Consider the following 70,719-nt stretch of genomic DNA (forward strand, 5'->3'; position numbering starts at 1 on the left):
GTGAAAAAGTTGGCTTAAAGCTCAACATTCAGAAAACTAAGATCATGGCATCGTGTCCCATCACTTCATGGGAAATAGACAGGGAAACAGTGGAAATGGTGGCTGACTTTATTTTTTCAGGCTCCAAAATCAATGCAGATGGTGACTTCTGCCATGAAATAAAAAGATGCTTACTCCTTGGAAGAAAAGTTATGACCAACCTAGATAGCATGTTCAAAAGCGGAGACATTACTTTGCCAACAAAGGTCTGTCTAGCCAAGGCTATGGTTTTTCCAGTAGTCATGTATGGATGTGAAAGTTGGACTGTGAAGAAGGCTGAGCGCCGAAGAATTGATGCTTTTGAACTGTGGTGTTGGAGAAGACTCTTGAGAGTCCCTTGGACTGCAAGGAGATCCAACCAGTCCATCCTAAAGGAAATCAGTCCTGAATATTCATTGGAAGGACTGACGTTGAAGCTGAAACTCCAATACTTTGGCCACCTCATGCGAAGAGCTGACTCATTGGAAAAGACCCTGATGCTGGGAAAGATTGAAGGCAGGAAGAGAAGGGGACAACAGAGGATGAGATGGTTGGATGGCATCACCAACTCAATGGGCACAAGTTTGAGTAATCTCTGGGAGCTGGTGATGGACAGGGAGGCCTGGTGTGCTGCAGTCCATGGGGTCACAAAGAGTTGGACACGACTGAGTGACTGAACTTAACTGATGTCACATCTTGGGTTTCCTAGGTGGCACTAGTGGTAAAGAACTCGCCTGCCTATGCAGGAGTTGAAAGAGACACAGGTTCAGTCCTTGGGTAGGGAAGATCCCCTGGAGGAAGGCATGGCAACACACTCCAGTATTCCTGCCTGGAGAATCCCATGGACAGAGAAACCTGGTGGGCTATAGTCCATAGGGTTGCAAAGAGTCAGACACGACTGAAGCAGCTTAGCAGGCAAGCATATGCCACATCTTGCCTTTCTGAAATGAAGCAAACTCAGAGGAAAACAGAGATAGGAGAGAGATACAGGTTGCCATTTGAGCTCATTTCTGTCCAGACTTGATCTTTTCAGACACTTGAGTGATCCCTTTTCCTTTGGGATAGTTTAAATGCTGTTCTTCACATCCATAAATGTGAATGGTCAAAGTGAAAGTGCAAGTCGCTCAGTCGTGTCCAACTCTTTGTGACCCCATAGACTATACAGTCCATGGAATTCTCCAGGCCAGAATACTGGAGTGGGTAATCTTTCCCTTCTCTAGGGGCTCTTCCCAACCCAGGAATCGAAGCCAGGTCTCCCTCACTGTAGGCAGATTCTTTACCAGCTGAGGCACAAGGGAATCCCAAGAATGCTGAAAATCCAGTCTATTCCCATGGTTTGAGTGGTCTGTTCCCTGATAACTTCCCCATCTCTTCTAGGGCCACATTCCCTCTTGATCTCTCTACATGACAGGTTTTTGGAACTTCTGTCAGTTTCGAGAAAAAGCCATGCTCTTTTCTACCCAAGCGACTTTGTTCTTACTGTTTCCTTTCCTCCAGAGTTCTCCAGGGCTCTTTCTCCACTTTCAGATCTCAAGTTCAGCACCATCTCCGCAGAGGCTTTCCTCACTGTCCAGTACAGATGAAACACACAGCACATGTGCTCACTCACTGGCTGTGAGTTCCCTGAGGGCAGTGGCCTCACATGACTTGTTTAGCATGGTTATCGCATGCCTGGCACACAGTAAGTGTTATTGAAATACTGGTGGGCCAGTTCCTTGACTTGTTCTGCTTTCCCTGCTGCCTAGAACTCCCCCTCCTTATTGCTTTGCATGATTGACATCTTTTTTACAGTGCATTTTATTTTATTATTATAAGTATATATTTATTTGGCTGCACCCAGTCTTAGTAGCTGCATGCAGGATTTTTAGTTGCAGTATGGGGGATCTGGTTCCCTGACCAGGGATGGAACTCAGGCCTCCCTGCACTGGGAGTCTGGAGACTTAGCCACCAGACTACTAGCGAAAGTGAAAGTGAAGTCACTCAGTCGTGTCCGACTCTTTGCGACCCCATCATGGAGCCTACCAGGCTCCATGATCCACGGGATTTTCCAGGCAAGAATACTGGAGTAGGCTGCCATTTCCTTCTCCAGGGGATCTTCCCAACACAAGGTTCGAACCCGGGTTTCCTGCATTGCCGACAGACGCTTTACCGTCTGAGCCACTAGGGAAGGACTACTAGGGATGTCCAATAATTGACTTATTTTAGTCTTACCTCAAATATCATCTTCTTCGAAAGCCTTCCCTGATCATAGACAGGGAAATAGACAGGGAAATAGATGTCCCCTTATCACAACCCTCTATCACATCACTGTTTTTATTCTTCATTAAACTTAACCCTAAGATTATCTTTTTAAATCTTTCATTTATTTACTTACTCATTTTCATTCTCCAACTAGAACACAAGCTCCATGAGGGCAGAGGTTGTGTTTGTCCCATTCAAAGCTTCATTTCCAGCACCTTCAGAAGTGCCAGGCTCACAAGCTCCCAATAAACATATATTAACTGACTGAATGAATGAAAGCCACGCACTACAGCTGGCAGTTATCTGTGGGCTCTTCGCAACAACCTTGTTAATCTTCACGACAACCTTATGAAGTAAACACTATCCCACTGTTAGTCTCATATTATAGAGAAGAAAACTAAGTCTTACAGAGGCAATGCAATTTGCCCAAGGTCGCATTATCAGTGATTTGAGAAGCTGGAATTCAAATCCAGTTGTGCGTGTTTTGCAGATCACAATTCATCCTCTACCACTAAAAATGTCTGTTTTATTATTCATGATGTGAGTTTGGAGATCAAATGGGATTCCTACTTCTCCCACCTCCCCCCTTGCCCATGGACCTTACCCTCCTCAGGAAGAGCGGCTGGGCAGCTGCAGCTCTGCACCCTCAGGCGCGTGGGGTGGGGCCTGCCCTGGGGGGTTCATCACGTACCAGGAAGCAGCAGAGTGGGGTTTTCTACTCTAAAAGAGACAGCCAAGAAGTGGCTGGCCTGACTCACACCAGGACCTTTCCCCCAAATTCACGAATCTGATCAGACACTTCCCAAGGGGCAAGTGTCAGGGGTGGGGAGGGTATGAGGTGTCTGGAGAGAAAGGCAGAACTATTTTCCTAATACTTCCAAGAGAACCAAAGTTTCTGTTCAACACAGAGAGAGGGAGAACAATTGCCCTTCTCCAGCCCTCTGAAGAGACTTAACACGCACAGCCCCCTGTTATAAAAGAAAAACCTCCAACCTACAATGGAAGTTGGAGATGGGGTGAGGGGTGAGGGGTGGAGGTAGGTGGGGTGGGTAGGAATATTATCTAGCAAGAATACACAGAAGAACTGTAGAAAAAAGATCTTCATGACCCAGATAATCATGATGGTGTGATCACTCACCTAGAGCCAGACATCCTGGAATGTGAAGTCAAGTCGGCCTTAGGAAGCATCACTATGAACAAAGCTAGTGGAGGTGATGGAATACCAGTTGAGCTATTTCAAATCCTAAAAGATGATGCTGTGAAAGTGCTGCACTCAATCAATATGCCAGCAAATTTGGAAAACTCAGCAGTGGCCACAGGACTGGAAAAGGTCAGTTTTCATTCCAATCCTTAAGAAAGGCAATGCCAAAGAATGCTCAAACTACCACACAATTGCACTCATCTCACACACTAGTAAAGTAATGCTCAAAATTCTCCAAGCCAGGTTTCAACAATACATGAACCATAAACTTCCAGATGTTCAAGCTGGTTTTAGAAAAGGCAGAGGAACCAGAGATCAAATTGTCAACATCCACTGGATCATTGAAAAAGCAAGAGAGTTCCAGAAAAACATTTACTTCTGCTTTATTGACTATGCCAAAGCCTTTGACTGTGTGGATCACAATAAACTGTGGACAATTCTGAAAGAAATGGGAATATCAGACCACCTGACCTCCCTCTTGAGAAATCTGTATGCAGGTCAGGAAGCAACAGTTAGAACTGGAAGTGGAGCAACAGACTGGTTCCAAATAGGGAAAGGAGTATGTCAAGGCTATATATTGTCACCCTGTTTATTTAACTTATATGCAGAGTACATCATGAGAAACGCTGGGCTGGATGAAGCACAAGCTGGAATCAAGATTGCTGGACCTCAGATATGCAGATGACACCACCCTTATGGCAGAAAGTGAAGAAGAACTAAAGAGCCTCTTGATGAAAGTGAAAGAGGAGAGTGAAAAAGTTGGCTTAAAGCTCAACATTCAGAAAACGAAGATCATGGCATCCGGCCCCATAACTTCATGGCAAATAGATGGGGAAATAGTGGAAACAGTGGCAGACTTTATATTTTGAGGCTCCAAAATCCCTGCAGATGGTGACTGCAGCCACGAAATTAAAAGATACTTACTCCTTGGAAGAAAAGTTATGACCAACCTGGACAACATACTAAAAAGCAGAGACATTACTTTGCCAACAAAAGTCCACCTAATCAAAGCTATGGTTTTTCCAGTGGTCATGTATAGATGTGAGAGCTGGACTATAAAGAAAGCTGAGCACCAAAGAATTGATGCTTTTGAACTGTGGTGTTGGAGAAGACTCTTGAGAGTCCTTTGGACTGCAAGGAGATCCAACCAGTCCATCCTAAAGGAGATCGGTCCTGAGTGTTCACTGGAAGGACTGATGTTTGAAGCTGAAACTCCAATACTTTGGCCACCTGATGCGAAGAACTGACTCACTGGAAAAGACCCTGATGCTGGGAAAGATTGAAGGCGGGAGGAGAAGATGACAACAGAGGATGAGATGGTTGGATGGCATCACCGACTCAATGGACATGAGTTTGGGTATACTCCGGGAGTTGGTGATGGATAGGGAGGCCTGGCGTGCTGCAGTCCACAGAATTGCAGAGTCGGACGCGACTGAGCGACTGAACTGAACTGAACTAACAGTATCAAGGCTCTGGAGAAGGAAGTGGCAACCCATTCCAGTATTCCTGTCTGGAGAATCCCATGGACAGAGGAGCCTGGCAGGCTACTGTCCATGGGGTCGCAAAGAGTCAGACATGATTGAATGACTAAGCACATCAAGGCTCAGCTCAGCCAGCTAATGTAACAATGTGTGTGCGTACGTGTGCGTATGTGTGTTAAGTTGTTTCGGTTGTATCTGACTCTTTTGCAACCCCATGGACTGTAGCCCTTCAGACTCCTCTGTCCATGGGATTCCTTATGCAATAATTACTGGAGTGGGTTGTCGTTTCCTTCTCCAGGGGATCTTCCTGACCCAGGGATCAAACCCCCATTTCTTATGTCTCCTGCATTGGCAAGTGAGTTCTTTACCACTAGCGCCATCTGGGAAGCCCAATATAACTATATCACTTCTAAAAATTGGCTCAGCACCTCTGTTCTACCTTTTGAGTCAAATTGAAACCTCTTTTGTGGACAAGACTTTTCACTGCTGGCTCCTCTATAGTCTTATCTGCTCCTCTGGCACCTCCACAGCCAATACCCCTGGAGTAGCCATTGTGAACATCTTATAATTCTTCACTTCTCTGGGTTTTTGTAAATGTTATTTTTTTTTCCTCTACATGGCAGCTTCCTATTCTATAAATCCTATATGCTTTCAAGATTAGGTGACTGACCATGAGCAGTTTGAAGGCAGAATAAGTTGTACTCATCTCTGTATCCTTGGACCTCTTCGAGTGCCTGCCTTCAATGAGCATCGAAGTGTCAGCTCAAAGGCAACCTTTCTAGAATTTTTCCTGCTGCCCCTAGTTTGTGCTGGGAGGTCTCCTTCTTGCTGTTAAAGCACTTCAGCATATTTATGTTTATTCTTTGAATGCTATACTTTAAGTGTTGTTTTTCTTCTTTTTTAAAATTTATTTTTTAATTGGAGGATAATTGCTTTACAATGTTGTGTTGGTTTCTGCTGTACAACAACATGAATTAGCTATGAGTATACTCATATCACCTCCCTTTTAAGCCTCCCTCCCAATGCCCCGTGTCCCACTCCTCTAGGTCATCACAGGGCTTCCCACCAGCTATCTGTTTTACACAAGGTACTGTATATATGTCGATGCTACGCTCTTAATTCATCCCACCCTCTCTTTCCTCCGTTATGTGTAAATCCATTCTCTATATGTCTGTGTTGTTTTTCTTGTTTTTTCAGGTGAAAGGGGTGTGACTGGTACATCACTGCACCCTAGTGTTAAGCCATGGTACCTGGCACATAGTAGGTGCTTGATAAGTTAAATTTGAACGCAATGTCTTCTGAATCTCCAACATGGAAATCTCTATGCCAGGCACTATTCAGTTCAGTTCAGTCTCTCAGTTGTGTCTGACTCTTTTCGACCCCATGAATCGCAGCATGCCAGGCCTCCCTGTCCATCACCAACTCCTGGAGTTCACTCAGACTCACGTCTATTGAGTCAGTGATGCCATCCAGCCATCTCATCCTCTGTCGTCCCCTTCTCCTCTTGCCCCCAATCCCTCCCAGCATCAGAGTCTTTTCTAATGAGTCAGCTCTTCGCATGAGGTGGCCAAAGTACTGGAGTTTCAGCTTCAGCATCATTCCTTCCAAAGAAATCCCAGGGCTGATCTCCTTCAGAATGGACTGGTTGGATCTCCTTGCAGTCCAAGGGACTCTCAAGAGTCTTCTCCAACATCACAGTTCAAAAGCATCAATTCTTTGGTGCTCAGCTTTCTTTATAGTCCAACTCTTACATCCATACATGACTACTGGAAAAACCATAGCCTTGACTAGATGGACCTTTGTTGGCAAAGTAATGTCTCTGCTTTTTAGTATGTTGTCCAGGTTGGTCATAACTTTCCTTCCAAGGAGTAAGCGTCTTTTAATTTCATGGCAGAAGTCACCATCTGCAGTGATTTTGGAGCCCCCAAAAATAAAGTCTGACACTGTTTCCACTGTTTCCCCATCTATTTCCCATGAAGTGAAGGACCAGATGCCATGATCTTAGTCTAGAGGGACATAAAGTTGTGTCTCTGATCCTAGGGGGAGAATGAGACATGAAATGTTCACATATATGTTGTCCAAGGTACTATGAGATAACTTGAAGACAATGCCAAAGAAAATTTAAAAGAGGAACAAGTTTCTGACTTGTTTATGGTAAAAATTATTACACACCCTCCTTTCTAACTGGAACTGAACACATCTGTTGACTACTTTCTTAATGGGCTTAGAAGTACCTTTTGTGTGTCCAGTGTGAAAGTAGGTGGGTCATAAATACTAAAGCAAGAAAATAATGCCCAGGTGACAGGTGTGGAAGGGCCTCTGGTTTTGAGTTCAACAGCATCTGAGAAGTTTGACTTGGGGTCAAGGGTTGGGGTTACCCTTCAGATACAGTGGGCTTTAGATTCTACACTGAATGGAAGCAGAGGGTGAGTCCAGGAAACAGTTGAGTTAAAGAGGTAGCCAAAATGGGTGCTTCCCAAATTGCTTTGTTAGCCTCTTGGGCCAGTTCCACTGTCTGCTCCCCAGGCCTCCAGGGTTGCTGGGCACCTCCTGAGAGGAAGAGAAATGAAATACTCAGGAGTGCTGGGATGCGGGAGCAAGAAATCATCCAAACCAGCAAACAGGATAGCCAAATTATCTTCTTTCCTATTGGAAGCATTTGGTCTAACTTCTGATTTGTGCCTAGGAATCATCTGTCCACAGCTTCATTACATGAGAGTGTTGACACTGAATAGTCCTATAGGATAAGGCTCTTGCACCCGAGCATTGTGAATAGCGTAGGACAACAGAACACAAAGGTTAAGTGGGCTGGATATAATGAATTCTAATTTGTCTGTGAGGGTCCCTGACTCTGTTTCTGATCCTGCTACTGATGCTAAGTCACTTCAGTCGTGTCCGACTCTGTGCGACCCCAGAGATGGCAGCCCACCAGGTTCCCCCGTCCCTGGGGTTCTCCAGGCAAGAACACTGGAGTGGGTTGCCATTTCCTTCTCCAATGCATGAAAGTGAAAAGTGAAAGTGAAGTCGCTCAGTAAATGTCTGACTCTTGGTGACCCCATGGACTGTAGCCTACCAGGCTCCTCCATCCATGGGATTTTCCAGGCAAGAGTACTGGAATGGGTTGCCATTGCCCTCTCCGGTTTCTGATTCTAGGTGGCCTTAAAAAAATCCAAAATAGGATTTTCCAGTATTCTGTAAGATAGGGCATGGAAGAGCATGTTTGTTGTAGGGTTTAAACATAAAGGAGATAAGGGCTGGAAGTGCCTCCTTGGTCAATATATAAATTAGGCCAGACTGACATCTCATTTTCTTCTTTTTCTTCTTCTTTCTTTTTAAAGTAATTAGAGAGGAAGTAGTGGAAGAGGAGAATATTGAACAAATATTTTGACTAGTCCAAATGGACTTGTTCTTTTTCAAATTTACAATTTTCATTGCATCATTCATTTGGAATTAATCATGGTTTTGTGAGGTTTCAGAAACAGTTCCCTATTGCTTTTTATTATTTAACTTTCCACATCTGTGTCTTTGGTACTCTCGGATGTTAGCCAACCAGAGGAAAGGGGCTATGTCCTTTTGAAATTCGAGCCCCTTCAGCATCCAGCGCCTTGCCTTGCACATAGTGGGTGCGTTAATAAATGCTTGTTGAAGAGTTAGGTCCTTAAGAGGAAAGTGAAGAGGAAATATTTCTCTCGTGATGAGAGCGAATATTTCTCAACTTATTTCAGATATGAATCAACTACTCAGCAAAAACATGCTTCTGTCTGCTCACCACTTATAGAGAAATGCTTTGGTTGAGATTGAGAGACTGTCTCGAGGATAATAAAGTGGGAGGAGATCTGAAGACCCAGAACCACCACGAGGGGGCGGAGTCACAGAGAGTTGGAGAGTTTCTGTCCAATCGCGAATCCTGCGCAGTTACTGAAGCCCGCCAGTCGAAGCAGCCGCGTGTCGCTTTAGGTGTTTCTGCCCAGGAAAAGCTGCAGATTCCAAGGCCGACTCCAGCAATGGCCTTTGCAAATCTACGGAAAGTGCTTATCAGTGATAGCCTGGACCCTTGCTGCCGGAAGATCCTGCAAGACGGAGGGCTGCAGGTGGTGGAGAAGCAGAACCTGAGCAAAGAGGAGCTGATAGCCGAGCTGCAGGTTAGGCGAGCGTGAGAAAGACAAGGGCTGTGTGGCATCCTCCGTGGACAGTGGTTGACACACTCGGCCCAGCGCGCCCCACCCTCACCTCCTACCTGGTGGTCAGTCTTGGGGGTCTCCCGAGTTTGGGGGCTGGGGAAGGTGGAGGGAGAAAGAGGGAGGAACCAACGTCTACAAGCTGCAGGATGCAGACTTTCCGTTCAGTTTGCAACGGCGTGTTTCACGTTGGAACGTTTCCCGCCAATATTGCAAAGTGCAGGCTGCGCGCGGGATGCCAGCGCGGCTTCCCAGGGCCTTTGCGCGCAGTGGCCCTGGCAGCCCGGGGCCTTCTCTCCCGCCTCGTGCGGGGATGCCGGGGGGAGGGGCGCCAAAGTGGCTTCCCTTCTTGGAACTCAGGGACCGGCGAGCCTTCCCTGGCCGGCCCAGCCCTGGCTCGCCCAGCCAAGTCCTGCCTTCCCTGGGGGACGCTGGCGGAATCCAGCCTGTCGCGTGGCTGCTCCAGCAAGCTCCCCTAGAAGCCGCAGGGAAAGCGGCGGGACTGGGGCAGCAAACGCCATACCCGCCTTTAGTCTGATGCAAGACTACGAAGAGTTTTCACCGCCCCTCGGCCGCCTGGGAGCGCTTGGAGGAAGGAGGGGCGGGTGATGGGGGGCGCCAGAGATCCCCGCGCCAGCCGCGCGGCCGTGACCGCGGCTCCGGCGGTCTCCGCCAGCGGTTTCAGCCGATGGCCTCACCTTTGTCCTCGGCGCGGCAAGGTATGGCCACATCCGTGGAGAATCCGATCCCGAACGCTCCCAGGAAACGTGTATTTCTTAGCAAATCTTTCTCAGGAGCGTATCACCGCTTGTCGTGTTATATAATTAGGGCGGTCTACTTCGGATCTTTCTTCACCTTGTTTGTAAAATCTCTGCGAGATTTGGTAGCCTCGTCTAAGCTTATAACATTTATTTTGGGAACTCTTCACTCCCGTTACCGCACTTCTTACTTCTGGACTGCGCCCAGCGCCCAGGTGTCTCCCTCCCACCCGTCCGGAAGTATTTTCCCTTGCCCCCCAACTCCCACACCCGGCCTTGTAGCCTCCTACCAACTTCAGCCAGACTCAGCGCAGATCCACCCCTCCATCTTTCACTCCTCGAGAGGCCCTTAAATCAAACCACGGGGGTGGCCGCTGTTGCTCTAGCGGTGAGGCAATCACACGGTCTTCCTAACTGTCTTTATATCTCCTGCTGGGTTTCTCCTTGGAACCCTTGTTGGCTCCGGCCCCATGGTACTGTATCCAGCCCCTGTCCTGTACTCAGACTCTAAGTTTGACTGGTTCCTATCTTCCAGAAGCTTGTCAGCTGGTTAGGGAGCCTGGTTAATAGACTGTGAAGCTAGTGACCAGATAACATAGTACTTGAGTGCTAAATGAGACCATCAGAAGCCTAAGCCTCTGCCTGCTCCACTGCTGCTCAACTGGGGAGGAGAGGGTGATCAGCCTTGACTTGGTGGGGGCCAAGGACTCAGGAGCTGATCCTTGGAGCACCCTCGGCGTGAATGCGAGACAGGCACTTCACTTGTCACCTCCTCGTTTGTGCAGATGGCAGCAGTGACTTTGGCTCTGGGCAATGGCCAGAAGGCAGTGTAGTGGTCTCTAGATCCTCACCTCCACCAGACCACCGGGCTGGGAAGTGTGGATGGGACTCGGGGGCTTTCCGGCTTTCTTGTGGAAATGAAAATCCTGTACCCCTGGGGTAGGGTGGGATGAGGGAGTGGTAAGTGAGTGGAACTGACAAGAATGGGAGCCCTTGGTCACTAGTTGCAGGGTTCAAGGATGTTGGGACGTTGACTGGGAATCGGGGGCTGGGACTTAGAGGATGTTTTAAAGGCACTGCAAACTCCTGGCAGGAAGAGAGGTGTTTGTTGGCTACATTGTTGAGGGATTTGGGCATGCCCAGTTTTCATGTCTGTCTTTGTAAAACAACAGTTTGGAATCCAGGTTAGTCTCCTTGGGCCAGTAAAGGACTCCTATCCAAGCTACCTCTTGTTATTCTGAGTGGAGAGGTATCTGGGTTAGCGGCCCCTGGCCTCCCCCGTTTAAACCTTTTTCATACGGAAAGAAACTGGAGCAGGTTGCCAGAACCACGCCTGGCCTCCCTTCACACTCCTTGGTATTCTGGGCAGGCACGGTTTGTTCTCTCTCGCTCCGTGGTCAGGAAGTACAATCATTCCCCAGAACCATGCTTTTCAGACTTGAAGCAAGTCACAGCTCATTAGTGGGCATTGAAGTCCGTTTAATGGGTCGTGATTAGCATTAAAAAGAAAAAAAGTAAATATCAGAGAGCAATACAGATAGGCTAAATGTGTTTGGTACTGTGGGTCTTAGTCAAAAGTTTGGAAAACACTGGCTTGATATAATAAAGCTTCTTGTTGGAACTCAACAAAACTCTTATTTAGACTGTGTACCCCTCTTCTATCATCTTATACAAATCTAATAATAAGTATTAAGTCTTACCACGTATCAGTGGTTTTAGACTTTGACCATGACCCACAATAGGAAATTTACTTTACACCGTAACTCAGTATACACACACATATGTGTACACACATACACTCAAGTTTCATGAAAGAACACCCATACTATATGTGCTGTGTTCTGATATTTTCTTCTGTTTCATTAAATAACAATGCTGGTCAGAGTCCACTAAACGCAGGCTGGTAATGCATTTAACTTTCTGAGGCACCTTTGTATCTTTATCTCTGAATTTTAAGAAAGGAAAAGAAGGGAATAAATTTCCATGCAAGAGTCCATGTTTTGAAAGGCTCTTTTAAAATAGCACGTTTCCAGCCTTTACAGTAGGATTTGGTTGGCAAAGGTTACAGAGCCATCTACTTAATGAGGATCACATATACTGTGCCAAACCGTGCCTACCTGCATTCTCTGTAGCCAGGGGAACATAACCTGGAGACTTTCTTTGGCATCCCCTATTACATAAGTCAGCGCATGCTTGTGTATTTGGTTGTTCAGTTGTGAGGCAGGAGCAATGCTGAAATCACCCCCAAGGCGAAGGCTGTCCTTCTTGGGAAAGGAAGCGTGTGTGAACTTGAGGAGCATGAATGGGTTTCCACTGCTGAGTTGGCATAGTTTGTCTGGAATAGCCATAAATCCAGCAGAACAGGGTCCTGCTGTTTTCCAGCTCTGAGGCCACTGAGGGGCTGGGAGTAGGAAGGCACACCAAGTGTGGTGAATGCCTATTCCAGCCAGCTGTCATACACGGATACAGCACACACAGAGCAGAGAACAGCAGACAGCAGAGTGGGTGTGGTGTTGAGATTCCTGTCGCAGGAGCGCCAGAGAGGACCTTGGGATGCTGCAGAAGAAAATTATAACCACAGCAAACTTCTGAGAGGATGTGGGCTGCAGTTTTCAGAAGTAGAGGAGAGCTGGGGAGAGCAGGGAGCCACGTGTCAGAGGGATGGCAGGGTCCTGAGAGGGGGGCGGTGCCTGGGAGTGCAGACTCTCAGTAAATGTGTGCAGATTGACTGAATCCTAACTTTTTTTTGAGGGGGGGGTGGCCACCACGCGTGGCTTGTGGGATCTTAGTTCCTTGACCAGCTGTTGAACCTTACCACTTGGCCTTGCAAGTTTGTGAACTCTGGCCACAAGCTATGTCCAGATCGTGTGGGACCAGTGTCTGCTGAATGAAAGTCTGCAAAGGCAGATTCTCACTTGGGATGGGCGAGTTCTGCTTGTACATCTCAGCTGGTCTGACTGGAGGCTCTCCAGACCTCGTGGCTTCAGAGAAAGCTGGGGCACACCCTTGAGGGAAACAGAGACTGTAGGATAAATCTCCATAAGGGAGATCCTTCCACGGAGGCTCTGCTTGTTAAAAACTCTGTGCTGTTTCTGTGCTTGTCCTTGGAGTCTGCAGCGATGGGGTGGACTCCTGGGGAGTCTGTATGCTCTTCTGCAGCCAGTCTGCCCTGTGGGAAGATTCCCAGGGTTTGGTGAGGGGCTGGCAGCTTGGAGAGAGTATTCAAGGAGCATTCTATTTCAGAACCACAGACACGAAAGGGTGTGAAGTGCTGGTGAAGGGTCCTCGATGCAGCTCTCTCTGGTCTGGCAGAGCTCCAGCCAGTGAGCATGCATGAAACATTCACACCTCCAGAGAAGTAGTTTTTCAGCCTTTTCTAAAGAATCATCTCAGTGTTGAGAAGCCCTCCAAGTCTAAGTAGACTGCAGAGTAAGCTTCTTTTCTCCTCTCCCCTCTGTGGAGGGAAAAGAACCCTCTGTTCTCCCTGCATTTAACTTGTCCAAACTTGTTCCTAGGCTCTGGACTTGTGCAAGTAAACACGAGTGGGCCCTTACCCTAGAAGCCAGATGCCAATAGCCCCTCTTTGTCTTTGGAATCCATGTGGTGGGAAGGGAAGAGAGAAGGTTCTCATGGGATCCAGCTGGGTGCCCCACTGGGGAAGTGCAGGGCGAGTTACAGGTTTCAGATCAGTTGTCTATTCCAATGCTCTTGTGTTACTGGAGGAGACCGGGGTGGGGGTGACATAACTTGGCACAGTGACCCCGCATGTCATTGGCAGCACAGGGCCTAGAGCCCCAGCCTCCTGGTTCCCAGCTTGCTGCTTATGCAGACGCCCTTGCAGCTTGCTCATCAACCAAACCTGGGACAGCCAGAGTTGGGCAGAGTGTGCATTTGCTCTCCTGCTCCATTTCCTGGGCCTTCTTGATGCATATTGGCACAGCATCCTTATTCTGCAGAAGATACTATCAGATGCTGGGCAAGCCTAAGGACGATTGTCCCCGGGTCTGGCTTAGCACAGGTAAAATGGCTGTGATGAACCCAAAAAGTCTGATTTTTCACATAGATTTAGTTTTAGTCTAATAGTGCCTGGTTTTCTGAGCAGCTGTGAACCAGCTTAATTGTTTTCTCCCCTTCCCTCTACTGTGGTTTCTATTTTAGGAAATGTTTTTCTTTTAATAATTTGCCTTTTATTAACTTCACTTAGTCATTCAGCCGACCAGCATTTATTGAGTGCCTTCTATGTGCCAGGCATAGGGGCTCACAAAGTAGAATCTGATCCCACCTCACCTCTTCAGTAGCTCCATGTCTGATGAAGAAAGTGATGTCCCTTGAGCTGGGCCAGATATCGTGCCAGGGGTTGTACCTGTCCTGTCTCATTTCCTCCTCACACACCTGAGGAGGCCGAAGCTCAGAGTCTTAGCTTGTCAGGGCTGGAGCTTGGATTTGAACCCAAGCCTGACTGTTGGCAAAGGCTCTCAGAGGGGTGTGCGCATACACACGCCTTCCTTTGCTTGAACGTATCCAGCGTCAGCCAGCCTGCAGGGACTCCCACCTTGGACAGAGAGGCTGTACAAAGACCAACTCTGTGGATCCAGGTGTTTCTTTTTCTGCCTCAGGACTGTGAAGGCCTTATTGTCCGCTCGGCCACCAAGGTGACCTCTGACATCATCAACGCGGCAGAGAAGCTGCAGGTGGTGGGCAGGGCTGGCACGGGCGTGGACAACGTGGATCTGGAGGCCGCAACCAGAAAGGGCATCCTGGTCATGAAGTAAGTCGTGGAGGTAGGGGAGTGAGTGTGGAGACTGACCACGTGGAGGGAGGAGATGCCTGTAGAGTCAGAAGGGGGTCCAGGAGTCTGCCTGCTCCAGGCTGAGAGCAGATGGGGTGGGGGCAGATCAGAGCGGGTGACAGGAAGCCAGGTGTTCTTAGAAAGACAGACTCTAAGAGTCCTTTTATCTTGATTTTTTAAATTTTTAAAAATAGAGTCTCTTGACCTTTTTGCTCCTTATAACCTTCATTTCCAGAGAAGAAAAGACCCAATAGAGGGCATAAAGGGTAAACATGTGTTAATATTCTAAAAATAATAAGGAAAATCTTTTGAGAAACGAAAAATAGTTTCATGGGTTTTATCTCTATCTTCCTTTCTGCAAGATGGGTAGAATCAACATTGCCCTTTGATTTATCATGTGAGGAAGATTTCTCAGTGCAAAACTTGGGGAGAAATAGGAGGAGAAGCCCAACAGGAGAAGATAAAAGTATTAGCTTTGTTCCTAATAAAAGCCAGGTTGGGAAACTTGATAAAAGTCTGTGGTCAAAGGGCCACCCTCTGCCTCTGTCACAGGTACAGATGTGTGACGCTAACACCACAGTGTAAATCAGCTGTACTCCAATAAAATAAAAGCTTGATGGCGTGGAGCAGCAGAGATTTGTGCCTTTTGTAGGCAGGTCGGTCCTGAAATAAGAGGAGTCAGATAAGGGCTGAGCCACACACGTTTCTCCCCATCTAATGAGATGCTTCTCTGCCTCTGGAGAAGTAAGTCTGGGTAGAGAGAGGCCAGGTGTGTTTCTCCAATGGGGGTCCCTCTTCAGGAAAACATAAAGCCGGGGCAAAAGGGTTTTCTTCCAACTTTGGGTTTAGGGCAGGAGTACCTCACAGAACTCAGGGCTGGTGGCATGGGGTTGGGGGTTTGCATTAAGAACAAGTACACTCAAAATGTTGGAGAGAATGTAGAAAGAAGGGAACACTTACACACTGTTGGTCGGGATGTAAATTGGTGTAGCCACAGTGGAGAGCAATATGGATCTTCCTCAAAAAAATAAAAATAGGCCTACCACATGACCCAGCAATCTCATTCCTAGGTATATTGGGAAAAAAATGCTAATTTGAAAAGATGCATGTACCCCAGTGCTCATAGCAGCATTATTTCAGTTGTCAAGATGCAGAAACAACATAAATGTCCATGGACAGATGAATGGATAAAGAAGTTGTGACACACACACACACACAAACACACACAATGTAATGCTGTTGTTTAGTCTCTAAGTCGTATCTAACTGTTTGTGACCCCATGGACTGTAGCCCACCAGGCTCCTGTGTCCATGGGATTCTCTAGGCAAGCATACTGGAGTGGGTTGCCACTTCTTACTCCAGGGGATCTTCCCAACCCAGGGATTGAACCCATGTCTTCTGCATTGGCAGGTGGATTCTCTACCACTGAGCCATTCTGGGAAGCCCATATAATAGAATATTGGCCATAAAAAGAATGAAATTTCGCCATTTGTGGCAGCCTGGATGGTTTTGGAGGGCATTAGGAAATAAAAAGAGAAAGACAAGTACTGTGTGATATCACATGTAAGGAATCTGAAACATATAGCAAACTAGTGAATATAACAGAAAAGAAACAGATTCACTGATACAGAGAACAGTCTAGTGGCTACCAGTGGGAGGGAGGGGCAACATAGGGGTATGGAGTTAAGATGTACAAACTATTAGGTATAAAATAAGCTACAAGCATATATTGTACAACATGGAGAATAGCAACAGTATTTTATAATAGGTATAAATGGAGTGTAAACTTTAAAAATTGTAAATCACTATATTGTACACGTTTAACTTATATAATATTGTGTATCAGCTATACTTCAATTTTTAAAAATCTAAAGAAATGACCCATAAAGCTAAACAAGAGAAATAAAGAACTGGTAAGCTCATGGAGCAGGAGAGCAAGCTCGGGGTGCACTGGAGGCTTTCCACAGGGACAGAAGTGGGAATCCTGGTCTGGCTAACAGATGACCCCCTTCTTTTTCCATGCACAGTACCCCCAATGGGAACAGCCTCAGTGCTGCAGAGCTCACCTGTGGAATGATCATGTGTCTCGCCAGGTAAGTGAGTCCCTAACCTCTGAGGAGAGTTCCTCTCTGCGGTCTGTCGGTTATTATGACTCCCTAAGCAAACTGACCCAGAGAAGCTTAGAAACACTTCAGCCTGGTGATGTGCAGGCTGCTAAAAACCTTCAAGGCTGTCAGGCCTTGACTGGTCACTCATTATCCTGGTTCTCACGTTCATTACCTGGGAGCAGGCCCATTGAGAAAATAAATACGTGGGTGATCTTCTCTTTCTCCTTACTCACTTCCACTCTCCACACACATCCCCTGCGCCGGTCACAGTGGTAGGTGTCCACACACACATGAAGCCTTCTCGGATCTCGAAGCCTCACAAATGCTGTTTCTGCTGCCTGGATATCTGTCCCTGCCATTTCTTTCTTTAACTCTTAAAACTGTTCTTCAAGGTTAAGCTCGAGTGTTAATTCATCCAAAAAGCTCTCTCTAGATTCCCCAGCCAGGCCGATTCTCCTGGGGCTTACCTCTGTCACTGTCCTTGCAGATCTGTATGTAAGAGAATGGAATAGAAAGCTTCCCTGGGATCCCTGGGACCATGACCTGTGGGTTCATAACACAAGAGATCTCAAAGGGTCAAATCTCTTAAAGAGAAGGGACAGCCTAGGGACCAATGAATATTGCACAGATGTACACGAGTCTTACTGTGTTGGATGGTAAAGTGACTGTCTGAGCTCCTGCTGTTGAACAGGTAGTGGGTCATTGGGAAGGACAAGGAGCCAGTGGACAGGCAGAAAGATGCTTTGGGTCCCTTCGCAGGTCCATGGATCCTTAACCAGGGAACCCAGGCAGCCAGGACTCCTTACTTCTCTACTCAGGGGGTCTGAAACCTTCTGGGCCTGAGAAATGATTCTTTCCCCTTCTCAAGACCTGGAAGAGGGTCTGAGGGCACTCACCTTTGCTCTAACTCTTCCTAAGAGTTCTACCTGAGATCGTAGGTCTTCACTGATACTGACCTGTCAGTGAAGATGAGAGGAGATTGGAAAAAGGGAGGAATAGGGAGAATTGCCCAGCAGAAGGGACCCGGTCCAGAAGGGGTCCCTGCATTGGCTGTTTGGATCTCCCAGAACATCTAGAGAAGTATTGAGGCCTGATGCCCTGGTGTCACATGTGCTATTAAATTCAGTGGTGTTTGTTTGTTTGTGTTTTTGAGGGATGAGGGAAGGATCCCAGTGCAGCTTTCTAATTCTCTCACATTTTTTTTTTTGGAGGTGATGTTCCCTTGGGAGTCAGGAATAGTTTTCCTCCTATTCCACGACCAGCTTTACTTAAAGGAGTTGGCAAAGTGGTATGATTCAGGTTCCCAACCACTCATCATAACCTCAGTCATCAAAGATGCATCAAAACTAATAAGGGAGCACGCTGTGAGAAGGAATCACCGGTCTCATAACTCCCTGTGCGCTGGTTTAATCAGTCTGCTTTCCCAGCCAGGCAGCAGTAGAAGGGGTTGGGGTGCGGTGGACAGAGAAGTTGAGACACTGGGCAATGTGGGTGGAGAGCAGGCCGGGATGGGCCTTGCGCTGGGGGACTTCGACTAGATGCCTGGTCCTGAGGAGCTGGAGAAGAACAAGGACGTGGAAAGACAGTGAGGAGAATGCAACAAAGGTAGACGTCACTGTTCCGCCTGTTTTCCTTCCTCTTGTTAAGTCAGGTCGGCCTCCATTTAATTCTCAGGAGATCTTCTGCCCACATGTGGCCCTGCTCACACTGGCTTGCTGAGGACCCCACAGTGTTAAAACCTGAGACCATGGCCAGCTGGGTGGAGCACCCAGAGAGGGGTGTGGGTGTTTCCTGTACCCAGAGGGCGGGTGTGGGGGTTTCCTGTACCCAGAGGGCGGGTGTGGGTGTTTCCTCTACCCAGAGGGCAGGTGTGGGGGTTTCCTGGACCCTGTGGTGCCACAGGCATACCTCAGATGGCACCATGCAGCCAGGTGGGCAGAGGTCGGGAGGCGAGAGGACAGAGGAGGCAGATGGCGGCTCTGTCTCCCTCGGGCAGGTTTGCTTCTTCGAGGCGAGTCATTGTCCTCAGTGCAGTGAGGACTTTGTCCTTCTTGCAGTGGGGCCTGATGGGCCAGAGTCGTGAGATGGGGCTTCTTCCGTGAGCTTTGTTGAGTTTGCCCGTGAGTTCACAGGGCTGAGACAGCAGGGCAGGTTCTCTGTCAACCTCATCCTCAGATGGAATCTGTGCCTGGTAACGTGTAGCCAGGAAAGAAAGCTTTGTATCAGAACTCAGGGAAGTGGAAATAAGGGAACGGTTATCTTGGAATCTCTGTTTTCTCTCTCGCACATGCAGACACGCACACGCGGCTGAATTTTATGGCTGGCAGGAAAGCCGGCATTGAAATACTTAGGAGGCTGACTGGTGGGGATGCCTTCCTTGTCTTTGAATTCATTCTGCTACTTCTGGCTGAGTGATGCTGGGCAAGGTGTTTAACCCCCAGTGCCTGCAATCTGCCCCCAACTCTCCCGCCCACCCCCGCCATGCAGTTATTGTGAGCATCAAATGAGCTGATATTTAAACATTGCTCCTTATCTCCTCCTTTCTCACTTCTGGAAGAGCCTGGAGGACCATGATCCACATAACATATCTTGCCTCTGATTTCTCACATCACCCTAATTTCCTGTGTCCCCTCTGGAAAACACATGGAGAATCAGACCTCCATGTTGGCTGATAGGAGGGGATAGGCTGTGGAGTGTGTGGGGTGTCGTGTGTGTGTGTGTGTGTTTGGTGAGACAGGAGGTGCTACGGTTGTTGGAAGTGTCCAGACTAGTACCTGCTCACCCCAGTGTAGTCTAACTCTCAAAGGAGAATAAGTATTCAACTATCCCCTGATATAGTGGGAGATGTCACAGGTTGTAGCTCTGAATGAAATAAGAAAATGGAAATCTTTGTGCTTCTGGAACATTTGGTGTTGTTAAAATCCCCCAATATACCATTTCATTATCTCTACAAATGCTGGAGGATTAGCTTTTGCCTTTTACATGTCCGGAGTCACTGAGGCCAATATTGAAGCAACTGAGATGGACTCAGAACCTCCTGCCCGACATTTGGCTGGAAACAATCCAGGGCTCCAGGCCAGGTCTTGTCAAGGGATCCTCCTGCTACACTCCTTTGTCCATCCTCGGTATTTCTGAACCTGAGCCCCCAGACCTAGCTTGAGCTTGTCTTCATCAGGGGATGCCCGGCAGAGGCAGTGGCCATGCAGCCTTCACACTGCGCCTCCTTCCTGGGCTGGTGGGGTCTGGGTGGGCCTGCTGAATGTGTCTGTCCTTGCAGGCAGATTCCCCAGGCGGCGGCATCTATGAAGGATGGCAAGTGGGAGCGGAAGAAGGTAAGCGGCTGGCCTTGCCTCGCCCTGCCTGGCTCGGTGTCCACGGTCTACTGCAGGTGCTGACTTCAGCTTCTTTCCCTGTTTGCAGTTCATGGGAACCGAGCTGAATGGAAAGGTCCTAGGAATTCTTGGCTTGGGCAGAATCGGGAGAGAAGTGGCCACCCGGATGCAGTCCTTTGGGATGAAGGTAAGAGGTCACCAGACCTCTTTGATGTGGGGCTTCCTGTGGCAGTTTTGGAAGAGGCAGCTTTGCTTGAGAGAAGCTGAAGGCTTTGTCCGAGGAAAATCTGATGCCCCCTTTAGAGCCCCTGAGTAAATGGGTGGTAAAGCCAGGGAGGGAGGGGACATGGGCCCACCGACCTAGACCCTTGAACTCAGCATCTGGGAATACTTGGTGGAGATCCTTCAGCTCTGGGATGAGTAATTGCCCTGAGTCCCCGTGAAGCAGAGTGGAGTCTTATCCTGCCTGTCCTTCCCTCCCCTTCTGTGAGGGCCTTCTGGTTTTGCTGCTTCTGTCTCCTGTGATAATTCAGAAAGCAGGAGCAAATTTGTAACCCTGCAGCAGAGCCATTGCTGTCCCGTCTTCTAGCTCCCCTCCACAATCCAGAAGAGGTTGAAAGGTGCTTGCCTATACACTGTGAGGGACTTCCCTGGTGGCTCAGACGGTAAAGAATCTGCCTGCAATGCCAGAGACCCGGGTTCAATCCCTGGGGCAGGAAGATCCCCTGGAGAAGGGAATGGCAACCCGCTCCAGGATCCTTGCCTGAGAAATCACATGGACAGAGGAGCCTGGCAGGCTACAGTCCAGGGGGTCACAAAGAGTTGGACATGACTGAGCAACTCACACTTCCACTTTCATACACTGTGAAAAGATCATAGAGCTCGCAGTGGCTGGGAAAACTCACACATTTCTCAGGAATCTTCCCTGACCCCACCGCCCACCAAGGCTCTGTCTTAGCCTGTGCTTGGAGCTCAGTAGTTCTTCTGGTTGAGCGAGGGTTTTCATCAGAAGCAGTACTGCTCCCCAACCCCCACCCCAGGACCCATCCAGAAGACCATGCCAAGAGAGAGGAGACCCACCAGGTGCCCACATGGGCGAGAGAGGTGTGGCAGCTGGGTGGGCTGGTGGGCATCTCCATGTGTACTGTGGCTGTGGAGAGAGGGATTGTGGACTCAAGCTACAGCCAGGAAACATTAAGGAAGATGGTTTTGAAAATCAGATTATTTCAGGTCTAGAAACATTTACATAAAGCTGTATGGAATTTTCGCTTTTTTCCTTTGCTCCTTCCTTTCTCTATGTCCGTCTCACTTTGCATTAGGAGAGACCTTATAGATTAACCCTTAATTTTATATCAACCTCTGAATTTTGTAAGTTTTTGCTAAGGGCTCATAGCAAATGGATGGTTAACAAGGACCAGCTGGGCATCCCTTTGTACCACAATCTCCATCTTCTCTACTCACCATATCGACTGAAGTCAGCCAGACATCTCTGCTAAGCTTTAGCACCAGGAGGGAGAGGTACCTTTTTCTGGCTCCCTGTGAGAGGGGGCATGGCCCAGCAGGATCCATTGATCATGGAAGCGGACCAAAGCCATGTCCTTTGTGCAAGCCACAGGGAGCACTCTCTCCTTTTTGCTTGTTTGTGAGGGCTCAGGGTAAAGGTTCAGCTCCTGGAAAATTCTGATCATCTAAAAGCAGGGGTCAGGGGTTCAGTAAAACTCAGGGAGGGCACGTGTACCCGAACACGTGAGTGCTTCACTGATGACGTGGTGACTTGGGATGGTTGCCAGACCCAGCGGTCATTCTGTCACGTGCGCGGCCCTCCCGTAGGCACCACAGTGCCCTGGGCTCTTCTGGCTCGGCCACACTCATTGTCAAGGACGTGAGACTTTTGTGGTGACTTAAGCCAGGCAAAAAAACCCTACCCTGTTCCCTGAATAATTTAAGTGATTGATAAGCTTGTCCATTCTTTCGGCATGCACGCGTGCTCAGTCACTCAGTTGCATTGGACTGTTTCTGACTCCATGGACTGTAGCTCACCAGACTCCTCTGTCCATGGGACTTCTCAGGCAAGAATACTGGAGTGGGTTGCCATTTCCTCCTTCATGGGATCTTCCCTACCCAGGGACAGAACCCCACCTTGGCAGACGGATTCTTTACCACTAAACCACCTGCGAAGCCATCTTGTTTCCTGAATAATTAAGTGATTGGTAAGCTTGTCTGTTCCTTTGGCAGCACTCAGCTACTTAACCGCAGCCCCGGCTGCTTCCCAGAGGCACAGAGGGATACAGGACCTTGAGCATCAGCAGCAGACGTGACTGACAGGGCTCAGCTCAGAGATGTCTGGACCCTGCATATGAGTGCTCATCTGTGTCTCTGGGCATAGCACATACCACATGCCCACATGCTCTGTCCCCAGCATGGTTTTGAGGGTGTGGGTACCTTTTTGTGTTGCAACATATATCTGCTTCTCTGGGGGGTTCTTCTGTGCAGATGTCTCTGGAGGGTCACTAGACTGTTTTGCTTCTGGTCCATGTTCTTTGTAAACCTGAAACACACCTTGGAATGTACCCCCACCCCACATACACCCCAGCCCCTCCAGAGCAGCCTGGCTGTGGTGCTTTCCCACTGGCCCAAAGTGGCCTCTTTTTGTAGTCAGCTGCTCATTTTGATCCAGCTCCCTAACAGCTTCCTGGGTCTGACACATTTTGAATCATATCTCAGTGCAGAGAAATCACTGACCTGCATCATCTGAACCTTGGTTGATGTTTGAGCAGTTGCGGAGAGCAAGATTTTCTAAAGGCCAAGGAAGGAAGATTCTTGAACAAATTGCTGAAGAGATGATTTATCAGCATCCAGGCAGGATGAGTGTTTACTAAACACAAGCTGTTTCAAATAGTCTTGGTCTCTCTTTGGAAATCAGTGGTAAACTGGTAATATCATGGGACACCCTAGATGTATATGTCTTGACTATTTAAAATTATAATCATGTAATAAGTGAATGCATTCTCATAAAAATTGAAATTTAGGTAAAGGTCTCCTAGATGACCATCCCAATCCGAGTTTCCTCAGGTAACATCCATTTGATATATGTCATCTTGGACTTTTTCTATGTGTTTACATGGAATACAGGTTTCTGGGATACAGGTACAGTTCTGTATCTGTAGAGGATTTTTAGCCTAGAGACAGTAGACTGTTGTGCATGTTTTTAAGATAAAAACATATGTCTTGGAATAAATAGATTTACTGTATTTTTAAACCGTTGCATGGAATTCCTTTGAAGGGATAAATTGCTTTTATTTGGCAATTACCTCAACGATGAACATTTTAGATCGTTTGTAGAATGTGGACTTTAGCAAGCGTTGGTGATGTCTTTCATGATATCTTTGAGATTGAGATGGAGATCATGAGCTTAGTGCTGAGGGTTTAGTAACTGGCTGAAGGATGTATTCATCTCGGTCTGCAGGGGGACTGGTTCAGGATGGTGCAGGGCTCTGCCTTGCTCCCTGTGCTCATCAACAGCCTGGATGATGTGTCATTTGTCGATGACAGGAAGCAGAGGGAAGTAATTAATACTTAAAAGTTCAGACTTAGGTCCTAAGAGGCATAGGAAGTCTAGAATGGTTGGGTACCCTAATAGGAAATTTAATTGGAATACGTGTCAGTGCCCCACATATGAGCCCCCAGAGCAAGTAGGCTTGGGTGTAGAGGTGTTTATAAAGGCTTTTCCAGGACAGGAGGCCTTTAGTTGACAACATTGCAGTGTGATTAATTGTGACATGGTTGATAGAAAAGCTTCTGTGACTCTTGGCAGCATTGAAAGAAGATGACTTTCAGAACAAGGGGGTGACATTCTTCATGCTCCGTACCAATCAATTCCTGTTGTGAGTATTTGAGCAGTCCAAGACCCCATGTTCTGCAAGACTGTGAAACTTGGGAGATGATAGAGTGACAGCAGCGGAGCCCACACATCTGTGCTTCCTGAGAAAGGGTGGAGGCACTGGGATCTCTGAGTTCATCAAGATGTGGGAGTCACAGGCAAGGCCTTGAAATAGCCAAAGGGAAGTCGTATAGCCAAGTCACACTCTCGGAGAAGTAGATCCAGGAAGGAGCACTAGAGTGCAGGCTGGAGAGGCAGCGTTACAGACAGAGCTGGCCTCAGTGGAATAAGTGGTCTCAGGAGAGAGTGAGTCCCCATCACTGCAGATACACTTGCAAGACCAGATAACTCCCTGGCCAGCAAGTGAAGAGGGGATGTGAACAGACACAGATGCCCTTTGAGCCCTCACATCTCTGAGTGTACATCACCCCAGTGGGCTACCAGTTTCTTTAAACTGTGAAATGGCCCTGGCCATGAGTTCACCGTGTGATCATCGGTAATGGTGCCAAATTTTTAAGGACTGGGTTTGTTACAGTAACTTGGGAGAACAACCTAAAGACATAACGATGGGACTTCCCTTGAGGTCCAGTGGTTAAGAGTTCACCTTTCAGGGGTTGCAGGTTCCATCCCTGGTTGGGAAGCTAAGATCCCACATGCCTTTTGGCCAAAGAACCAAAACTGAAAACAGAAGTAGTATTGTAACAAACTCAGTAAAGGCTTTAAAAATGTTCCACATCAAAAAGGTCTTTTTTAAAAAAGGACACAGAGTGGACCAGGCGGTGTGGGGGACCCTGAGTTGTTCTGGTTGGGCCAGCTGAAGCAGAACAGTAAAGCCTGTAGATGTTATTTTTATTATCCTCTTCTCTCCTAGCACTGGGGTCTTATCCTGTTCCTGATCAGTCACCAGGCTGTTAACCACTAATCAGGCTGGTGTGTGTGTGCTCAGTCACATCCGACTCTGTGCCACCCCATGGACCGTAGCCCGCCAGGCTCCTCTGTCCACGGGATTCTCCAGGCAAGAATGCTGGAGTGGGTTGCCATGCCCTCCTCAAGCTAATCTTCCTGACCCAGGGATCAAACCCGCGTCTCTATGTCTCCTGCATTGGCGGGCAGGTTTTTACCACTAGTGCCACCTGGGAAACCCAGCTAGGCTGTTAATAGGATGACTGTTATCTGACCCTCTCTAGGGTATCAGGATTTAAGACCTGACCCCATCATGCCACAGGAGCTGTAAGGAGAGACCTTCTTGTGCTCAGATGCTGGGGGTGGACCATCCCTTTTCCTCCTTCCCTTTGTGACTGTCTTGTCACTTAGGGAAAGGGGAGCTTAGCCAGGTGGCTTCCTAACAGCACGTGGTGTATGAGTGGGGATGGGTGAGGGAAGAGCCTAGAAGGAGCCTTGGAGGCCCTTAGAGCAGCTGCTGACATGCTTGAGCCATAGGTACAGGTGTGGGTTTCTGGATAAATCTGGCAGCCTGCAGCCGCTGGTGTTCTGAGTCACTTGAGTCTTAACACGCTAATATTCTTGTCCTAAGTAATGTTTCTGGATAACAGATTATAACTCTGGAGGCTCAACTCATTCAAACTGGCCTGTCCCCTGGGATGGCTTAACAGGCCCCAGCCAATCAGGAGCTGAGCCTTGTACTTTCTTACCAGGTTTTCTGTGAGGAGCAGACTAGCATCTCTTAACAGTTTCTTTGTAGCCAGTATTGTGATGAGTCTGACGTTAGCCCAAAGGGAGGGATGTTTAACTCGAGGCTCCAGTTGTCATCAATTCCTTTGGGTCTTGCCAATATTTACTGAGTTAGTTAGACAAGGCTGTGGATTGAAAGCAGGAGGAGAAGAGGATGACAGAGGATGAGATGGTTGGATGGCATCACCAACTTGATGGACATGAGTTTGAGCAAGCTCTGGGAGTTGGTGATGGACAGGGAAGCCTGGCGTGCTGCAGTCCATAGGGTCACAGAGAGTTGGACACGACTGGGCAACTGAACTGAACTGAATATTTACTGAGATCTGCTGTGTTAGATATCATGCCTACAGTGACCCTCTGGAGTTGATATTATTATCCCAGTTTACAGATAAGTAAACTGAGGCCCAGGAAGGTTATGTGAAATGCTCAAGATAATAGGACGAGTAAGGTGTGGAGTCCAGCTCAGACTCCTCTTGGGTCCCAGTCTGGTGCTCTTTGCCCAGCACCGCCGCCACCGCCGTCCTTCCTGCTGGTTCCTGTTGGTACATCAGTCCCTGCGCCATGTTCCTGTGCTCAGTCATTCACACAGCAGGCAGCTCGCATCTCAATCTGGTACCTGAAATTCTTTCTGCCCCAGAGCAGTGGTTTTCAGATTCTTCCCAGAGCCTCAAGTTTAGACACATAGTAAGGACGTCAAAGGGCTTCCCCGGTGGCTCAGTGGTAAAGAATCTGCCTGTAATGCAGGAGACACAGGATTGATCCTTGGGTTTGGAAGATCCCCTGGAGAAGGGCATGGCAACCCACTCCAGTATTCTTGCCTGGAGAATCCCATGGACAGAGGAGCCTGGGGGCTACAGTCCATGGGCTCACAAAGAGTCGGACACGACTGAGCAACTTAGCATGCACACGTGCACTCAAGGACATGGAGTGTGGGCCCAGGGAGAGAGCAGATGGTGGGGCTTCTGGGCCTTCACCTCTATGGTTTTGAATTGATCTGGTTTTATATTATTATTATTTTTGACTGTGCTGGGTTTCGTTGCTGTGCAGGGGTTTTCTCTAGTTGCCATGCACAGACTTCTCATGCTAGTGGCTTCTCATACAGAGCTCTAGGCTCTCAGGCTTCAGTCGTTGCAGCCCGTGGGCTCAGTAGTTGTAGCTCATGGGCTTAGTTGCCCCATGGCATGTGGGATCTTCCCAGACCAGGGATTGAACCTGTGTCCCCAGCATTGGCAGGCGGATTCTTAACCTCTGGACCACCAGGGAGGTCCTGATATGGTTTTATATTGAGTTTGTGTTTAAGATTTCATTGTGTGGTTCGGGGGGAGAGTGCCAATGCTAAACTCAAAGATTGGCTCTGGGATAGAGAGAGGCACGTGACCATTAGGCTCCTCTGTTGGAGCCCTTTTATACCTTGAAAGCCTCCCTGATCTCCTCCATCCACAGGCAGCCAGAGGGACCAGGAGCAGTGTGACTGGTCTTCCAAGGCTGCCTTCTATGACAGCAGCTAGGAGGTCACCTGGGAGCACCACTTGAAAAGCTAGGGTTCCTGTGTTGCCCCAACATCAGGACTCTGTCCTGGGGCTGGAGTTGGGGTGGGGAATCCCTTTATGCAAATCCCCAAGACTCCTCTCTAGGAATAGATGGTATGAACCCGGAAGTGCCTGACATCCATACGTTTGACACCTGACCTTTCTTGGACACATCGGAACCCGACTCGGGGTTGGTCTCCTGGGCCTCATGTCACCCTTTTTACCTCCTGGAACATGTCTCCTGGCCCTTAGTTTAGTTCAGCCCCTGTCTCTGCCCTGGGTATCTTGAGTGAAAAATGAGAACAGGGTAAAATTCTTACCCTGCAATTGTCTGCAGATGAAGGAGGTTCTGTCTGTCTGTGAAAGAAAGCTGAGTCAGGGCCTGCTGACAGCCTGGCAGATGCTTATCTCCCCTGCACCACCACCCCCACCCTTTAGCCCCAGGCACCTGCAGCAGGGACACTGGGATAGACTCAGCCTGCAGGAGCCTTCCTCGACAGCCCTGCGTGGATTCTTGGCTCCTGAGAGCCCAGAGGCAATAGGGTTGTATGAACTTGCTCCCTTAGGTTTGGCTGTGTGACTTCTGTTGGTGTCCCCATCCTCCCCATGTTCTGCATGAAGAAAAAAAAAAAAGTGTATCTGGATTAGAGATGAATGGGACATTGTTCCAGCCAGCCTCAGAGCCAGTGGACAAAGAAGACTTATGAGAACCAGGGCAGGGTCCTCTCCGCTCCCCTGGATGTTTAATTCTCCCCACGAGAAAAGAAGAGTTTACCTCTGTGGAATGGCCATGAGCTTACCATCCTATAAGGGGGTGGGGAGGGGGGCAGCCTCTTTCCCCTATACCTCCACGAGGGTTGGAGTGGGACCCACTTGGCTTGTTTGGTGCCACAGAGCTGACGATGAATGAAAAATGTGGTTCCAAAAGCCACATCTCATTCATAACTGTTTTTTGTTTTTTCTCTAGGAAGGCTGACTTGATCTAGTAATCTTCTGTGCCATGATTTTCTAAAATAACTTTTATATTTCCCCTAGCTTCAAAAGAAATTCATGATCAGTGGGGGAAACCTGAAAGAGTTTAGGAAAGCATAAAGGAGAAAAAAAGTTAATTCTACCACCTAGAGGTAACCACTGTTGAAATGTTAGGCTTTGTGTTCTTTCTGTTTGTGTTTGGTTTCATCCTGGGCCAATTCTGAATGTTTTCTCAGGGAGCTTTCTTTTCATGGAACATTGAATTGTTGAAAGCCAGAGGAGGGGTCACTTTGAAATTTTCCACCTGTTCCTTTTCTTAAAGTTGAGGATCCAGGTCTGGAGGCACTGACTTGCACCTGGACACACAGTTGACCGCACTTGAGGCCAGACTCAGGCCCATCTCCTGGTTCAGAGTCCTTATCTTGGGTCCTGCAGACCTGCACAGCTCAGCCAACTGTCCTGCCTTCTTGAGCATTTCAGTACCTTTGAGATTCTTATGACTTCTACACCTCTTCCCCATCAGGTCACTGTGGCTGACATGGGCCAGGCCCAGGGAGAGAGCCCGGGGCAGGCCTCCTGGGTAGACCAGGCAGGAAGTGGTTAGGTCTTTGCTATTTCTAGAGAAAAATGCTTCTTACCTAGTTGCACATCCCTCCCAGCTGCTTGTGCTGCCTTGGCAACCTTCAAAGCATCGCCCCTACTGAGAGGTATGTGGCTGGTAGCCAGGATTCTTTCTGATAAGAAGAGATGTTTCCATCTCATTTTATCCCTGTTTTCTCAGGTGGGGGCTGTGGGCCTCCCCGCTCCACCCCTGATTAGCAGGTTGGAATTAGGAGCGTGGACCCTGGATCCAGAATACTTGTGTCCCAATTCTACCACTTGCTACCTTTATGACCTTGGTTAAATCATTTAATGGGCTTCCCAAGTGGCTCAGTGGTAAAGAATCCACCTGCCAGTGCAGGAGATGCAGGTTCAGTCCCTGGATTCGGAAGATCCCCTGGAGAAGAAAATGGCAACCCACTCCAGTATTCTTGCCTGGAGAATGCCATGGACAGAGGAGCCTAGTGGGCTGCAGTCTACAGGACCACAAAGAGTCAGACACAACTTAGCAACTGAGCATGCAAATCATTTAACCTCTGTCTTAGTTTCTTCATATGTGAAACAGGGAAGTAATAGTATCTAACTCATCAAGTATGAGATGCATGTTGTCGTTTGTTGTTTAGTTGCTAAATTGTGTTCACCAGGTTCCTCTGTCCATGGGATTTCCCAGGCAGGCATACTGGAGTGGATTGCCATTGTTTTCTCCAGAGGATCTTCCTGATTCAGGGATCAAACCCTTGTCTCCTGCATTGGCAGGTGGATTCTTTACCAGTGAGCCATCAGGGAAGCCCCGTGAGGCACCTAGTTAATGCAAAGGGTGTTTGCCATGATCAGCTATGAGTCTGTGCCTTTTCTTCCTTCTCGTGAGCGTTGTCTTCTCTAGCATTCCCTCTTCCCATCAATATGTGATGACCTTTGGCTGATTTCATGGGGTCAATGAAGTTTACACCCCAAGTTTCCTGTCTGCCCTCATCTCCCAGGAGCCAACCTTCCCTCTTTCTCTGAAGCCTCAGGGAGGTACCTCTGCTTTGGGGGCTGCCCTCTCCCCACCAGCTCAGACCACGGTTCTTTCTGGATCCTCTCAACCCACGGTGCCTCTAAGTCTCACTTTCCTCCTCTTGATGTCCTTCCCCTCCCCAGTCAAGCCTGCCTTGTTGAAAGGATCTGCCTTTAGTCGTTTATACCTCTGCCTGATTAGTCGCCCAGTTACACCTTCCAAGACGAGATACACTTTAAGCCTTGTGAAAAGAACCTTGGAGAGACAGGAACCTACTCAACCCATCTGGTATCAGCATTGGTGTTTCACCCCCTTCCCCAGTGCTGAGTCTGTCTTGTTGATAGCCCTCTGGGCACCACCACCACCCTTCTCCCTTACCTCTTCCTAGCTCCGTTGAAGTGGGCGGCATGCCTGCCCATCTTCTGGCCCCTGGGGCCTCCAGCTGCAGCCAGCTTCTCCCCTCCTTTCCCTCGTGCCCTCTGACCGCGTCACTGCTCCCCACAGCATCGTCCTTTCTCACGGGGGCTCCCCACTTTCAAAGGGTGTCTGAGCTTCACTGGTTCAGCCACATACCTGCTGCTCCAGAGCTTGGAGGTGGGTGAACCTCCCTTTGAATTCTGACCCTGCCTGCTCCAGCATGGATGCCCCACTTCCTTCAGATCTCAAGTAGGAAGAATAATAGTACCAACCCCCTTGAATTCCCGTGAGAGAGAAATGGGTATTGTGGTAGTTGTTCAGTTGTGTCTGACTCTTTGCAGTCCCATGGACTCCGCCAGGCTCCTCTGTCCATGGACTTCTCCAGGCAAGAATACTGGAGTGGGTTGCCAGTCCCTTCTCCAGGGGATCTTCCCACCCCAGGGACTGAACTCCAGTCTCTGGCATTGCAGGCAGATTCTTTACCGTCTGAGCCACCAGGGAGGGAAGGCTTAACAGTAGTACTCAGTTTGGAGTCAGTGCTCCATAAACGGTAGCCATGATTAATAATACCAGTACTGATAACTAATAGTTACACTTACCCTCTGCCTCTCACACGTCCCCAGACCATAGGCTATGACCCCATCATCTCGCCAGAGGTCTCGGCCTCCTTTGGTGTGCAGCAGCTGCCCCTGGAGCAGATCTGGCCTCTCTGTGACTTTATCACTGTGCACACACCTCTCCTGCCCTCCACCACAGGTAGGTGTGTGGGTTGACCACAGAAGCCACCAACCAGGTAAGGGTGGGCCCTCAGTCTGGGCCTTCTGCCCACACTGGGGACCAGCTATGGTGGGAAGGTGGCATCCAGATCCTGTGAGCATGGAGCACGGTGATGCTTTGTTACACAGCCCGGCGTCAGACCGAGGAGGGGTGAGCTGGCTGGCAATGCACAGGGTCTGGGTGAACTGGGTCAACATGTAGGATCAGTGACCCTGTGGATACTTCCTTGGACCACCACCTGAAGCACTAACATCTCAGGGACATTTGAGATGTTTCTCAACTCAACTGAGTCTGGTCCAAATTCGTCACTAGACCCCTGGCCCAGAGCATCTGAGAAGGGAGCAGTGAGACCAGAGAGGTTGTAGTCCCCCAGGAAGGAGGCATGTGGGGAAGAGCCCGTGGTGGGGATGGTGGGGCCTCCGGAGCCAGAGCAAGTGGTTCCCAACACCATCGCTGCAAGACAGCGTCTCCTTCCCTCCCAGGCCTGCTGAACGACAGCACCTTTGCCCAGTGCAAGAAGGGGGTGTGCGTGGTGAACTGTGCTCGAGGAGGGATCGTGGACGAAGGTGCCCTGCTCCGGGCCCTGCAGTCGGGTCAGTGTGCTGGCGCTGCACTGGACGTGTTCACGGAGGTAAGTGCCTGCTCGGCGTAGGGGGCGGAGGGGAGGTGGGAACAAAGGGCCTTGGGCTGGAAGCCCAGCTGAGCAAAGGCCTTGGCTTACTGTCTCTAGTGGGAGAAATTATGTTGCCAAAAATAACACCTCTGTGTCAGGAGGTAGGTAGTATTAACCCATCTTACAGATAGGGAAACTGAGGCTCAGAGAGATGGAGATGTGCCCAAAGCACATGAGTAGTAAGTGATGGAGCTGAGATTGGAATCCAGTCTACGACTCTGTCTGTTCTGCTGTGATGGAACATTCATGAGGAAGCTGATTATTACTGAGTCCACTGACCACCGGGCAAAACAGAAGTAGGAGTTGGCATTGCTCCTGCCCTCTCCCCCTCCAGTTTCTGAGGCAGTCCATAGCACCCCACCCAGAGATGTCTCTTTCTGGTCAGGAACCACCCCGGGACCGGGCCTTGGTGGACCATGAGAATGTCATCAGCTGCCCCCACCTGGGCGCCAGCACCAAGGAGGCTCAGAGTCGCTGCGGGGAGGAGATCGCCCTCCAGTTTGTGGACATGGTGAAGGGGAAGGCCCTGGCGGGGGTTGTAAGTATGCCTTGTGGGGCTGGGCCCAGAAGGAGAAGTCAGAGGAGGCCATGTTTTAGCTGGGAATGGGGACAGCGGGGCTGAGCAGTGACCAGATTCAGCCCTGGGAGCCCACGATAAGGGACTGCACTTGACAACGGCCGGCAGTGCTCTGGGTGGGGCGGCAGGAGCTGCCCTGCAGTTTAGCCTTGAGAGCTGAGGCCCGGCACCCTGGAGCCGGCTTAGCTTGTTCTGTTGCAGGCTTGCTGCTGAGACACTGTTTTTTTTTTTTCCCCCTGCGCCATGCCTCTGGAGAAAGGCTCCTTTGTTCTCTGCAGGCCTTGGGAGTGAAGGAGTGAGGCTGGCGTGATGGCGGGGTGCCCAAGGTTGGGTGAGTGGGGCGGGGACAGACCGAAGAGAAAGCCTTTCATAACCTCCACTTAGAATCCTGAGCAGGGGCCACCCTGCCCCCGCAGCCTTCATCACCCCTGCTAAGGAACTCTCCACGCTCACTGGCCCCTTAATTTCCCCAAATCGTGACTTCTTGACTGTGCTCTCAATGTGCCCTTCCTGGTCCTCTTTAAGGTTTCAAAGGATAAAAACAAACAAACAAACCCAGAGCAGGATGTAAGCTTTTCTGCAGCTCATGTGGCTCTACCCCAAATACTTAACCAATAATGAATGGAGGGGGCAGGGCTGGAGGGTGGTCCCTGACCTTCCTGGCTGACCTTCAGCATAGGGCTTTTCGCTTCTGAGGACAGAGTTATGGCGGGAGAGACACAGAGTGCTTTGTTCAGCCCTTGTTTGGGAGCCCAACTCTCCAGGCCACCGTGACCGCTACATGCTGAGAAAGTAAGGGACCCATGAAATGTCCCCTTCTTACTTATGTGGTCAGATCTCAGTCAGATCATTAAACTTAGTCTCAAATTAGGAACAAATGCCTGTTTTACCCTGCAGTGGCTCGGGTACCACAGGCATTTGTAAGAAAGACCTCCTTGTCACCCCGGAAGCCCCAGTGTCCCTCATTCTTTACTGAGTCCTCTCCAGTTCCTTTCTGCTGTGACCTGAGGCACAGACTAGCTTGAGGATCAGGTTGGCACCCGAATGCCTTGGCTCTTCCTGGAGCCTCCTGCTTGTCTTCTAGAGAAGATAGATGCCCCTTTTGACTCGGCAGACCTCTGGCGAGCAGCGCCCTGGCCTGCGTGGGGAAGGAACCAGGTGTGGCGCATACCTTGGGGCTTCTCCGGTGAACGCTTTCCCCCTGCCCTCTGCAGTTCTGCCCCCACAGCCGTCACCTGGCCCTTCAGTTCTCCTCTTGCAGTTCTGGGACTCACTGCCCTTTCTTTCTGTGCACTTCAGAGAGGATCAAAGGGGAGCCAGCCGTGGGGCGCCATCACACCCTGGACCCCATCACACAGCAGGGTCTGCTGGGGAGTCCTGCCTCCTCAGCTGTTTCCATCATTAGGGCTCCATCTTCTTTCATTCTCTGCCAGTTTTCTCTGTGGAAACAGGAATAGAAAGATCTACGTTTTCCTTTCATTACATCTGCTTGATTGATTTGCATCCAACCCCAGGATTCTAATTAAATCCTTCTTAGATGATTCTCTTTACAGGTTGCCTCAGTGTAAGTGGCCAGATACTTAATTCAGAGACATCTTGAGCCACAAGACGAAATAGACATTTTGACCCTGAACATGCTGCTTTGTTGTCAGCGGGGGGTCCAGCTGGCCAGACCCTAGACTTCACAGCATTGGAGGATTATGTGGCTTCTGCCTCTTTGCAAATGCCCAGCAGGCCTGTGTGGACTTCACAGGAGTCCACATTTGAGGAGTGATAGGATCATCAAAAGTGTATGAATTCAGGGAATTCCCTGGTGGTCCAGTAGTTAGGACTCAGTGCTTTCACTACTGTGGCCTGGGTTCAGTCCCTGGTTGGGGAACTGGGATCCCACACGCTGTGTGGTATGGCAAAAAAAAAAAAAAAAGTGTCTAAATCCCGCCTTACAAATTGTGGTATTTAGACAGAGTGTTTTGTGACAGTGTAAAAACACACTTAAAATCAAGATATAAAATAAAAATGTTGAGCATCTTTTCATGTGTTTGTTAGCCATCTGTATGTCTTCTTTGGAGAAATGTCTATTTAGTTCTTTGGCCCATTTTTTGATTGGGTCATTTATTTTTCTGGAGTTGAGCTGTAGGAGTTGCTTGTATATTTTTGAGATTAGTTGTTTGTCAGTTGCTTCATTTGCTATTATTTTCTCCCATTCTGAAGGCTGCCTTTTCACCTTGCTAATAGTTTCCTTTGTTGTGCAGAAGCTTTTAAGTTTAATTAGGTCCCATTTGTTTATTTTTGCTTTTATTTCCAATATTCTGGGAGGTGGGTTATAGAGGATCCTGCTGTGATGTATGTCGGAGAGTGTTTTGCCTATGTTCTCCTCTAGGAGTTTTATAGTTTCTGGTCTTATGTTGAGATCTTTAATCCATTTTGAGTTTATTTTTGTGTAAGGTGTTAGAAAGTGTTCTAGTTTCATTCTTTTACAAGTGGTTGACCAGTTTTCCCAGCACCACTTGTTAAAGAGATTGTCTTTTCTCCATTGTATATTCTTGCCTCCTTTGTCAAAGATAAGGTGTCCATATGTGCGTGGATTTATCTCTGGGCTTTCTTTTTTGTTCCATTGATCAATATTTCTGTCTTTGTGCCAGTACCATACTGTCTTGATAACTATGGCTTTGTAATAGAGCCTGAAGTAGGTAGGTTGATTCCTCCAGTTCCATCAACATCACTCATTATCAGAGAAATGCAAATCAAAACCACTATGAGGTACCATTTCACTCCAGTCAGAATGGCTGCGATCCAAAAGTCTACAAGCAATAAATGCTGGAGAGGGTGTGGAGAAAAGGGAACCCTCTTACACTGTTGGTGGGAATGCAAACTAGTACAGCCACTATGGAGAACAGTGTGGAGATTCCTTAAAAAACTGGAAATAGAACTGCGTTATGATCCAGCAATCCCACTGCTGGGCATACACACTGAGGAAACCAGAAGGGAAAGAGACACGTGTACCCCAATGTTCATTGCAACACTGTTTATAATAGCCAGGACATGGAAGCAACCTAGATGTCGATCAGCAGATGAATGGATAAGAAAGCTGTGGTATATATACACAATGGAGTATTACTCAGCCATTAAAAAGAATATATTTGAATCAGTTCTAATGAGGTGGATGAAACTGGAGCCTATTACACAGTGAAGTAAGCCAGAAGGAAAAACACCAATACAGTATACTAACGCATATATATGGAATTTAGAAAGATGGTAACAATAACCCTGTGTACGAGACAGCAAAAGAGACACTGATGTATAGATCAGTCTTATGGACTCTGTGGGAGAGGGAGAGGGTGGGGAGATTTGGGAGAATGGCATTGAAACATGTATAATATCATGTATGAAACGAGTTGCCAGTCCAGGTTTGATGTACGATACGGGATGCTTTGGGCTGGTGCACTGGGATGACCCAGAGGGATGGTATGGGGAGGGAGGAGGGAGGAGGGTTCAGGATGGGGAACACAGGTATACCTGTGGCGGATTCATTTCGATATTTGGCAAAACTAATACAATATTGTAAAGTTTAAAAATAAAATAAAATTAAAAACACACACACACACACACAAAAAAAGTATATACATTAAAAAAAAAATAAAAGAAAATAAAAATGAAGGCAGATAGGAAAGCCATTCCAGAGAGACCCACTACTCTAGGTCTAAGTGATCTGTGACTCTCCACATGCTTTACGTCAAAGACCCATCTTCCTTCCTTTGCACAGGAAAATCAAATCTCTGGTGGAGTTGGGGAGGGGTGGCGGCACATTCAGAGAAGAGGGAGATGTCCCTTCCCTCTCTTCCCTGCTCCCCTCTTGGCAGTTTGAAGTGGGGGAGCCTTTTGTGCTTAGGGGAGCCAATAGGGGGAGCCAGGGAGCTGTGCCGTTTTCTGGCTGTATAGCACTCCTCAGCGACAGGAACAAGCTGTCATCTTGTGGGTGGCTGATGAAGGTTATCACCCCAAGACACCCAAAAACCAGGCTGGCCCCCTGCTGCCTGCTCTCCATGTGGAGCTGAAGCTTGGCCTTAAGACCTTGTCTGGGAGCCGATTCGGGCAGGGGTGCCCTGTCCCTCCCCTTCCTGACCTCAGTCCTGCTCCCCTCTCTCTGCAGGTAAATGCCCAGGCCCTTGCCAGCATCTTCTGTCCACACACCAAGCCTTGGGTCAGTCTGGCTAAAGCTCTTGGGGCACTGATACAGGCCTGGGCTGGGTCTCCCAAAGGGGCCATCCAGGTGGTGACACAGGGTGAGTTGGGGACTCTGCAGAGGGAGGGCAGAGAGGGCTGTGGACTCCTGCAGTCCCAGCGGGTGTGCCTGCTGCAGGCCACAGACCAGAGAGGGGCTCGGAGACACCCCCGTTCTTGTGACCCCGCGTCTCACATTCCATTTGAGTATGGCCGCTTGCTACCAAGTGAGGACAGAAAGGGAGGGGCACACAGTCATTGGGAAGTCTGCTTAATTTTCCTAAGTCCTGTTATGCCGTATTCTTAAAATGTGCACGTTTGGGATGCAAGAGGGACCTCCACAAGGTTCGGAGTTTCCTGTGGGAGGCGGTAGGATGGATGGAGGGAGTCCGGGGGAAGCGACAGAACCTTTATTCTGGTTTTGACCCAGTTGCTTACCTGCCCTGGGACTTCCCCTTCTCTGAGCCATGGGTTCTTCACCCGTGAAGTGAAAGCTGAGGTGGGTGTGTCAGACGAGGCAGGTGCTGGGGGTATTTTGTGCTCTGGAACATTCTAAGGTGGGCTCTCCGGCAGGCTGACGTCCTCAGGGGCTCAGCTGGGGAGTGGGTCCCCTGTACTCTGCAGAGGCCTGTCCTCCCACTGACTGTTGGACATCTGCTCACTTGCGGAAAGGCTGGAGTGGCGGGGTGGTGGTGCGGTAGACCGCTAGCATTGCCAATACCTGGAAGGGGCAGAGCCAGGGAGGTTGGCTCAGGTGCTTCGGTTGCCCCTTTCTGCTTCCACTTCCTGAGACCAGCAAGGGTGTAAGTGCCAAGTAGGGGTGAGGGTACAGGCAGACCCAGGTGGCCGGGCCGGGGACAGTGGAGTTGGGCTGGGTTCTGGAGAGGAGTTTCTTAGAGTGGTGTAGAGCCTCCCTGGTGTGGACCCCCAGTATGTCCCCCACCCCTGGCTGCCTCTCCATCCCCCAGAACTGCCCAGCAGCCTGGGCTTGGGCCTCCCCAGGGCGGTGAGGAGCCGTGTGACCCAGGGCTCAGGGCCAGGGTGCACTGCCCGCTCCCGTGTTGCTCAACACACAGCACCCTGACGGCAACTTCTCTCCGTCCCCAGGATCATCCCTGAAGAACTCCGGGAGCTGCCTGGCCCCTGCCGTCATCATCGGCCTCCTGAAGGACGCGTCCCAGCAGTCGAATGTGAACCTGGTGAACGCCATGCTGCTGGTGAAAGAGGCCGGCCTCGATGTGCGCACCCTCCCCGCCCCTCCCCTCCATCCCCTCCCCTCCACCCCTCAGCACTGCCTTTCTCCCCTGTGTTCAGAGCTCCTCGCAGCTCTGCTCACTGATGGGGACTCCCCAGGGCGTGAGTCCTGCCGGTGACAGTGCCTCCCTGTGGGAGACAGCCATGACCTGCCCCCCGCCGGCCCCCGAGCATCAGCATGAGAACTGACACTGTGAAGGTGCTGTGTGCATAACTGCTCTGTGAGCGAGAGGGCCAGCAGGACCCCCACTTCACAGCCAAGAAGGAGATCTCAGAGCCCGGCTGGGAGCTGGGAGGTGGCCCCACATCAGCCTCTGAGTCTCCATCCAGCACTCCTTTACCACCCCACCCAGGGTCTGGGCTAGTCTGCAAACTCTGTCCGGGAGCTCGCCACACATCCTCTTATCCTCTGCAGCCCCTCAGGGGCTTCCCTGTGGTGTCTTCCCTTCTGGTTCCATCTTAAGATCAAAGTCTGTGTTTCTCAGCCAGCGCGAGCTGGCGGAGGCAGTGGGCAGTGAGCTCCCATGGCCCCCTTCCTCTCCTTCGCCTGCTCTCTGACATCCTGGGTTGGCCACTGCTTCTGTGCAGGGAGCAGGAAGTCAGCACCGGAGGGATCAGGCTGGACTGCCTCTGGTGGCTGGGCTGCTTGTCCAGCCCTTCTTCAGGGATGATCCTGGGGACAGAGAGAAGTCTGCCTCCCTCCCTCTGCCTTCTCCTCCCACCCTCCCCTCCAAGCCTTTACCTGTATCGGGTAGATCTCTTCGCCCTCCTTCAGGGAGGAAGCTCATACTCAGGGGCGCCAGGCTTGCCCATCTGCCCTCTCCCCTGACCCTGAATTGCTAAGTGTGGCGGCCAGGCTGATGCCCTACAGATTGGCATTTAGGCCAAGGGAGGGAGTGGGCGTCACTGTGCCTCTTTGCCTCCTCTCTGCAGGTGACCACCTCCCACAACCCTGCCACACCAGGGAAGCAGGACTTTGGGGAATGCCTGCTGACCGTGGCCCTGGCAGGTGCCCCCTACCAGGCTGTGGGCTTGGTCCAGGGCACCAAGCCTGTGCTGCAGGCGCTCAACGGAGCTGTCTTCAGACCAGAAGTGCCTCTCCACCCTGGCCAGCCGCTGCTCATGTTCCGGTCTCAGGCCTCCAACCCTGCGATGCTGCCGACCATGATTGGTGAGGAGGGCCTGTGGGGCTGGCCAGTGCCCTGGAGGCAGGGACGGCTGTGTGTGTGTGGGGAGGGCTCTGTCCTGGGATTGCAGTCTGTGGATTTCTGCCTCCTTCAGCCCCTCTTCATGCCTGTAGGCATCACTGGATCTGCAGCAGTTTCCAGAACATGTGGGGCTGGATGTGGAATTGCGAGATTAACTGCCTTATCTGAGGTTGCAGAGCCATGCGGCAGGGGTGGGACCCCAGAGCCCCTGTTACTAGCCAGGTGCTCACCAGGTTAAGGACTCAGTTTGAGACGGCCTATAGAAGTGTATCCTGGAGTTCAGAGCCACTGAGTTGCAGGTTTCCTGATGGCAGGGCTGGGTGGTGGTCAGCCTGATCCAACAAAGTCTGTCTGAGCATCCCCTCCAGCAGTCGTGGGCATCTTGGACTTGCCTCAGGCCCCTGGCACCACCTGCTCGGGGTCCTGGGGCACTTCCAAGTATGACAGAGAATGAGTGTCCACAGGCCTCAGGGGGCCTGGTATCAATGTCCTTGCCAGATGCCAAGAGGAACTTTTCCCCTGCTTTTCTCCCTTGCTAATGGTCTGGATAAAACTGCCAGCCAACAAGTCCAGCTGGTGGCTTTGGCTCTTTGTGGCTAATCTTTCCTCCCCTGCCTTGCCTGATGGTCAGGGTGTTCCTGAAGCTACTGGAATAGTGAGGGAGCTGACCAGAGCCCTTTGTTCCCTCTGTCTCAGCTCTTCCGTTCTGAGACCACCACCCCTGTTGCAATACTGATGTCAGAAATCAAGGCTTGTGAGCCCACTCCCAGCCTCCTGCTTCTCCTTCCCCTGTGCCTGGTGCTAACCAGGGGTTTCTTCTACTTCCAGGCCTCCTTGCAGAGGCAGGGGTGCAGCTGCTGTCCTACCAGAGCTCCGTGGTGTCAGATGGGGAGACCTGGCATGTCATGAGTATCTCCTCCCTACTCCCCAGCCTGGCACCCTGGAAGCCGCACGTGACCGAGGCTTTCCAGTTCTGCTTCTAACCTTGGGCTCTCCCGTCCTAGCCTCGTGGGATTTTCTGAAGAAACATATTCCCTGGGAGAGGAGATCCACATTTCTGGGGCTGACACTGCTTGTGTCTCCTCTGACTCCTATCTTTCTGTGGTACAGCAATCACCTCCCAATAAAGAGCCTACCCTCTACTCTCTGGGCAGTTTTGTGTTGTCATTACCTGGAAGAGCCACCGGAGGGCATCCGCGGGCAGCCGTGGGGCTGGGCTTTGGCTGCAGGTGAGTAGGAGACATAAAGGGAGACCCATAAAGAGAGATCTAGATGGGTGGACTACATGTCTGTGTGGGGGTGCTCTGAAGAGGACCCTTTCCCTGTGTCTCAAGTTTTTAAGAGACATTTTTATAGGAACAAACCTCAAGGATTTGAGCAAGTGCCTGTGCTATTTTTGGAGAAGGAAATGGCAACCCACTCCAGTATTCTTGCCTGGAGAATTCCACGGATGGAGGAGCCTGGTGGGCTGCAGTCCATGGGGTCGCAAAGTCAGACAGGGCTAAGTGACTAACACGCACACACTGTGCTATTTTAGACTCCCCCTTCCGCCTGGGAACATAGCTGCGCACTGATGAATGTAATTCACCAAACATGCACGGCTTTGTGTGCCAGGCATTGGGCTAGGTGTTCTGCCTAGGGGGAGGTTTATTAGAGCTCAGACTGCTTCTGTAGACATCTCCCTCTGCTGGGGGACAGAGCATACATGTCACTGGAAGCAGTGAGGAAAGAGCCACAACAGGTGTGTGTGAATTCTGTTGAGACCAGAGGAGAAAGTCATTTGAGTTGAGGGTGGTGGCTCCCAGGAGATGTTTGGAAAGGTTTCATAAGAGGAAGAAAGTGTGAGTAAAGGCATGGGGCCTGAGGATATTTGGCAAATTCACAAAGCCAGTTTCGTATAGTGTGTGTGTGCACGCATGCTCAGTTGCTTCAGTCATGTCCATCTCTTCACAACCCTATGGACCATAATCTGCCAGGCTCCTCTGTCCCTGGGATTCTCCAGGCAAGAATACTGGAGTGGATTGCCATGCCCTCCTCCAGGGGATCTTCCTGACCCAAGGGTCGAACCCACGTCTCTTGTGTTTCCTGCTTTGGCAGGTGAGTTCTTTACCACTAGCACAACTGGGAAGCCCCAGTTTAGTATGGGATAGACAGTATATAACATGATTTTAAGATTTTCATGAAACATGTCAGAATAGTACTCCTGTGCCTGAAGGGTTTCACCTCTTGAGGGTTGTTTTCCCTCTATCGGTAGGGGATTGTCTATTCCCACCTCACACCCAGGAGCACCGGTTTTGGAGGCTTCCTCAGGCCGAGAAGGCCCGATACAGGGTAACTGATTGCCACTGGCAGCAGCAAACCCATTCCTGTGGCCTCAGTGCTATGACTAAACCGAAGGTCCATAGAAATTCCGCCTGTAGCCACTCCCTGTGCTGACATCTGCCAGGACCTCATAACATGTGTCAGGGCCTTGCACACCTGGGAGGGGATGGACTGGGACGTGAACAGCAAAGTGGCTTGGAGCTGCTCTGAGCTCGAGCACAGTGTTTCACTCCCCTAAGCCTTTGTTCCCTCATCAGTAAGAGGGACAGTGAGACCTCTCAGGATTGAATGGATAACAAGTGATTTGTGGGAAGTGCCTAAGGCACTTGGTAAACATTGGTTCCTTCATCCGTAGGCCTTTCTTTCAGAGCAGATGAGCAGGTCTCACTCAGGGCTCTTACATGGAATCCTGTGCACCAAAGGGCCCTCCCTTCACCCTAGTAGTAATGTTTTGCCAGATCTAGACATGGTTGCCCTGACATCAGACAACGCATTCCCTCCGAATGGAAAGAGATCTTGCACAATGTGGGATCTGGTTGTTGGGGGGTGGGGGGTGGGGTGCCGCCAGAGCCCACTACTAGCTAGAAAGATGGGCTGAGATTGATGAAGTTAAACTTAGTTAAAAGTAAAGTTGAGCTCAGAAGCTTCTCTTGGTGGCTCAGTGGTAAAGAGTCCGCCTGCCAATGCAGGAAACACAGGTTCGATCCCTGATTCAGGAGGACCCCCACGTGCCACAGAGCAAATAAGCCTGTGCACTGCAAGTATTGAGTCCGTGCTCTAGAGCCTGGGTACCACAAGTCTTGAGCCCATGTGCTACAGCTACTGAAGCCTGCATGGCCTGGAGCCTGTGCTCTGCAACAAGAGAAGCCACTGCAATGAGAAGCCCTCATACCGCAAGTAGAGAGCAGCCCCTGCTCGCTGCAGCTGGACAAAGCTCAAGCTCGTGCACAGAAATAAAAACCTAGCACAGCCAAAAAAAAAAGTCGAACTCAACTTTCAGCTTCCCAAACTCCTCTAGACAAACCAGATTTTGTGCTCTAAGGTCAGAGCAACCCAAAGTAATTTAGAATTACTCAAGTAATTTAGGAACCCCAAATTACTTGAACAGCCCCCAGTGTCTTCCGCGACATGAGTGGCCAGTGAAGGCATGGGACACATTCACTGCATCACTTTGTCCACATAAATGCTCCTAAATTTAAAAAAGCAAATGTGTTTAAGATCCAGCTGGTGCTGGCTACTCCTTCACGTTAGTCTGTGGTTTGTGGTGTCTCCACACCACCTAACCTTAGCATGGAATTCCTTCTTGTGTACCTTGGCTGGTAAGCAAGGGTTTGCTTCCCGTGGTGGAGACAGAACAAATACTGGGACAGGAGAGAACTGGCTTCAGAACGCTGACTCCTAGAATTTTGGGGTTTAGAAATGTGTGCATGTGTGTCTAATATGTCCCCTGAGGACAGGAAGTTGCCTCATGGTCAGTAGACTGGCTCACTGTCCACATCCGTTTTTTTTTTAAATTAATTCACTTTATTTTTTGACCATGCTGGGTCTTTGTTGCCGTGCGCAGGCTTTCTCTAGTTGCAGCAAGTGGGGTCCGAGCGTGGGCTTCTCCTTGTGACTTTTCTTGTGGAGCACAGCCTCTTGGGCGTGTGGCCTTCAGGAGCTGCGGTGCATGGGCTTAGCTGCCCCGTGGCATGTAGGATTCTCCTGGACCAAGGATTGAACCCGAGTCCCCTGCATTGGCAGGCGGACTCTTAACCACTGGGCTGGCCACCAAGGAAGTCTTCCACATCTGTTTTAATACGATATGTAGGTATTCTTGATTGAGATGTATGAAACAGGCCACAATACCCTTCTCTAGTCATCACTCCATCCTCTTTCCTGCTCTAGGTTGTCCTGGGTGACTTTTTTGCCCACATAGGGAAGTTCTTTATCTGCATGAGAGTAGCTGACCTGAAGGTGAAACACTACTGTGTTTAAAATAGATAACCAACAGGGGACTAACCACTGTATAGCACAGGCAACTCTGCTTAATATTCTGTAATAACCTAAATAGGAAAAGAATTTGGAAAAGAAAAGATACATGTGTATGTATAACCGAATCACTTTGTTGTACCCCTGACACTAACGCAACACTGTTAATCATCTATGCCCCAACATATATATATATATTTGAGAACTCAGGGGAATATGGGCTTTTCTCTCATGACTACAGACACTACTGCAGGGATCTTAGCAAAGGTGTACACTGTCCTGCCTGGGGTGCCAACTAGACCGAGGGCCCCCAAACAGCTTGTTGAGGAGCAGGCAAAGGTTTGGGGCAGGGGTGGGGGTTGGTAGCCAAGGGGGGTTTGTGGGTGGCAACTGCAGCTTGTGTAATAGGGCAGGAGTTCAGGGAGCACCTGGAGAGGGACTGGGAAGGGAGTCAGCTGATGAAGGCATAGTGATCACGCTGGGGTTTATCTTGGATTTTCTGGCACCTACTGTGAAAAGAACAACAGGCAGAGAAGTCCAAGGGGTAGAGGGGCGTGGGAGGAGCAACTCCTTCCCATGTGCTCAGTGTCCCGTGAACCCTACAGCTTCCCTCCCATCCCCAGCCTTCCACACCCCACCCCCCAGCCCCAGAAACCGTCTTCTCTCCTCCACAGTGCCCCTTTCTCGCTGGGATGGTGGAGGAGACTCTTTACAAGGAAATAACTTGATGCCTCCCATTCCCCTTCTCAGTTGCATCCCCTCAGTCCCAAGCCATTGCTATTTTACAAAAAGATTCTAGATGAAGCAGTGTCCCAACTCAAGGGAGACAAAAGATCCTCTAATGGAAAAATTTCCTGCTAGGTATTGAAATTTTTTTTTTTTTTCTTGGCTGGAGGAGCCAAAAATATAACCTATTAACCTCTGACCTGTGTTTATTTGTGCAGAAAACACTGTCAAGGCATGAGACCAAGGGACTTTGATCTTCAGCTCCTAAAGTCAACTTTGGCCCTTGTCTTCTTGTCTGCTGGCTCTGTGAGGTGCCTTTATTTATTTGGCTGTGCTGGGTCTCAGTAGGGGCAGAGGGATTTTCCGTCTCTGTTGCAGCATGGCCTGGTAACTCTCAGTTGCAGCAGGTGGGATCTAGTTCCCTGACCAGGGATTGAGCCCGGGCCCCCTCTATTGAGAGCATGGAGTTTTTTGGCTGCTGGATTACCAGGGAAGTCCCTGGTAAGGTGTCTTTAGATTAGGTAAGGAAGCTGGGAGTGGAGGTTGTGTTTCAGCCTGCACCTCTCAGCAAGTGGAATTGAAAGGGCGAGAGGGAGGGTGTGAGGTGAGTGCTCAGCAAGCTCGCTGCTGTGGGGGTGCGTGTGGAGAGTGGGGCCTCAGAGTCTGGAGTCATGACAGCTGCTGCACTGTTTGAGTCCTAGTTTCCAAGAAACACAGGAGGCATTCTCTGCTTCTTTGCTTTTTAATTGTTATTTTCACTTAGTACCAAACATGGAATTTAGAAATTCACAGAAAACCCTAAGAAACAAAGACATACCAGCATGGAAATGTAGTAATAACAATAATGACAAAGCTATAACAAACGAGAGGCGAGTTATCTGGATCTTGAAGGAGACAATGGACCCGCCACACTTTCGGTCTGTGATTCAAGGCTGAGTCTCTCCTCTGTCCCGCCACCTCTTCAGAAAGGGCTCTGCAAGCCCATGACAGTGATTGCAGCAGGGAAAGGCAGAAGGACCCATTCAGGATGGCCCCTCACTCTATGGGGCCAGTGTTTACAAGGCTGCTGTGTCCAGTGCAATCTATTTACCAGCTAAGAGTGGGGGCTTTATACAGTTGAAAGAGGGCAGACGTTCTGTAGCACTTTTCCCAGGAAACTCTCCACGTATCTGTAAAGTTTAAAGAAACAGAAGAAGGACATCAACCATGAGTCTCACCCTGGGCAATCCCATCCCCACATCTGCTCCTTGCCCAAGGCGGGCTCTCCTAAACTGCATCCCTAGGTCTGGGTGTTCCACTGCCCCTTGTGGAATGGAGTATTTCCTCCCACATCAATAAGCAAGGATGTCACAGTCATCAGCGACTCCAGCCTTCCAGGGCACTCAAGAAGGAGAAGAATGCCTGGCAGACACCAGGGGAAGCCTACAGGGAGCCCTGAGGCACTCAGGATGTGAAAACACAGGATACAGGCCCCAGATATCTGAGATGCATATGAAAGCAGTGATCTCAGTAAGCCCGGACTCTTACATCTTCCCATACACAGAAACAATAGAATGGGAAAGACCAGAGATCTCTTCAAAATAATTAGAGATACCAAGGGAACATTTCATGCAAAGATGGGCACAATAAAGGACAGAAATGGTATGGACCTAACAAGCAGAAGATATTGAGAAAAGGTGGCAAGAATACACAGAAGAACTATATAAAAAAGATCTTAATGACCCAGATAACCACAATGTTGTGATCACTCACCTAGAGCCAGACATCCTGGAGTCCGAAGTCAAATGGGCCTTAGGAAGCATCACTACAAACAAAGCTAGTGGAGATGATGGAGTTCCAGTTGAGCTATTTCAAATCCTGAAAGATGATGCTGTGAAATTGAGGCACTCAATATGCCAGCAAATTTGGAAAACAGCAGTGGCCACAGGACTGAAAAGGGTCAGTTTCATCCTGATCCCAAAGAAAGGCAATGCCAAAGAATCCTCAAACTACTGCACAATTGCACTCATCTCACATGCTAGCAAAGTAATGCTCAAAATTCTCCAAGCAAGGCTTCAACAGTATGAGAACCAAGAGCTTCCAGATGTTGAAGCTGAATTTAGAAAAGGCAGAGGAACCAGAGATCAAATTGCCAACATCCGTTGGATCATAGAAAAGCAAGAGAATTCCAGAAAAACATCTACTTCTGCTTCATTGACTACACTAAAGCCTTTTACTGTGTGGATCACAACAAACTGTGGGAAATTCTTAGAGATGGGAATACCAGACCACTTTACCTGACTCCTGAGAAACCTGTATGCAGGTCAAGAAGCCACAGTTAGAATGGGACATAGAACAACAGACTGGTTCCAAATAGGGAAAGGAGTACATCAAGGCTGTATATTGTCACCCTGCTTATTTAACTTATACGTTGAGTACATCATGCAAAATACTGGGCTGGATGAAGCACAAGCTGGAATCAAGATTGCAGGGAGAAATATCAGGAACCTCAGATATGCAGATGACACCACCCTTATGGCAGAAAGTGAAGAGGAACTAATGAGCTTCTTGATGGAAGTGAAAGAGGAGAGTGAAAAAGTTGGCTTAAAATTTGACATTCAGAAAACGAAGATTATGGCATCTGGTCCCATCACTTCATGGTAAATAGATGTGGAAACAATGGAAACAATAAGCGACTTTATTTTCTTGGGTTCCAAAATCACTGCAGATGGTGACTGCAGCCATGAAATTAAAAGTCGCTTGCTCCTTGGAAGAAAAGCTATGACCAACCTAGACAGCATATTAAAAAGTAGAGACATTACTTTGCTAACAAAGGTCAGTATCATCAAAGCTATGGTTTTTTCCAGTAGTCACATGTGGATATGAGCGTTGGACCATAAAGAAGGCTGAGCGCCAAAGGATTGATGCTTTTGAACTGTGGTGTTGGAGAGGACTCCTGAGAGTCCCTTGGACAGCAAGGAGATCAAACCAGTCAATCCTAAAGGAAATCAGTCCTGAATATTCATTGGAAGGACTGATGCTGAAGCTCCAATACTTTGGCCACCCGATGCAAACAGCTGACTCATTAGAAAAGACCCTGATTCTGGGAAAGACTGAAGGCAGGAGGAGAAGGGGACAACAGAGGATGAGATGGTTGGATGGCATCACTGACACAATGGACATGAATTTGAGCAAGCTCTGGGAGATGGTGAAAGACAGGGATGCCTGGCATACTGCAGTCCATGGGTTGCAAAAAAGTTGGACACTACTGAGCAGCTGAACAGCAACAACAACAATGCATAGAAAAGTGCTAAATTCCTTAACTTGGGGTATCTAGTTTCTTTTAACAATAATCTCTTGATGTTCCGGCTGTTGCCCTTTGTTTTAAAACACATCTACATAATCTGTGTTCTCTCACCTCCACAGAGTGGTTCCCTCAGCTTTACTTGAGATGCTGTCTCCTTCACTTGAAGTCCCCCAAATTCCCACTGAATAAAATGTAACACTCAACTTTTAGGTTGTAGCTATTTTTTAAGTCAACACCCTCTAGCAACAAACCTAGATACCTGAGTGCCCTGAGCCCAATGCCCCAGGAGCCAAGGTTGCAAGATGGGCAGGGTCCCCACGACATGTCCTGTCTGTGAAGGGAGAGCAGACTGGGCAGTGCAGAGCCAGAGCTCCACAGAGCATCATGCTGACATAAAATCTGTGTTTCAGCTAACATCTCATGGTGTAGGCTCATTGTTCCTGTGAGACGAGGATGAGCCCCAGCTTTTCTCTTCATAGATGCAATGCTGCCTGTGGGCCGGGCTTCTCTGACAGCTCAGTTGGTAAAGAATCCGCCTGCAATGCAGGAGACCCCGGTTCGATCCCTGGGTTGGGAAGATCCACTGGAGAAAGGATAGGCTATCCACTCCAGTATTCTTGGGCTTCCCTTGTGGCTCAGCTGGTAAAGAATCTTCCTGCAATGCAGGAGACCTGGGTTGGGAAGATCCCCTGGAAAAGGGAAAGGCTACCCGCTCCAGTATTCTGGCCTGGACAATTCCATGGACTGTACAGTCCATGGGGTCGCAAAGAGTCAGACACGACTGAGCAGCTTTCACAACCTTGTGGACCAGGAGACAGAAGGAACCTGATTTGGAAAGTCTCCCTTGAAAACTCCCAATTGTCTCTCTCTTTCTCCCCTCTCTCTCTGTTTTTGTTGACTGAACTAGCTTGATATAGTTAATGACTCCCTCTTTGCCACTGACTTGCCCTTAAGAATCATAGTACAAACATACAACAGAGAGGCAAACAGTTGACTCCCAGCTAGGGCCAAAGTCTGAAGAGTCTGCTTGTGGAGCCTGTTGCCTGGCCTGTCGGCCCCTTTGCCCACCCTGCCTCGCCCGTAACATCTTAGGCCACACTTGAACTGCCCCACAGAGGCCGGAATGCTGGCAGTGGTTGGGAATGAACAGAGGACACGCCTTATCTGCAGTTCCCTTTTTTATCTGGGTATCTCATTTACTTGGGACTTCCTTCTGTTTCCCTGCTCCCTACCCTGACCTTGGCAAGCCTTTTTAGTCTTCCCCCTTCATATCCCAAAGTAGGGGGGAAAATTTAAAAACCAGAAAAACATTTTGCACAAAAGAAATTGCTTCTTGCTCTTCCATTCTGCTTATCTTACCAGTTTGGAAGATAAACTGAAGGCAGATTCCTGGGTAGGTGAACTACAGGATTCTAATTCCCACTCTTTGATTTTCCTTTAAAATGTACCATAAAGAATTCTCTTAGTTCTCTTCCTGACTCAATTCTCCTCCATCAAACTCTTCTCTCCTCACACCCCTCCCCACTTTCCCCCAAATCTCACTGCTTCCCCCCAGAAGAAATCGCACGAAGGAGGGATTGCTCACAGCCCTTTAGCCTAAGGCTCTCTCCAGCTGGCTCTTCCAGAATCCCCAGCATCTGTTACCTTATGAACCTGTCTCCAACACACTGGTGTGTGCCTTCTCTGATGCTATTCACCTTTGTTAGTGACTTGCTCCTTTGGGACATTACTTTGCCAACAAAGGTCCGTTTAGTCAAGGCTATGGTTTTTCCTGTGGTCATGTATGGATGCAAGAGTTGGACTGTGAAGAAAGCTGAGCGCCAAAGAATTGATGCTTTTGAACTGTGGTGTTGGAGAAGACTCTTGAGAGTCCCTTGGACTGCATGGAGATCCAACCATTCCATTCTAAAGGAGATCAGCCCTGGGTGTTCCTTGGAAGGAATGATGCTAAAGCTGAAACTCCAGTACTTTGGCCACCTCATGCGAAGAGTTGACTCATTGGAAAAGACTGATGCTGGGAGGGATTGGGGGCAGGAGGAAAAGGGAACGACAGAGGATGAGGTGGCTGGATGGCATCACCGACTCGATGGACGTGAGTCTGAGTGAACTCCGGGAGTTGGTGATGGACAGGAAGGCCTGGCATGCTGCGGTTCATGGGGTCGCAAAGAGCAGGACACGACTGAGTGACTGAACTGAGCTGAACTGAACTGCCCCTTTGGAGTACTGAGTTCCACAGTTTCAGGTTCACAGCCCGCTTCCCTTTACAGATGCTAATTTTGTTTCTATCAAGCTTCTAATTCTGCCAACCTTCATATCAGGAGGAGATCAGATAAACAAGTTGACTCTTTTTTCAGATTCAAGATTTAAGGACATGCCCCTTCCCCAGCGTTTGCCTTTTGTAGGCAAAGAGCCCCGAGAGTTGTACTTGGTCATCATGGTGCAAAGTCCCCACCTCTGGTCATTTTGAAAGCTACTGATAAATGGAATGTTGCCTGTCATATGAGTAAACAAAGGATGTCACAGTGTCAGAGACTGCAGCCCTCTAATGTGAGCCCTGAGGAAACTTGGGAAATCTTGTGATATCTAGCCCTAGATAGCTGAGGTGTATATCAAAGGAATGATTTCAGTGAGCCCATACTCTTGCATCTTCCCATATGCTGAAAAGCCAGAAAAGTCGGAAAAGTGCCAAGTTCCTTAACTTGGGATATCTGGTTTCCTTCAATTAGCAATAATCTTTTGAAGTTCAGACTATCTACCTTTCATTAAAAAATTTCTATATAACCTGGTGCCCCACACCTCATTTCCTCCCAGCAGCTCTCTCAGTTACTTGAGATGCTGACTCCCGGACTTGAAGTCTTACAAATTCCCACCAAATAAAACATAACTCTCAACATTTAGGTTGTGAATATATTTTTTTAAAACTCTCTGGCTTTTATGCTCTCAGAATTCCATCTGTTATATAACACAGGGGACTCAGCTAGATGCTCTGTGATGACCTAGGTGGGTGGAATCGGGGTGGCAGGTGGGAGGGAGGTCTAAGAGGGAGGGGATATATGTATTGATAGAGCTGATTCACTTTGTTATACAGCAGAAACTAGCACAACATTGTAAAGCAATTACACTCCCAATAAAAATACAGAAGAAGTGAAAAAGAAAGAATTGTATTTGTTGAAGAAAAACTTTAAACCACTAACACTCGAAAATTTCACTCACCACCTTTAGACGGGACGCCGGGCATACTTCCGGCGATACAGCTCATCCACTCGCTCCAGGTACCAAGTGCCTGGGAAAAGGCTGTTCTTATCACCAGGTGGTGAGAAATTCACTGTGGAACCAGAAGGGAGGCAGTATTCACAAAGGGCTCTATGGGGCTGAGGAAGAGAAAATGGTAACTAGAGCTTCATGTGGCGCTCTCCTGGTTGTGCTGTAAGGGGTGGTGAGGTCGCCTTGTCTACACCCAGCAGAACTCTGGGCTAGCAGAAGAACCAGAAGCGGCTGTCCTGTGGCTAGTACCTAAGACTTGTTGACTAGAAACTTTATTATAGGATATGCCGCTTTCCTACAGTAAACAGGCCCTTCTTCCATTGAAATCGTCATCATGTCCTTCTACCAAAGGCACCGAGCTTGAGGGGCACCCCAGAGCATACTGTTTTCTAATAGACACTTCGTTCCTAGCCCTGAGTTTTCCAATTCTGATTCTCTGTAGTATTTCAAAGCTTTGTCCATTAACATTCATTTCAGAGGCCTTATTTTTATTTTAATTGTCTTCTTTTTTGGTCTAACATGTCCCCGGTTCCAGATAAAAACTGACTAATTACTAAGTTTATGGGGTTTTTTTTTGGAACATTCTCAGTTCCATAACTTCAGTCTTCTTTTCAGTGCAAATCATGGGTCCCAAGTTTTGCTTGAAAAAATATGGTTACCCTGGTTTTAAAATCACCATTTGGTTTCTCCAGTCTTAAATTTAGCTTTGGTTTACTTTTCCTTTGTTGCTTTTTAGGGGCAGTATTTTGTTTTATATTTGGTAAGGAAAGGGGGCAATTGGAAGGAAATGGTAGTATTTGCCAATAACATCATTAATTAATTCATTCATTAATCTCTGGCAATCCTGCAAAGTGTATGATTTTAGAAAGGAAGCAACTCAGAAAAGTTCAATAATTTTCTCAAAAATAGAGGGCAAGTGTCACAGGTCAGTTTAGACTTGGATTTCTGGCTCCAAAGTCTGGGCATCTTCAACCATTGCTTAGATACCATCAATATTTTCAAAGCCCATACACCTGGCTTCCCTGGGACTTCATTGTCCAGTATGTATCCTGTTTTGGGTGGCTATCTGTATTTTGTACTGGGAAGCCACATGCTGCCTCCTACCTCTTCCCAACTCTGCCTTCTGCTTCCCCACTCAGTCTGTCCCCCTATGCACCAAACAACCCTTTTCCCCAATCATATATCATAGAAATCATCACTCTCACGTGCTATATTCTAGACTTCTGATGAATTCCTGACACTCAGCTACTGGCATAGAAGCTGAGAAAAATTGCCTTTTCCTCCTCTCTTTCCACCTTTTTTTTCTTACTCTTGTGGTAGTATTGTTCTCTTTGGTTCATTATTTCTGTGAACTCCTCAGGAGACACACGCTTCCGGGAGGCAAGACGTTTCTGCAGGTCTGATGTACTGGATACCAGCTTCTCCAGCGGGGAGCCTGGGAAGCAAAAGCAAGACCCATAAACTTACATCATTGTCATCACTGCTACCAATCACGAGTCCAATATAGAGTCAGCTCCGTGGGAGCTGATGCTCCAAGGAAAAGTGCTCAGTGTATGGCTTAGAATGTCAAGAAATGATCAAGATCATCAAACACAGCATTAGCAAAACTAAGGCAGACCTTCATTTAGTCAAGGTGTATCCCATTTAGTATTTTGATGTACACCCTTGATTACATCCATCATAAAATAATCAGCACATGTTTACTGGATATCTCAAACCCATCAACTTCTCTTTAACCAGTTGTAATCAAACCATGACTACCTCTCGCCTAGACTATTTGTTGAAACAGACTAACTGGTTTCCCCATATTCACCTTTGTTCCTCAACAGTCTAGTCTCTAATCAGTAGCCAGGGAAGTTCTTCGAATACATAAAATAGACAAACTTATTCCATTGCTTAAATCCCTTTAGGGCTTTCCTTTGTTCTTGGTCACAACATAATTCTGTCAAGATGGGAGCTTTAGTAGTGGTGAAGCAGAAAATGGTTTCTTTTACCAGATGAAACTGGCCAGAAGTGCCTGAACAAAAGACTGGACTCACCCGGAGAAGCATCCTGGGACACCCGGAAAGAAAAGAAACTTGCTGCCAAACCAGAGCCATAAGAGAAGGCACCGATCCTGGAGCCAGCCAAGTCTTGGGCAGAGTGACTGCAGGGAGAGAGATCAAAGCCCAGAAAAACACATCAGCGTTATATTCTGCTCTGCAAATAAACCACCGATCTAGTCAGCCCCTTGCAACTAGAAACGGGCTCTGGGCACTCTGCACAAAGAGGGAGTTTTGGAAGATCCTAGGAGTGGGCCCAAAAGGAAGAAAACTCGCCAAGAGGAGAACAGCTAAAATCCAAGATACTGAAGTCACAGTGAGCACAACAGAATTTCTGGAATATAAAAGGAACTTTTCCCTACCTGTGAAGACAAGACAAATTCAGTGAACTCTGAAGTTACCTCCAAGTAGGGGTCAGACCACTGGATTCACCTCAAGGCTCCCATGTTGACTGGCAATGCTTCAGCAGTTGTAAATTTTTAAATTATCTCCTTGTTAGTAATAATCTGAACAAGTCCAATCATACATGTATATATTTTTTCTTATGTTATATACATGTACTAAATTATAAGTATTTCCTTATAAACTCCACAAAATTGAATATCTATAAAAATAAAAACTAACACTGGGGCACCTGCTGAGCTTTTACTGTTTTAATTGCTTTTGACATTTAACATTCATCAAAATTTTAGATGGTAGGTATTGTTATTACACAAATTTTATAGTTGGGAAAAATGAGGACCGTAATAGTCATTTTTCCAAGGTCAAAGTTAGTAAGTGGTAAAGAGATTTGAACATAAATTGTGGGTTCGAAAACTAGACTCTCTTAATCACAATGCTTTACTGAGTACAGACATTTTAAATGGATGAAATAAAAATATGCATAAAAATTCTCCTATTTTCTTGATATATCCATAGATCTTGCACGCCTGCTGGCATGACACATGCATTTCAGTTTGGAAAAAGCGTTAGTCGTGTCCGATGTATTGCAAACCCAAGGACTCTAGCCTCCCAGGCTGTTCTGTCCGTGGAGTTCTCCAGGCAAAGATACTGGAGTGAGTAGACATCCCCTTCTCCAGGGGATTCTTCCCTCCCCAAAGATCACACCTGGGTCTCCTGCATTGCAGGCAGATTCTTTACCATCTGAGCCACCAGGGAACCACTGTTTAATACTGATGGTCGATCTACCTACACATACACCTTTGAAATACATTTCTTTCATTTTCCTTCCTTCCTTCTTTTTCTTTTTGAAAAAATTCTGTACGAGTAAAGGAATGAAACTTGGTTGACCCTTCAGACCAGAGGCCAGATTTAAGAGGAGGTAGGGACAGATGCAGTACTCACTGGGCCAGAAGTGAGGCCAGGCATCCATATAGGGATGAGGTGTACATATTCCCGTTGTACGTGGAGAGGTAGAGGGAGTTCTTGGTTTTCTTATTGAACATGTTCAGAGAGGCTTTTAGAAATGCTTTATCTACATCCTTATTGGTGTAGGTGTCTTCCAGCTTTAGTCCCCTGTGAGGCAGCCAAAGAAACAGGCCATGTGAGAAGCCACATGAAGGAAGAAGGCAGCAAGCAGAAAGTATAACCGCTACTGGAGAGAAGACTTTGGAACACATGTTTTTATTATAGAATATTCAGAAATACAGAAAATATAGAGGAAGCATCACTAATAGTCTTGCTGCTCAGAGAGAAAGCATCAGTCATAGTTTTCTTAGGGAATCCATTCCAACTTTTATAGTCTGTTGAAAAATAAAACCATGCTATCCATTCTGTTTAGCATGCTTTCTTAACTAATTTTCTTTATATCATGAAATCATCTCCTTTAGCATTATTTTTAAAGACTGCAGAATAGACCGTGATAGGATGTACCCCTCTTTAACCAAACTCCCCATTTCTATCCTCATTAGCTGAAGCAGTGAATAGCTACATGTTATTTTTTTTTTCATGAAACAAACATTTTTTCTCCATTAAAAACTTTTTTATACAATTTAAAAAAGTTATTGTCCATTTACAGTTATTACAAAATGTTGGCTATATTCCCCATGTTGAACAATACATCCTTGTAGCCTATTTTATATCATTGTATATCTATTGGAGTGTACTACTGATACCTGTCTGTGCTCAGGCACTCAGTTGTGTCTGACTCTTTGTGACCCCATGGACTGTAGCCCGCCAGGCTCCTCTGTCCATGGGGATTCTCCAGGCAAGAACACTGGAATGGGTTGCCATGCCCTCCTCCAGGGGATCTTCTGACCCAGGGATGGAACCTGCATCTCTGGTGTCTCCTGCATTTCAGGCAGATTCTTTACTGCTGAACCACCAGGAAAGCCCGATATCTAGCTGATGGAGTAGTGATCCGCTGTATATCTAAACCACATCTTCAATCGTTCATCTATTGATGGACACGGGTTGCTTCCACATCTTGGCGATTGTCAATAATACTGATCTGAACATCAGAGTGCAGGTATCTTTTAAAAAAAATTTTTTTTCCAAATGTATACCCAGGAGTGAAATTTCTGGGTCATGTGGTAGGTTTTTTTTTTTTTTTTTTTTTTGAGAAATAACTACATGTTCTTTTAAACAGGTGAAATTACTGAGCCAAAGTTATAAACATCTTTAAGGCTTTTGATTCGTGTTTCCCTATTACTTCCCCAAATCCGTCCACTATTGCTCATTTTCTCATAGCCTTAGGTCTGGGTATTCAAATTTTTTAAAGGCTATGTAAAGAAAACATTGGGCTTCCATCCTAGTTCAGTTGGTAAAGAATCTGCCTGAAATGCAGGAGACCCAGGTTCAATCCCTGGGTTGGAAAGATCCCCTGGAGAAAGAAATGGCGACCCACTCCAGTATTCTTGCCTGGAGAATCCCCAGAGACAGAGGTGCCTGATGGGCCATAGTCCATGGTGTTGCAAAGAGTCAAACACACTGAATGACTAAGCATGCACATAAAGAAAACATTGTTTATATGCATTACTAATGGGCATGCACATTTAAAAATATGCATATGTGCATTTCTTCCCTGAGGAAATTTCTTGTCCATATCTTCTATTTAGTGGGTTTATCTTATTACTGATGAAACTTTCATATATTAAAAATATTAGCCTATTATTTTTGGTATATGTTAAAATTTTTTCCATGGGGCAAGTCTTAGAAGTAGTGTTTGTACTAACTTTGCTGTTTTGGTTAGTTAATAGCAGGGTTAGCAGTAGTAGTTAGAAATGGGGACAGATGTTGGTAGAATACTCTAAAACTTGAAATGAGAAGATACCAAGAAGAAAGGGAAAGATTCCCTTCCCAGTGAGATCTGTTTGTGTTGGTTTCTTTTTTTCTAAATGCCTTGGATTATTGCATCAATAAACAGCATTCTCCCTGCTTTATTGACATCCAAGGAGGGGGAGTATGCTGGACTATCCCTTTTTCATAGATGAGGGGGTGGAGGCAACAAGTTAGACATTCTTTAAGGCAATGGCAAGTGAGAATGAGACCAGGCCTTCCCCAAGTTGCCATCCTGCACTGTGATTATTTGCTTCTAGGTGTTTCTGTATAGACTGTGATATCCTCTAGGCAGGGAGCATGGAGTCACACCCACTTTTATGTCCCTAGAGTTTCATATGATGCCTGACACACAGTTGATATTCATAACATGTTTATTGCCCAAATGATTTAGGCACACTCCCTTTCTCTTTTTCTTATTCTCTGAAACTTTTTAGTCACCTGATTGACAGGTGCCAGCAGGATCCCTCTGCTCTCTGAGATACAAGGTGAGGTCCTTATGTAGACAATAACCCAGTAACCCACACGAGGACTTGATGTCATTTCTACTATGTTAGAGGATTGTTGTTTTTACCTCACAGGAGTGACAAGTCGTCCAGGTTCAAGGCATGAGGAAGCCCCTTCGTTCTCACCCCTCATGAGCCTCTAGGCTCCTCCTGAAGAGGACTCACCTGAAGGCCTCCAAGCCCTTGTAGATGCCAGTCTGTGTGTCACCACTGGCCAACAGGAAGTCATTGAACATCAGGCGGGCCAGGGATTTCTGGACTAACTTGCAGAAAGGCGTGTGAAAAATCATATACTGCACATCATCGAGAGTGAAAGGCCGATCGATGCCAGCTGGAAGAAGTATGAAAGCAAGGATGCCGTGTGTGCTAAGGCCTCCCAGAGAACGAGCTCCTACCTTCAGTGAACACACAGTTTGTTCATTTTACAAACATTTTACTAAGCACTTTCCCAGGTGGTGCTAGTGGTAAAGAACCTGCCTGCTAACATGGAGATGTAAGAGATGTGGGTTCAATCCCTGGGTCGGGAAGATCCCCTGGAGGAGGGCTCAGCAACCCACTCCAGTATTCTTGCCTGGAGAATCCCCATGGACAGAGGAGCCTGGCAGGCTACAGTACACAGGGTTGCAAATATTTGGACAGGACTGAAGTGACTTTGCATGCACACTACTCATAAAATAGGAAAAGAAATAAATGTTTTCTTCCTTTCTGCCATTGCCAACTTCTGTGACAGATAATTCCTCAAATCAACCTCATATTGTATTATTTTCTCTATTTTCCAGAGGAGAAAACAGGGTCTCCAAAATACGAAGCTAAGTTACATGTTCGAGGTCACTCAGCTTGAAAACAGCTGATTTTGGCTTTAGGTTCCAGTGTCTCTGTCTCTACACTCCAGACCTTCTTTCACTCCAAAGGGAAAAGCAATGCGCTCTCTGCCCTTAGGAAGTTAACAATTTGGTGCTGAGATTCAGAGCAGCGTTGATCAAATTCCATATGAGAATGAGGGGTAAAATTAAAATGTCATGAGTTCAGAGGATGCCAGAGCAATTGTAGTGGTTTAATTGCTAAGTCATGTCCAACTCTTTGGGACCCCATGGACTGTAGCCCGCCAGGCTCAGCTGTCCATGGGATTTCCCAGGACAGAATACTGGAGTGGGTTGCCATTTCCTTTTCCAGGGAATCTTCCTGACCCACGGGTTAAGTCTCCTGCATCGCAGGTGGACTCTTTACCATCTGAACTACCAATTAGCCAGTAGAAATTTTACAATGGGTGGGCAGAGGCTGAGAGGTCTAAGTTGACTCCTTTCTCATGGGGGCAAACTGCATCCCACCCAGCGCAGTGGAAAGGGCCAAGATGCTTTAGGCCACCCCTAGAGCATCCGTGCTCTGATGCTTCAGCACATGCCTTTTCCCACGCTGAAACCTGCCTTTTTCAGACCCAGCTAGGCATAGCCAAATAGGTAAGAACCCTTTGTATTTATTTATTTTTTAAGGTAGGTAAGTTTCTCGGTATTTTTAAAATAAGATTTGTTTCTTATCTGATTATGAAATCGGCACATATTTTTTAGCAGGAAACTTCAGAAACTAAAGGTGAAAATAAAATTAACTTGCAAAGCTACCATGCAGAGAAAGAGATTTACTGATAACACTTAAGTATATTGAAAATATAGGTAAGAATTTTCAACATCAATCAGACTTTAAAAGGTGGCAAACTATAAACTGAGTCAAATCACTCCTGACTTCAACAGAAATGAATCCTAGCATCCACAAGACATGGTCACTCTGACTCACACACTACCTTCCCGGGTGGCTGACACCTACAAGCTTCAGCTATGGCTTAGGGTTGTTTACTTACTTTCACTCAGTTCAAGTTAAAGGCAATTTCATATTTGACTTTGGATGACTTCCAAAGGGACTTCAGCCTAGACCCAGGAAAGCATGTAAGTAGAAGATATGAAATAATTCTCTTGAGATCATTTGCAAAGGAGAAAAGAGTCCTTGTCTTAAGAGTTTAGGACACACTCTCAGCCTCATGTAAGTAGAGTCCGTGACTTCGGCCCTCTGAGCCCCATACCTTGCTTCCACTGTTTCTCGATCTTTTGACGGTAGAATGCGTAGCATTTGTCCAGGGCCCGTAAGTAGCACTGGATGGAGAGCTTCCCATCCACCAGTGGGTACTCTGAAGTCACATCTGGTTTGTAGAAGTCGTACACATTCTCCATGTGGGTTCCTCTAAGCCCTGGTGAGGCACACAGAGGGATTCAGAAACTGCACAGTGCAGCCCACATTGAGCAGAGAGGGTGGGAAATCCCTGTACAAGCAACCCCCTGGTCTTTATCTGTCTCATGCCCTAAGCCCAAGGCCTACTGATTATCCCTCAGGTGTTCAAAGGGAGTTAATTAGATGAATGCCTTTTTATAAGTGAGATGTATATTTCTATTTCCACACCTATATGGGCTTAAAGAAATCTGGAACAGACTCCAAAAGTCTCAAAGGAAAGCTCTTACTTTATATCCAACTATTTTCTTTTATTTTCAGTGGTCAGTTTAGCTCCCAAAGGGTCCTTGTCAGCAGCACAAATGCCATTCAATCCAAACACCATTATCCTGATGTGTGATGGTATAGATGAAGCCACCTTGATCCTTCTCTTCCCTTTCTCCCTGCCCTCTGCTCCCCAGTCTAGTCTTTTGAAGGCAAGCAGTTTCATCCTCAAGTCCATACTTCAGCCCTGAATATTCCAGTTGGAATTAAGAGCTAAGAGCTAAGCATTTGGCCATGCCATGCAGTCCCCGGGTACCGTGCTTACTGTACAGTGTACTACGAACCTCTCTCGAGGACCAGAGGGGCCTCGGGCCCAACCAGCATTGCCACAGCTCCAGCCCCGCCTGTGGGGCGAGCGTTACCACTGGGGTAGACTGCGATGTCCCCACAGACCACCAGTGCATAGCGACCTGTAAAGAGAAAAGAAATAATTATTATTACTGCCAAATCTCCAGTAGAGTGAAAGTCTCCTCTATGCCAGGCACAATTTTAGGTCCTGGGATACATCACTGAACCAAAATAAAAATCCCTACCCACGTGAAACTTACACTCTAGTGAAGTGTAAATGACACTGCAGGAAATGCAATGTCAAAACTCAGTGTTCTCTGACTCAAGCTGTAAAAATTCCGCATTTATTCAACCAAAAATTCATAAATCAGCACTTTTTAGGTGTGTACTCTTTGTAGTGCTATAGTGGAAATTCTTTCCAAATCACAGAAGGCCAAAGGATGGGAAGGAAACTAATATTTGAAATCCTAGACACCAGTTATCTTCAAACAATCCTTTAAACAATCCATTGAGTCAGGTAATGTCCACATTTGTAGAGGACAACATTGCCTTGCAGAGAATTTAGGTAATTTGTCTAAGGTCACCCATTTAGTGAATATGGAATTTTGTATTCAAACTCAGTTCTGACTGGATCCTAAACAAGGTGCTTTGAAAAATCGAGTACCACTTTCTTTGTGAGAAGAATTAATGTTCAGAAGGCAATGGCACCGCACTCCAGTAGTCTTGCCTGGAAAATCCCATGGACAGAGGAGCCTGGTGGGCTGCAGTCCATGGGGTCGCTGGGAGTTGGACACGATTGAGCGACTTCACTTTCACTTTTTACTTTCATGCATGGGAGAAGGAAATGACAACACACTCCAGTGTTCTTGCCTGGAGAATCCCAGGGACGGAGGAGCCTGGTGGGCTGCCCTCTGTGGGGTCACACAGAGTCGGACACGACTGAAGCGACTTAGCAGCAGCAGCAGCAACCACGTTTAATGTAGATGATCAATGAAACTACTTCTATAATAGGCAGATGATTATTCAATAAATAATTGTTGTCTTGAGTATTAGTTGTTACTTCTTCATTTAGTACTGCTTGCTCCTAAACGTGGGTATGTGGAAAAGACACGGCAGTACTTTTAGTATTCTTCCTAACCTGTCAGAAACAGGTATCTCCTCTTTATAGACAAAGGAATTGGGGCCCAGAGAACTTAAGTCACTCGCCTAAAGTCACACAGCTAATAGATGATGGGATAAGGATTTAGTCAGAATTCCAACCCACATTTGCTGAAACCCAAGAATTTTCTGTTAAGACTGTTTAACCACGCCAACAAAACAGTATTTTTTCTCCCCAATTTTATATATATGAATATAAAAATAATACATAAAAGTATAAGATAAATATATAATAAACAAACATAATATATATAAACAAAATTTATATGTTATATAAAATTTGGAAACTCTAGAAGAGTATTTATTAATACAAGCCATTAAGGAAGAGACCAGTGAATTTGATTATCTAAAAATGAAAACCTTCTATCAGAAATACAAAAGACAAACTGGTGATGTATTTATAATACAGCCAACAAAAAATTATTTTCCTTCATAGATAAATGTCTCATCAGAAAGGTATATAATAGGAAAATGGCCAATAAACATCATAAAAATATCAAAATTCTCATAATAAAAGGAAAATCAGTGATACTATACTTTACTTATTAAGCTGACAAAGATTAGAAAGTTTGAAGTTAGTACATTCCAACAATATATTAGTACTTTTTGAAGAGCAATTTGGCACATTCTATCAAACTTTTTAATTAAACGATCCTGCAATTCCATTTCTAGGAATCTATTCTTACAACATATAGTTATGAGCATGCAAAGCTACTGTCTTAAATATTAACACTTTTTATAATAATTGCAAAAAATATACAACAATTTAAATATCCATCTATATGGGACTAAGATTTGGTGTACCCATCAATAGAATTTATAATGTCTTTTAAAAGAATGAGGTAGACCTTATATGTATCTAGAGATATCTATAGAATAACCTCTAAGACATAGTAAAGATGAGGAATAATGTGTGCAATGTTAAAAAATGAATAGATAAGTATAGGCTTACAGGTACATACATAGAAAATTTCTGAAAGAATCCATGGAAACTATGAGGATTAAATTCTGGAAATTGGTAATGGGGTAGCAAAATAAATTTTTTCTTTACTTTGAACCCTTTTGTCTATCTATGTACACACACACATATATACATATATGCTGTAGGTTTCATTTACCTTCATAATAAAAGGCAAGGAAAAATGAGGTCTCTCAGGTAGTTCAAGCCAGTACCACTCTTTCCTTCCCTCATACCCTGCTGTCTCTTTGGAGTGGTTCAAAACTTCTTGGTGCACTCCAGAACCACCTGCTTCCTTTGAAAGGTCCCAGGTGGATGGTTGGCCATTTCAGAAGCAGAAATCACATCTACACTGGCCTTGTCTGGTCTTGGAGGTTGCCATTAGGCTCAAACTTAAATATGCTTTTTGTGAAAGTACAGACTAACAATTCACTTCATAATGTTTGTTTAATATTTTTCCCAAGAAGATAACAGATTAAAGAAGGATGCATTTGCAGCTCTCTCCTGTGGAATACACAACCATTCAGCAGAATCTATTCATTTGAAATGACATGCTTAAAGCTGATAATGCCCCCAAATATAGGCTCTGATTCTTCACTAAAGGCTGGTGAGTGTCCCTTTAATTTGTATTCTCTAACCTAATGCTTGGTTTGACAGATTGGTGGTGTTGGTAGTGGGGTTGCTGGAGAAGTAATAATACAAATACCAAGCAAGAGCACTATAAGGACAGATTTGAGGATGTAGAGTCTGGAACATCGCAAATCAATGGAACTATTAATGGTGAGGCCATGCAGGGCAATCGGAAAAACACTAAATGGGTGTGTGGAATTGTACTGCCTTGCTGCACGAACAGAGAAAAATCCTTAAACTCTTCTTGGCCTCTATGTGGAGTACTGGATTAGATAATCTCTAAGGTCCCCACCAACATCAAGATTAATTTTTAAATTAATGCTTATTATGGTTTCTAAAGTTTTAAGTTCTAGTTTCCAACTTAGTAAATGGAGGGCCTTGTCTGTCCAGGAACTGTTTTCTCACATCTCCATTAATACCATGTTTAATCCTATCAGCCCTGGAAAGCAGGTAGGCAAATAAAAACTTCGAGTCTCGCAGAGGTTAAGGGACTTGTCATTAGTTACTGATAAAGCTAGGTTTCTAATTCTCCTAGGAACCAGGTGAGGGAGAGAGGGTAGAAATACCCTGTGTCATAGTCTATCCTGTGATTCTTTGGGTCTATTTTTACCAGGGTGCTTTCTCCTTAACACCTACACTTGTTTAAATCTTTTAACATCACCAATCTCTTTGTCTCTTAGAGACTTAAGAGAAACCTTAAAGAAACAGGAACACTGAAGTGGGAAATACACTGAATTTGGTTTGGTTTCTTGTTCCCGCCACACACAACATGTAAATTATTAGATTCTCCATTTTTTTAATCCATAAAACAGGTATGATATCCACTTTCTAGGGTGTGATGAAGACTCAGTGAATAGCTATGTGAACATGCTCCCTGAGTAACTGTAAGAAACCATCCAAGTCTGAGGGGTTGATGTCACTGTGGTTGTTGGATGATCACAACAGCTGTGTGTGTGATGTATCCTTTCTTTGGTGGATGAACCTACCCGGGGAACAGAAAAGCAAAACTGAGGCTTCAGCATCTACCCCAGCTCGCTTCTTACATAAGGCCTCTGGCAGTACATACCATCCCAGGAGCTAGATTCCATCCAGTTGGCAGCATTGAAGAGGGAGGCAGTGCCACCGTAGCAGGCATTGGTGGTATCTATGCCCTCAATGTCAGTGTTGCCTGAATCCTGGAAGAGCTCCATAAGCACTGTTTTGACAGCCTTGGACTTATCGATGATGGTCTCAGTGCCCACTTCCAGGCGGCCCACAGAGTCCCAGGGGAGCTGCGTGCGCTCCATCAGCTGTTGCACCACCGTCAGGCACAGGGAGTTGACATCCTCCTGGACTGAGCAGAAGCCCATCTGGGTCTGGCCCAAGCCCACGGTGTACCTCCCTGCCTCCACTTTGTTAAACTTCTCCAGCTCTGTTTGGTCCACATATTGGGCTGGAAAGTAGACCTCCATGGCAAGAATACCCACATCCTTTGGCCAAGTATCTGTTTTGGCCAAGGGGACAGCCGGAACTGTACAAAAACTGTAACAGAGAAAACAATCAAAATTCCATGAATGGTCTCTAGCTAGTTTCCTTAAAAGACAATACAGCAATCATTTCATTCATTTTTAAAAATATATTTTGAAGATATGAGATAGATACAAATTTAGGATTGTTCTATTTTTAGCAGATGAATACAAATTTAGAATTGCTGTATTTTTCTGTTTAATTTACCCTTTTATCCTTGGTAACTGTCCCTTTGGTATTTTTATGGCTAAATACATGTGGAACAAGCAAAGGCTGTGGGAATATAGAAGGCTGACAGGCAAATTCTATTTTTTCTTTTTAATTTTTGCCTATACCCTGTGGCATGTGGGACCTTAATGCCCCGACCAGGAATCAAACTCACACCCTCTGCCTTGGAAAGCAGAGTCTTAACCACTGAACCTCCAGGGAAGTTCCAAGGGCAATTCTAAATGGAAACAGAGAAAAAGTGGAGAAAGGGTCAGTAAGGAGGGAAGAGATAAACTTTCTTTCCTGGACCCACCACCTCTTTTCAATCTGGATTCCTAATCCGCCTGGAGATCTGCAATTTCTCTTTCTAGCTAGCAGTAAAGAACTCACCAAGCACATTTTCCATTGTTTCATATAAAAGTACCTGAAAGCTGGTTACTTTAGAAATATTCTTAATTTTCCAGATGTTGAAAGCAAGGCAAACATTGGTGAAGTGTTATGCCCAGGGTAACTTCTTAGTCTCTCATGTGTTAGAAATATTCTGCCCTGGGTCTTCCCTTGTGGCTCAGTGGATAAGAATCCACCTGCCAATGCAGGGAACATGGGTTTGGTCCTTGCTCCGGGAGTATCCTTCCTGCTGCCCAGCAACTAAGCCAGTGCCTAACTACTGAGCTTGTGCTCTAGAGCCCAGGAATGGAAGTTACTGAGCCCACAGGCTGCGACTATTGAAGCTCCAGTGCCCTGGAGCTTGTGCTCCGCAACAAGAGAAGCCACCGCAATCAGAACCTTGCTCACTGCAGAGAAGAATAGACCCCACTCACCACAACTAAAGAAAGCCTGAGAGCAGCAATGAAGACCCAGTGCCGCCAATAAATGCATGAATCTTTTTTTTTTTTTTTTTTTAAGAAATATTCTGTCCTTTCAGTCCTGAGTGCCGCCAGATTCCTTTGACTTGCATCTGGCTACAGAATTCCTGATGGTGGAAGTGATACGACGGCTCTGCAGGCTTATCAGTTTAGCTCTATGCCACAGAAATTGTAGTTCAGATGGAATGTATCCATCCATCATCCTTAGGACTCAGGGCTTCTCTTAACGCCAGTTTTTCTGTAACACAGGTCATTTTGAAGGACTGCTGGGAGGCAAAAAGTGGATCATGTGATCACAAGATAGTGAGTCTAAGTGATAAATGCTTATTCCTATCAGACAAGGGAAGATCGAAGTTTAGTTCTCTGCCCTATTTATTTGGTGCCACTCAAATAAGTGGAGTCTATACTCTCAAATGTTTGTGGAGGAGCTCCCAGTACTAGGAACTAATAGCTAGCCGGATCTCAGTCCTGTGCTTGAGTGGATTTCCCCTCATCCTCATTCTCTCTATGTCTTCTCTAAGCTCACTCCATTCCTCTCCCCAGTGAGAAATCTCAAGTATCAAGGAAAGGTTCCAAGAATAAGTCTCTTGGTAACTTTTGTAACTGTCTTTGTAGGAGATTATTACTTGGAAATAGATTCCAGAGCCTTGAAGAAAAGATGTAGATGTTTCCAGAAACATAAGAGTACAGGAGTTAAGAGTATGCATCTAATCATGTACTTTCTGTAAATGATAATACATATATATATGCATTAATATACAATATTTGTTGTTCTCTTTCTGATTTAATTCACTCTGTATAACAGACTATAGGTCCATCCACGTCTCTACAATGACCTTATTTCATTCCTTTTAGCTGCTGAGTAAAGACCCTGATGCTGGGAAAGATTGAGGGCAGGAGGAGAAGGGGATGACAGGATGAGATGGCTGGATGGCATCACCGACTCAATGGACATGAGCTGGGTAGGCTCCGGGAGTTGGTGACAGACAGGGAGGCCTGGCGTGCTGCAGTTCATGGGGTTGCAGAGTCGGACACGACTGAGTGACTCAACTGAACTGAACTGAATATTTATAGAGAATGGGCTTGTGGACACAGCAGAAGGTCAGGGGAAGGAAGGTTGAGACGAACTGGGAGATTAGGATCGACACACACTACCATGTGTATAATAGCTAGCTAGTGGGAATGTGCTGTTTAGCACAGGGAGCTCAGCTCTGCACTCTGTGGTGACCTAGAGGGGTGGGATGGAGCGGGGTGAGAAAGAGGCTCAAGAGGGAGGATATATATGTATACATATAGCTGATTCACTTCATTGTACAGCAGAAACTTACTCAACATTGTAAAGCAATTACACTCCAATAAAAAAGAATACTATAAAGACACAAACATAGAGAACAATATATGGATACCAAGGAGGAAAAGAGGCATGGGATGAGTTGGGAAATTGGGATTGACACCATTGAAACTATATATAAAATAGATAACTAATGAGAGCCTACTGTATACCATGGGAAACTCCACTCAATACTCTATGGTGATCTAAATGGGAAGGAAATCCAAAAAAGAGAGTATACATGTATGTGTATAGCCAATTCACTTTGCTGTACAACAAAAACTAACACAGCATAACAACTATACGCCAATAAAAAAATTTTTTTAAATAAATAATTAGAAAGCAAACAATAGCTTTGTTTAGTCTAAAACTGGTTTTGTTCTGGTGTTGCTTGGTTCAAGAACATGCACCAAACTTCTTTTTCTTTATTCTCTCTCGCTTCTTTTGTGTTTCAAAATTAGTTATTACATGCTAGGCACTGTGCCATGGAGGGCTGTGGGGGTGGAGGGAATGGGAAGAAAGAAGGTCAAGGTTCTTGGGAGCCTCCTCAACCAGTGGGAGGAATGAGATAAGCACATACATACTATGTAACCCAGCTGAGAGTCAGAATGTGCTAAAGGTCACAGAAAAACCCACAGGAGTTCAAAGGAAGCAGAGATCTGTGTGTGGGAGGATCAGGAATGGTTTCAAGGAAGGGACTAGATCTGAAGTCAACCTTGATGCGTGAGTCGAGTTTCTGCTGATGACGAATTGGCAGGGGGGCTACAGAGGCAGTGCCATAGCAGGGGGTGATTGACCAGGTGAGGATACCTGGAGCAGAGAGTGAAGGGGAGCAGGGGGATAACACATGAGAAAAGCAGGTGGGGAGCCATGAAGTGGAGGGCACAGTTCTCCCTTAATTTTAAAGGTGGTGAAGCCCTCCGGGTTATGGAGCAGTCCTTCTGGTAGATTTAGAGCCGATGCAGGTTGGGTTAGAGGGAACAGACACACAGAGAAAAGGAGAGCCATAAGGAGCACTTTTAATACCCATCAGGCCATGGAAAATGGGATGAACCATGCGTACACTAAAAGGGAAATGTGAACCCTGATTCCAAGTGTTTGAACCCAGCAGGTCAGAACTGGGGCAGGCTGGTGAGGACTGAGGTCTGTCTCCTGGAGGGCAGCCAATGATTGCTTATTGAAACAAGCAAATATACGTCAATCCCTTCCTCACAAATGCAAAACCAGGTTAAATTCTGGGACATTTGGCCTGTATGCAGGGGGTGGAGGAGAGCATGGAGGAAGGTGGGGAGTCATGAAGAAAATAAAAAGTCTAGGGAGTGTCACCTCCTACCAGACACATCCACACACCCAGGTTCCCTTAGTACCCAGCGAGGGAAGACCCTGGACCAAAGGTGTTTTTCTAAACATTCATGGAGGGCTTTCCATGTGGAACTAGTGGTAAAGAGCCCACCTGCCAATGCAAGAGATGTAAGAGACACAGGTTTGATCCCTGGGTTGGGAAGATCCCCTGGAGGAGGGCTTGGCAACCTACTGCAGTTTTCTTGCCTGGAAAATCCCATGGACGGAGGAGCCTGGTGTGCTTTAGTTCATAGGGTCACAAACAGCCAGACATGACTGAAGCTACTTAGCATGCACACACGGCAACTTCCCTGGTGGTCTGGTGGTTAAGAATCTGCCTCCCAATTCAGGGGACACATGTGGTCCAGGAGGATTCCGCATGCCATGGAGCAAATAAGCCCGTGTGCCACAGCTACTGAGCTTTGTGCTGCAAATACTGAAGCCTGTGTACGTAGAGCCCATGCTCCACCAGAAAAGAAGCACCACAATGAAAAGCCCACTCACCGAAACTAGAGTAGACTCCGCTCACCACAACTAGAGAAAGCCCACACCCAGCAATGAAGACCCAGTGCAGTCAACAAGAAAAAGACGCAGTGCGGCAATAAATAAATGAGTAAATAAATATTACAGATCTATCCAAGGAACTTGATGTAGGGATGGGAGGTAAGAAAAGGCTAGTCCTAAAGTACAGTGGATAGTTTAGGCACCCTAGGGTGCTAGTGGTTGCTGTGTGACATCAATGCTGGGAGACTGCGAGTACTTGGGCCAAACTGGGAGAATGTTTACCAAGGAAAGGAGTGTGTGTGTGCTCCTGGGCACAAGCTCATTGCACACGCACAGGCAAACTCTGATCTTTTACACTCATGTTCCCCTTTCCTTAAATCAGAGAGCGGAGAAACACCTTCTTATCCTCAGTCCATTCTGAATCTGGCTGCAGTGACTTGCAGCAGCTGGTTTTACTAACACTGCAGTTGAAACAGCATCCTGAAGGTCTCAGCAGGGCTTGGGTGAAAGGTGAAAACAGTGCCAGAGAGGAGGATGCCGTGGGCCCTGGCACTGATATTTCTACTGCTTTGTGCCTCTAGGGGAGTAAAACGTGTTGCTGACATCAGCAGGGGCAGAGGTTTGATATCCTGAAATTCTGTAAACAGACCTGGGCTGTCTGTTTAGAAATGAGGTAACTGAGACCTTGAGAGGTTAACTTGTTTATCTAAGGCTGTGCCCAAGACTTGTCAACTTTTGACTGGGATTCTAATGAGCCCTCATGCCTCTCTTTTACTGGTTCCTCACCGCTTCTCCAAGAGTAACCCGTGCAGTCCTGGGGACCAGTGAGGCTCACCTGGGGTGGGCTGCTGGGAGAAGGCGGGCAGGCAGGAGGGAAGCTTCTTGCATCACTCTCTTAACTTGCAACACCTGCCTCACTGGAGTCAACAGCCGCTGCATTTTCGGAGGAGTGAGCAGAAAGCCAGCAATTCACAGTCCTCGGGGGAGATGCCCAGCGGTGTTGGTTTGGGCTTTATAGATCCCGGAGACTCCTGCCTCCGGAAGCCCTGCCCCTGCTTATCGAGGCTCCATGGCTTCTAGAACTAGGCAAAAGGTCTCATTTAGAATATGGGCGAGTCAAAGAAAAACACCATCTCTCCAACATGTACATAGCTGCCCTGCTTCTGGGCATGTGTGGGAAAGGGTGGCACTGACCCCACCTTTTCTTGGGCTCTTGCGGCAGTCTTGGTTATGCTCAGCCACCTCAGGAGGCCATGGTGCTCCTTGTAACACATCCTAGGGTACCCCCACCTGGTCTGCCTCGAACCCTTGTCTGAATTACTCTCACTTGGCAGTCCAGGAAGCTCTAGTGACCTGTTATTATTGTGATGGCCAAATATTTCGTTCAGGTTTTTCTGTAAGATGTTATGGAAACCCCAAATGGACTTTTTGGTCAACCCAATCTTTAAAAGTAAAAAAATTCATTCACTTACTTATTTTTTGGTGGCACTGGGTATTCGTTGCTGCTGGTGGGCTTTCTCTAGCTGTGGTGAACAGGGGCTACTCTTTGTTGCGGTGCGTGGGCTTCTCATTGCTGTGGCTTCTCTTGTTGCAGATAATGGGCTCTAAAGGTACACAGGCTTCAGTAGTTGTGGCAAGCAGGCTCCACAGCATGTGGAATTTTCCCAGACCAGGGATCAAACCCATGTCCCCTGCATTAGCAGGCGGATTCTTATTCTCTGTACCACCAGGGAAGTCCCAACCCAGTATTTTAATGTATTGAAATAAAAAGAAAAATCTTTCAGAATCAAAGAGAATGAATCTTTTCACAGAAGCCCGTTAAGTAGTTGACAGTAGGTCCTGGCACACAGGCAAAGGGCTATTAGAGAGGACATGGAGCCTGCTCTATGGCTCCTATTTTCAGTCACTTTATCATAGCTCTATACAGTTTCCAAGTACAGTGCAGTAAGTGCTGCCATAAAAGAACCAGAGCCCTGAAGAGATGATTGTCATTTGAAACACGGTATCTCTTGAAGAGGAAAAGTCTACTTTAGTGGTGAGGCTAGTGACCTGTGGACAGGTGATGTGGCTTTCTCAAAGACCTACAGCTAGTGAATAGCAGGCTGGGGACTTAATCATGTCATTTCACTCCAGATTTGACTCTTTCCATGTTTGTCTTCTACTTTGCAATAAAAAGGTTCCTTTCATCTGATCTTCCAATGAGTCTCTGCCTCTCCACTCTTCTCTCATGGCCCCGATCTTCCTGTCATTTGTAAGAATCATGCACTCACTCATCACTTTGCTCAGTTAATCCCTCTGTGTAATATGACTCTGTGGAGGGCAGAGAGAGGAGCCAGAGTGGTTTTTGCTTCAGGGAAGACAGAGGCAACTTCATTTCCCTGAAGACAGAGACCTGCCAGGTGCCCCCAGAAGCCCAAGTCTCCTAGGTCTTCTGTCATCTTTAGATTCTTGCCTCCATGCATCTTGGTGTTTTACTGCTCTAATGCAACCTCCCACTTTGCTCTGTCACCCCATGTCCTTCCACTGAGCCATTGGCAAAGTTCTATCACCCACTGAAAATTCCTTATTGCTGATCTTTTTTTTTTTTTTTCCCTGAAAATGCCCTTTGCTTCTTTCTTGGTCTCAGACCACAGCTCTCACATGGTAGTTGCATTCTTTGCTTTCCACCATATGCGCCCCACCCTGGCCACCAGTACTGTAGGTACTGCAGTGCTTGCAATAGGCATAGAAGGTCATGGCAACCCACTTCAGTATTCTTGCCTGGAGAATCCCATAGAGAGAGGAGCCTGGAGGGCTACAGTCCGTAGGGTTGCAAAGAGTTGGATTGCAGGTCTATGTCTGCAGGTCTATTTCTGTTTTGTATATAAATTCATGTACATCGTTTGTTAAATTTCACATATAAGTAACAACCTACTTAGTATGATGATCTCTAGTATAAATTTCTATGCTCGTACGACTGAAGCAACATAGCATAGCATAACCTTTTGCTTTTCAGTGATGCTGCCAAAGTATTTTTCCTCTCTTTCCTCTCAACAGTCCCATTCTGTACAAGCACATATCATCAGTCTGGGCCACTCAGTGCCTTTTGTTCTTGCAG

The 70,719-nt window shown here is 47.2% G+C and overlaps 2 protein-coding genes across 3 annotated transcripts; one reads left to right on the forward strand and one right to left on the reverse strand.

Moving 5' to 3' along the window:
• The first annotated feature begins 8,888 nt into the window (after positions 1-8,888).
• Positions 8,889-40,045, forward strand: PHGDH (phosphoglycerate dehydrogenase). 2 transcript variants are annotated; one of them, XM_086392149.1, is made up of 12 exons: positions 8,889-9,083; positions 14,494-14,645; positions 16,694-16,759; positions 20,052-20,106; positions 20,195-20,293; positions 30,817-30,949; positions 31,453-31,601; positions 32,029-32,181; positions 36,371-36,503; positions 37,549-37,679; positions 38,629-38,866; positions 39,732-40,045. In XM_086392149.1, the coding sequence occupies exons 1-12, from the start codon at positions 8,946-8,948 to the stop codon at positions 39,884-39,886; spliced, it is 1,602 nt and encodes a 533-aa protein (XP_086248275.1). In that variant the 5' UTR covers positions 8,889-8,945; the 3' UTR covers positions 39,887-40,045. The 2 variants fall into 2 exon arrangements, with proteins under 2 accessions (XP_086248275.1, XP_086248276.1); XM_086392150.1 differs by lacking the exon at positions 8,889-9,083 and adding an exon at positions 9,329-9,838.
• A 4,600-nt stretch (positions 40,046-44,645) lies between these two features.
• On the reverse strand, positions 44,646-68,611 carry HMGCS2 (3-hydroxy-3-methylglutaryl-CoA synthase 2). Its single transcript, XM_086392152.1, has 10 exons — positions 68,458-68,611; positions 62,935-63,389; positions 59,119-59,244; positions 58,368-58,532; positions 56,462-56,627; positions 53,859-54,029; positions 52,512-52,618; positions 51,782-51,907; positions 50,422-50,533; positions 44,646-45,091 (listed from the first exon to the last, which is right to left on the reverse strand). Exons 1-9 carry the CDS (start codon positions 68,559-68,561, stop codon positions 50,427-50,429), a joined length of 1,527 nt encoding a protein of 508 aa, XP_086248278.1. The 5' UTR covers positions 68,562-68,611; the 3' UTR covers positions 44,646-45,091; positions 50,422-50,426.
• Between the last annotated feature and the right edge of the window lie 2,108 nt (positions 68,612-70,719).

The sequence above is a fragment of the Bos grunniens genome, chromosome 3 (genome assembly GCF_055505025.1).
Source record: "Bos grunniens cultivar Pamir isolate PY7600 chromosome 3, Bosgru_T2T1.0, whole genome shotgun sequence".
Classification (NCBI taxonomy): Eukaryota; Metazoa; Chordata; class Mammalia; order Artiodactyla; family Bovidae; genus Bos; species Bos grunniens.

Bases quoted from the DNA above. Each gene is read 5' to 3' on its own strand.
- PHGDH (XM_086392149.1), top strand. From the start codon at position 8,946: ATGGCCTTTGCAAATCTACGGAAAGTGCTTATCAGTGATAGCCTGGAC. The intron at 9,084-14,493 runs GTTAGGCGAGCG...TTTCTGCCTCAG, and splicing joins AGCTGATAGCCGAGCTGCAG to GACTGTGAAGGCCTTATTGT. The intron at 36,504-37,548 runs GTGAGTTGGGGA...CTCCGTCCCCAG, and splicing joins CATCCAGGTGGTGACACAGG to GATCATCCCTGAAGAACTCC.
- HMGCS2 (XM_086392152.1), bottom strand. From the start codon at position 68,561: ATGCAGCGGCTGTTGACTCCAGTGAGGCAGGTGTTGCAAGTTAAGAGA. The intron at 56,628-58,367 runs GTATGGGGCTCA...TACTTCTTCCAG, and splicing joins CGAGAAACAGTGGAAGCAAG to CTGGCATCGATCGGCCTTTC. The intron at 50,534-51,781 runs GTAAGAAAAAAA...CTGGTTCCACAG, and splicing joins AGAACAATACTACCACAAGA to TGAATTTCTCACCACCTGGT.